This window comes from Oncorhynchus tshawytscha, linkage group LG22 (assembly GCF_018296145.1).
Source record: "Oncorhynchus tshawytscha isolate Ot180627B linkage group LG22, Otsh_v2.0, whole genome shotgun sequence".
Classification (NCBI taxonomy): domain Eukaryota; kingdom Metazoa; phylum Chordata; class Actinopteri; order Salmoniformes; family Salmonidae; genus Oncorhynchus; species Oncorhynchus tshawytscha.
In genome coordinates, this window is record NC_056450.1 from 14364295 (window position 1) to 14421287 (window position 56993).

General features: G+C 41.0%; 4 protein-coding genes and 1 long non-coding RNA gene across 6 annotated transcripts; 2 read left to right on the forward strand and 3 right to left on the reverse strand.

Annotated features, from left to right (window-relative positions):
• The first annotated feature begins 6744 nt into the window (after positions 1-6744).
• Positions 6745-12516, forward strand: LOC112221862. Its single transcript, XR_002949076.2, has 2 exons — positions 6745-7090; positions 11815-12516. It is a non-coding gene; the product is annotated as an uncharacterized LOC112221862 (long non-coding RNA).
• Positions 12517-14992: 2476 nt separating this feature from the next.
• Positions 14993-21801, reverse strand: LOC112221863 (solute carrier family 52, riboflavin transporter, member 3-A-like). The gene is made up of 4 exons (XM_024384254.1): positions 21435-21801; positions 17003-18133; positions 16659-16782; positions 14993-15811 (listed from the first exon to the last, which is right to left on the reverse strand). Exons 2-4 carry the CDS (start codon positions 18019-18021, stop codon positions 15599-15601), a joined length of 1356 nt encoding a protein of 451 aa, XP_024240022.1. The 5' UTR covers positions 18022-18133; positions 21435-21801; the 3' UTR covers positions 14993-15598.
• Positions 21802-26503: 4702 nt separating this feature from the next.
• Positions 26504-39527, reverse strand: LOC112221865 (ubiquitin-conjugating enzyme E2 variant 1). 2 transcript variants are annotated; one of them, XM_024384257.2, is made up of 4 exons: positions 39375-39527; positions 32611-32759; positions 32130-32255; positions 26504-27075 (listed from the first exon to the last, which is right to left on the reverse strand). In XM_024384257.2, exons 1-4 carry the CDS (start codon positions 39409-39411, stop codon positions 26929-26931), a joined length of 459 nt encoding a protein of 152 aa, XP_024240025.1. In that variant the 5' UTR covers positions 39412-39527; the 3' UTR covers positions 26504-26928. The 2 variants fall into 2 exon arrangements, with proteins under 2 accessions (XP_024240025.1, XP_024240024.1); XM_024384256.2 differs by lacking the exon at positions 39375-39527 and adding an exon at positions 38675-38824.
• A 3574-nt stretch (positions 39528-43101) lies between these two features.
• peds1 (plasmanylethanolamine desaturase 1) lies at positions 43102-48425 on the reverse strand. Its single transcript, XM_024384255.2, has 6 exons — positions 48081-48425; positions 46760-46879; positions 46516-46607; positions 46232-46376; positions 45877-46089; positions 43102-44998 (listed from the first exon to the last, which is right to left on the reverse strand). The coding sequence occupies exons 1-6, from the start codon at positions 48214-48216 to the stop codon at positions 44877-44879; spliced, it is 828 nt and encodes a 275-aa protein (XP_024240023.1). The 5' UTR covers positions 48217-48425; the 3' UTR covers positions 43102-44876.
• A 2394-nt stretch (positions 48426-50819) lies between these two features.
• Positions 50820-52460, forward strand: cebpb (CCAAT enhancer binding protein beta). Its single transcript, XM_024384258.2, has one exon. The coding sequence runs from the start codon at positions 51072-51074 to the stop codon at positions 51945-51947; it is 876 nt and encodes a 291-aa protein (XP_024240026.1). The 5' UTR covers positions 50820-51071; the 3' UTR covers positions 51948-52460.
• The last annotated feature ends 4533 nt before the right edge of the window (positions 52461-56993 follow it).

A 56993-nucleotide genomic window follows, 5' to 3' on the forward strand; every position in this document is an offset into this window, starting at 1 on the left:
CAGCCCCAATTAATCTCCAAGGCCTTGTAACAAGCCCCGAGAAGAAACTAAAAAAAATCTTTGGGTGCGTAGGACTATGAGGACAGAGAGTCAGAGATGGTGAGTGGGAAGCGAGGGTGAGAGATGCTATCCAGGGAGCATGGAGCCTGGCTAGCGAGCCTGCACAAGGGGAGATAAGAAGGGGCGGCTGGGCGGTGGTGGAGCCTGGGTCACAGAGAAGAGGCTGGGGTTATTCATGGCCTTGCCGTGAAAGCTTGAGAAGATTACCCAGGGCCTGGCTGGCAGTGATACCGAGGGAGCGGACAGGCAGAGCAGAGGGGGGCCCCCTTTCACCCCCTTTGTTCCCATCCATCTGCTTGGATCTTACAATGGCTCATAGGGACAGGGGGGTGGAGGGGTGCAGCCTGCAAGAAAGAGGGACCGACCTGATGGAAGGCGGTGTACCAGGGAGAGTGAAACCAAGAAAGGGAGGGGAGAAGAGATAGAGGAGGAGAGGATACACAACGAATGAGGACTCAAGCACATGGCTTGTTGAGATTGAATGAATGGCGCTGCAGCTGACAAGCTCTGACATACTACATTGGGAGAGGCGGTGGAGGCGGGTGTTTACATTGTCTTTTTCCGGGCCGGTAATGGGCCGGCGGCTCCTCTTCACTCTGTATAATCAGTACTTTGGATAGACTCAGACGCCTCTTCAAACCATGATAAATAAACCACTCCAAAACCTTTGCCACTGAGAGGACAGCATTTGTCTGTCAATGTGTTGACCACCGTATTCATCATGTTGAGGAATGATCAGATGATAAAGGTGTTGTGTCCTGTAAAATGTTGTCCAGACAGACTATACCTCCACTCACAACAAAAGGGTTTTGTCCTTTGATTATCTATGTTCCACTTGTAGAATAGCAGACAGGTTTAAAGTGGGAAGCATTGTTAGGAAGAGAGTTTATGGTCGTTGCATTGCATTGACAATGGGGTGGAATATTACTTTGGTAATACCTCATGAGTAATTTTATTAATGATGAAATATGGAAATGTATTACTGCTGTGGTCTATGGATGGATGGTTGCCAAGAGGAATATGTGTGAGTGTGTGTGTGTGTGTGTATGTGTGTGTACAGATGTAGGATCTTTATTTGAGCCAGTTTGCTACAGAAGGAAAATAATCCTGCCGCAAAAGCCAATGCAAATTATTATGTGAATTATAATTCATGGAAAAATGTGTAGGGGTTGATACATTTTTCATAAGGGCAAATCAAGTCTGACATTTTAAAGTGGAAATTACAAACTCTAGAATACTTTTTAAACCTTGAATACACTTCAAGTTTGCATTTCCTCAGCAAACAAATAATCAAATTAAGATCCTATATCTGTAGGTGGTAATGCCTTTGCGGTGAGCTTGTTTTTTGCTCTTACTTTTTTAAGAAGATAACTCACCATGAACTGCCGCTGTACAGTAATTCATGACTCACTGAATATATTAGAGAAAGAATAGATGTTGTATTGCTGAGGATAAGGCAATCTTCCTTATGAAAGTGTGATCTCTGATGAAAGGTTATATTGCTGTTGCAGTCTAATCTTATTATTAAAAGTGGTGTTGATATATAATTCAAATCAATTCCCATTGTCGCATTTTACTTAACTGTATATATCAGATAGTGTGTTTCCTAATTTTGAGAAGAAATTAGTATTTTGGAACATTAAAGGCTAGTTATCTGTTATCTACAAGGGAACCTCCATTTCAATCTTCATGACAACTACCTATAAAAAAAAGGCTATAAGCTATTCAACCCCCCTAGACCCAGGTTTCTCCATCTCAACCTGTCCACCACTTCTAAAAATGTTATGACATTAAGGTCAACCCATCTTTTGATTGTCCTCAGTGTATCTAGTTCATGACTGAATGTATGAATAGCTCTATTGCTGAAATATGAATAGCGGACCAATTACTTAGGCCCTGATGGAGTTGGTTGCTCCTAGGAGAATGGCCTCTCCTTGTGTAACACCAATCATGTGCTTGTGTGTGTGTGCACCTCCCAGCAATCCTCATAGCATTCTCTCAGTAGTAAATATGTATTGAGAGGACAGAGGCGGGCTAATGAGACAATGTTAAAGTATGTGCTTGTTGTTACATGAAGCATTTGGAAATATTTTTGGAAATATTTTATATTCATACATGTTCGTACATGCCTTTCATTATTAAACTCAGATTGGATGTGGTGTAGGTCTACATCATACACTGTAAAAATGGAATGGAAAGTCTCAAAACCCCATGGTTGTGTAATGAAACCATGAAAAGTAGCACACCTATTATGAGATCTGGTGTTTGGAGGGGGTTTGAATGTAAACCCAATGTATGTGTTTCAAGTTGCAGAATATATCTTATAACATAAATTAAGAACTCTGAAACACCCGTAAGCGGTTCTTTAACCTGAATATTGGTGTTTTTAAGGGAATGTTGTGAAAACCCTTTTTGGGGTTTCAGTGCATGTAAAAGGTAACATCAAAACATGCATATATAGCCTAAATATTGATTGATGATAAGGGGGGCACACAATGCAAATAGTCCGGGTAGCCGTTTGATTACCTGTTCAGGAGTCTTATGGCTTGGGGGTAAAAACTGTTGAGAAGCCTTTTTGTCCTATACTTGGCACTCCGGTACCGCTTGCCATGCGGTAGTAGAGAGAGCAGTCTATGACTGGGGTGGCTGGGGTTTTTGACCCATTGATAAATCCATATTTATCAATGGTGAACTGCAGAATCCTCTATTCTTGCAGTTCAATCCCGTTAGTGCTGGTGGTTTAAACACTGTGCTTGACAATTCCTGCCAAAATGGTATAAAAAGGCAAATGATCAAGTATATAAAACAGTCTTAAACATTAAAACACTTCAGAAAAAGGGATCTAATTCTGCACTAGGCAGGATTTAAAACATCATACCGGTGTTTAGAAGCTTTAGAGGGAGGAAACAGCATCAAAAGAGAGGTATCAAGTTCTGCACTAAACAGGGCTCGAAACACCAAAATAGTATTTTCAATCTTTTCTGTTAGTTCTCCCAGTCGCTGGCAAGGTGCTGCACAACAGTTGATTAAGTGGTGTTACAACACACCATGTAATGTTAAAAAAAAAAATCAGGATGATGTGCTTAAATAATCCAGCAAAGTTAAGGTTTCGTCTCCTTCAAGTTGGTCGCAGCTCAGTTGCCACTAGTTTTGCTGTTACAAAGCACTTGTTCTTGTTAACAAATAATCACATTACATTAATAATGTCACATTAATTGTAATTACTGAGAAGTTGAGTCAGAACATCACTTCTCTAAACGTGTCAAAACAGCAACAACAACAAAAATCTTATCTCAAAATATAGCAATTAGAGATGAAGTTTCTCTCTGTCCCAGAGGAGCATTCACTGAGATGTTCCCAGAAGAATCCCTCCCATCAGAAACCAAGCCAGTGTGGCTTGCTGGCACTAACAGACAAACAGTGGACATATGGCCAGTCTCCCATCATCTGCTCTGCGGTTTACGGCCCAGTAGACTGTCATTTATGTGGCCTCCAAGGAGCCAGGATGAGCCAGGATGACACCTGTTTGAATTCTCAATCAAAGGACATCTACCCTTACACTGATTTATGAAGTCTGGTTGTTGGAGAAGGTTTGCTAATACAGTAATGCTCTCTTTCTCCAGTAGTATTGATCCATCTTGCAGTGTACCCATAGGGCTGGCTTGTTAAGCCAATTAACAACAATAACTCTATCAAAAAGATTCATCTATTGAGCTTATTGAGTAGATCCTCAACCCTAACTTTCTATTTTGGTTTAGATTGTCCTTCATTCTCATTCTGCATTGTGATCCTTCCACTTCAAAGGATCCTTCCAGAGCCAAACAGATGTGTTGTTAAGGCTTGAGTCTGTGGCCTATAGGAAAATATGCCATATAGCCCAGAGGGGCAGCATGACCTGGATGTGGAATACTCTTTTGTAAGTGTCCCAAAATGCCTTCTCACTCCAAAGGCTATAAGATAAGAGTGGCAAGTAGCAAGGGGCATAACGCATACATTGGTAGTCTAATGTGAAAAACAAAGGCTATAGAAATGGAAGAACATAGTGTAGAAAGACAGTAGCGAGGGAATGGTGGCATATAGTGGAAGGGAGGAATGTGTTGTTAATAGGGAGAACGAGGGGTAAAGGTGGAGAGAGAGGCAGAGGGAGTGTGAAAGAAAGAGGGAGAGGGAGTGAGTGAGGGGAGAGGAAAGGCAAGGAAAGGGAGGCAGGGAGAGGGGGGAGAGGCAGATGGAGGCAGGGAGAGAGAGAGGGAGAAGGGAGAGGGGAGCAAGGAGAGAGGGAGTAAGAAAGGAAGAGTTGTCTCTGACTGACCTAAAGGTCATAATGACAACAGGTTTAATATGATTAATCAGGCCAGGCTAACACACAGCACTTACAGTAATTTGGCTGCAACCACACAACAGCAATTATAATTATTTAATGTAAAAATAACTTACACTTGCCCAAGTCATCTGTATAATCTATTTGGATCATTGTTGTGATGATAATCAACTGACCTTTCAAGCAGACTTTCAGTGGGACTTTAGTGGCTAATCCACATTTCAATTTACATCCAGAAACTTTCTGGTCCCTGGTAAAAACCTAGGCTTTAGATCAGCAGGCTAACACTTTCTTTTGGCACACCAGAGACCCAGGTTTCAACCCAGTTGGTAACATAACCCAGTCGGTCACATCAGCAGAGTATGCATTAGAACCTGGGAGAAACTAAGCAGAACCAATCTCTCAGGTTTAGAGTGTCCCCCTCAGGCCACAGTGTGCTTAGTCAAACGTCAGTGACAAGGTCTTCCAGCCTTCACCTCTCTCTGACAGCTGAATTATTCATAAACAACAGAGAGTCGTTGGTAGGAGGCTGGCTGCTAATTTCTCAATGGGATTGTTGGCTGTCCTCACTAGCATTTGCTGAAATGCATGTTTGGGAGGCACACATTTAAATAACTTGTCAAGATATCCCCCAATGCTTTTGATTATCTATCCATAATCATAAACAAAGTTCAAAATGCGATCTATAAATGCTGTGAAAGAAAACAGGATCAAGTTAAACTGTTAGATAAACTAATAGGGCATTAACTCTCAAGGACATTGTCTGCTCTGCTGGACAGTGTGAATCTAGGCCCTGTACTATAGATATACTGAGTGCACTCTTTCCCCCACTGGATTCATTCAGCAACAGCAGAGCAGGTCACTTTAAGGGTTGGGGACTTTGCCAATTGTCGTCATCAAAGAGAGTGTGATTGTGTTCTTGTCCTTTTATAGCTGGCACTGAGCCATGGCAGTATGCAGATGTCAAATTAGCATATTACATTATTTCATGCATCCTATATCTATCCACATAATGAAGTAAATCATAGTAAAGTGAGTGCGGCAGGGAAAGTGAACATTATCACAGAGCAACATGAACATAATACATACTTTATTTCTTATCTTCAATAATTCTGCTTATAGGCATAATGTTTCAGGAATTAAGAAGGCAACTAAATAAATGAATGAGAAAGTAAATCATCAATCCTTGAAAAGACCACTTTTTATTGAGCGCTCAAGGTCCTCTGTTGGATACCAGGTATCAAAGTTCAACATTTCATTCAGAAAGGTGAAGACCACGCAAGGACATGTCCCTTGAACTGAGTCCAAATAGCCAACTTTATTCATTGATCTGGCCATTAATGCAAAGCACCACTGTCGTCAGGGGTGGGCTGGTGGATAAACCAGTACCTGTGGTCCTGTCCCCTCACCTGTTTAGAAAGAGGCATACACGCCACAGTTCAAAATCACAGCAAACCCTTTTGGATCGTTGTTGAAATATTTTTCTTTCAAAGACCTATACATTTGTGCTGTGTGACACACACACACAGAACTTCCCATTCAAAGCACACTCAAGCCATACAACACAGCACCATCAAAAGCCTCTGACAATGAACACTATAGGAGAAGATAACACCAGCAGGTGCTCAAGGACAAAGAGGAAAACTCTGCCTCAGCAGAAAATAATAAATAAAGTTATGCAAGGTAAGCTACGGTTTTGGGATGTTTTCCAGATCAGATGTCTCACTGTTTTTTACCAGGTAAAATTGTGCAGAAATAAAGTGGGACTTGGTGGCTGCATTCCAATGGATGTCTAAGAATTTGTTTGTGCCAACTACCGTCTTTGTGTAATATGTTACCACCCTCACCCACTTCAGACATCAGTTCCATAACCTGGGGAGTGGGAGAGATCTTAAACCTGAGGGAAGATAATGAAAGCCTAACCATCTATCCCCCCAGATGGACCACCCTGAGGCAGGGCCCTGAGTAGAGGGACCTGTGAGAAGGTGGAACTGCCATACAACTGAGATCAGGTGAGCTTTAACACAATGATGCCTCCTGCTCTTTTCTAGTAAACCCATATTAGGCCACCAGACAAACTCATGTGAGATGTAATACAACAGTGGCATCTGTGGCAGAAAATGGCCCAACTACTGAGAATCTGGATAATGACATACAGTAGCAAGACCATTTGTTGCAGATATAATCACTGTTGCACATTCAGCTGCTCTACACATTGGAAATGGAGTAAATAATTAACCAACTGTAAGCACACCAGCTGAGACGTTTCACTGTAACCTATATAACCAAGGGACAGTGTGTTATATAATTTCTTCCATCCTAGCCAAATTTCCAAATCTGTTTACATGTGCTTCCCCTATCGAAGTGTTTTGCTACTTCCATTATGCGCTAAATATACCACAGGTCAATATAGTCTACCAGTCTAACTGTCTATTCTGCCTTCTATCCACCATTCATAGTGAAAATAGTGGTAGGTGGTCGTTTGTCCAGATCGGCAATGGGCTAACTAGCAATCATACCACAACTAAAATCATTAAAAGCTGCAATTAAAAATCCACGAGAACAACGAGAAATAGCTGATAGGCAGCGAAGTGACCAGGTACGTCATTGCGCATGAAAGAACATTGAAGACGTGAGACACGCAACTCAAAAAGCTCCCCCATTGATCTTGTTTAGGGACAATTAAATATCTCGACTAGTCTACAACAAGTGAGTACAAAATTATCCTCTAGGCTGTAAATGGCAGTGAATAATGACATTTGAATAACAGCGCAAAAGTCATGTGATTTGAACATTTAATTCCATTTATTCCATATAGGTCAGTTGTGGGTCTACTCTCAACAATGTATAAGTTCTAGAAGGCATTGTAAGCAAGTCAGTCTGGCTATAATTTTACTTCTGATACTGAGATGCGCTGTTCGTTGCAGATCATAATTCTCCCAAGTCGTCCTTCAATAATGTGGCTCTCAGCAGTCCCAGTTATTCAGGAAAGCTTACCGCGCACATAGGACCTGCTTCAATAGTCCGCAACAGTGGACACGTCATAATACCCATAAAAACACGGAAATGTTCGCAATGGTTTTTCCGCCATTCGTTTTTCACGTCGTGAATTTTACAACAAATTCGAATAAATTGTATGTTTGGTGTAGGCTTACCTTGGCGTGACGTTTTGATAGCCGTGTAATTCTCTCTTGGACTAGGTACATTTGGTATATTTTCACCTCAATTTACTTCCAAAAATGTGCAATACTAATTATTGATAAAAGTTAAATATTTGCGCGGTTATCAAAACGTAATGCCAGGGTAAGCCTACATGAAACATAGACCTTATATACAGTAGTTCTAAAATCCCATATGGAAAAATGAATGGTGAAATAACGATTGGAACCATTTCCCGGGTTTTATGACTCATACGGTGGTACTCCATATAGCCAAGCCTTCATTATTGGGGACAAGGTAGGGAGGGATGTATTTTCTGTTTGTCTAGATTGACATAGTCTATTTGATTGTGGTGTTGAAAATGCTAACCTTGATGTTGAAGTGCCCGAAGTTGGTATGCTTTGCTTATTGGTTGTATGGTGCATTGGCACCATACACCATACAAATTAATTGTCCCACCATTTCAGGGGACCAAAAGTATTGGGACAAATTCACTTATATGTACATTACTATTAAAGTAGTAAAAAGTTAAGTATTTGGTCTCATATTCCTAGCATGCAATGACTACATCAAGCTTGTGACAGTAGAAACTTGAAAATATCCTCAAATTAAAGCTGACAGCCTGCACTTTTAACCTCATAGTCATTGTATCATTTCAAATCCAAAACTCTAGATTACAGAGCCAAAACAGCAATACTTTTGGAGTTCACTGTAATTATAATTATACCATCAAAATGTTGAAAATCTGATTTCCCCTAGCTGATCATTGTCTGCAGCTGGCTTTGATCGTAGTGTAATGACACAGGCAGAGAGCGTGAGTAGTCGAAGAACCACCAACCTTCTGGCCCGTAACCATGTGTGGCATCAAACTGCCACTACAAAAACATGCTGTAGTGGCAACGTTGATATCCACATTTATAAGCACAAGGTTGGTACAGTTATTGTTATTTGTGGTCGTAAACATTATTTTGAGCTAATTCAACGAGGGGGAGGGTGTGCACATTTAATTTACAGTGCGGGGGGGTCATGTGAAGATGTTTTTTACCTTGGGAAGGGGGGTGCATTTGTTTTCGAACCGTCCCTAATATTACTACGATGGCCTGGTTGAGGACATATAATTCAGCAGACGAGTGGTTTGTTTACAGTACCAATGGAGCAGCAGATATTATGCAAATATGATATACAGCTATACCAGGCTGTCAGATATCATACGTCATCTGTCTGTGATGCTTGTCCGTAAGACAAGCCCCTTGTCTCTGTTGGCTGCAAATATCAACCAAGGGGGTCTCCCCTTTATCCTCTCTTTTCTCCCCCTGCACTGGTAAACACAATAATAGCCGTGCTGTGTTCCTATGTGCTCCATGTTAACACTGTGGCTGTCAAAGGCCATCAATCCCCTTCAAAGGGTGACGGCTCTCTGAAGTGGTCTCTCTGTAGTGGCCATTTTCCACTTGACTGGCCCCACAGACAAAGGGCCTATAGCTCAGCCTTGGCCAGGCTTGGCAACTCCCAACAGCTGTGCCAGACTGGTCAAGGGGGGTAGGGTGCTGTAGGGGAAGGGGGGGGGGGGTCCATGCAATGAGAGAGCTCTCAGTGTTAAAGGGGGGTCAAAATCCCCATCATCATATGGGTATCCAAAAGGGGCATCCAATATTGTTGCCTCAAATCATCCCTTACTGGACCCATCAGAGTAGCGATCAATAACTCAATGCTTCTATTGTTGATTACCATAGATATAAAAACTAGTTTTACAGGGAATGGTCATAATGCTTATATAGTTCAATCTTAACCCATGATCATCACAGCGCCGTGTGGGAAATGGTTAGCTAATTCTACAGGTGGTCCACAGAAAGATAAAATGGTCCTAGGTAATGGAAGCCGGTCACCATAATCCACAGGTCCTATGACCCTTATGGGATCTCTCACCACATTACTGCTTGCAGTACAGTATGCTACTTGGTACTGTCCGTGGTCTCCAGAGTCCGCTGCTTTATTGAGCACAGCCTGGCATGTCAACTGTGCCACTGCATCAATGCTAACCTGGCTACTCATCCTGTACTCATTGATGTAGCACAGACTGCCAATGCCTCATCACATAACTCGGAGCATTAGGAACAGAGATTTGTGTCCCAAGTGGCGCCCTATTCACATAGCGCTCTGGTCAAAAGTAGTGCACTATTTAGGGAATAGGGTGCCATTTGGGACACATCTCAGGGAAGCTATACATTATAATGATATAATTTCTTTATGTCATCTCAAGGTTATGGGGCTGGCATTCAGGTACTATGAACCAGTCAATTACCTTTGAATTGCACAGTACAATGCAAAGAAGCACTGTGAGGATTTTACTTTATATCCTGTTATCTACCATTTGTACCTGTTTATGGTTACAAAATGAGAAAAACCTTTTCCCAAACAGTGATCATCAAAGTGCCGTAAGAATTTAACTACAGTCCAAATCACTGACATTTTAGTAAACATGCTTTCAGACAGACATCCATGAAGAATAGGTGAAACATTTGTCTATTTAGTTACTCACTCATGAGCGCTCTTCTATCAACTAGGTAAGTGTAGTAATTAGCTCACTACAACAGCGTAACAAGTTTTCCCCTCCTCCCTGCTGTGCATCTCTATCATTGGTCCCCACATATGGCACAGTCAGCCCCCAGAACAAAGGGTTCCCAGAGAGGGGGTTGGTGGGTGCATGCTGACCCCTGCAGAACCCCCTGCCACATTGACAAGCAGGAAGCATTTACATATGCTGACAGACTTGTCCCTTCCAAGAGTGGAGCGGTAGGCACTTCATTAAACCAACATCAATATCGGCTGATGGAAAAAGAAGAGCAGGCATGAGCACTGCTGTCTACAGGGAGAGAATATAGGGAAATGACAGAGGGCTGTAACGTTCAATCACATTTTATGGGATAGCATTATTTAAATAGAAATTGATAGGAGATGGGGCGTACTTATTGAAGTACTAATGTCTGAATATTTACTTGTGTGTCTGTCACTTGATTGTCTGCATGCATCAGCAATTGGTTTCCACAAGCTGTTCACCTGAATATCAGCTGCCAGCATTTGTCTCCATCTGGGTTTGCTCAAGCAAAAATGTCCCCATGCAAATTTCCCCCACATTCTGGATTTTGTTGACGTTTTGACAAAACAGCTTTATAATTTTACTAGTCTAATTATGCTACTTTTTAGCTGGTTAGTAAATTTGAGTATTAATGTTAATCATGAATTCTTAAATGACTGTTGTTTTACCAACTTTACAAAGGGGATCATATAATCACAGTTACAGTGTCAGGCACAGGTGACATATCTGTGGATTCAGCAACTAGTCAGATAGAATATTTATTTAGAGTGGTGGTTTAGAGTTCATTGTGTCATAACTCTCTGAATTCATCCTCTGATTCTGTTAATTAAAGAGGGTAAATTCCCTATTCAATTTGACGCGCTGCTCATTTAGCTGGGAGCTGGGAGGGGAAGCGGCTGGGTAGGGTGGTGGTTCAGTGGGGTGTGGGTTCGTTTGGGTGTGAGGGTGGGGGTTCTTTATGGGTGTGAGGGTGGGGGTCCACACTGGGAGGTGTCGTCCCGACCAGATGGGCCTCTCAGTGGCGTAGTAAGTGGAGTCCTCGCATGGCAGAGGAGACTGCAGGATCTCACAGGACCAAGACAGGGAATCCAGGTGGCCGTAGCCCCTCCTGTCCAGCTGGAGAAGCGATGGGCCATCTGATGAAAATGATACACTTTTTTCTTTTGCTGCTGCTGCTTTGTGCTGCCTTGTCAATGCCTCGCCACAAAAGCCCAGGCCAATCAAGGAATTCAGCTAATGAAGCTAACAGAAAACCTCTTAGTTGCACTGAGATATTCATGGTCGTTGTGAAGCAAAGCGGAACGACATTTGCATGCAAGATGCAGTGAATTGTGCGTAACAAGCTGTGTAAGTGCCCAAAACAAAAAAAGGAGCTTTTATATCAAATAAAAAAAGAAATACAGACAAATTCTGATTCATCTTCAACTTCATGTAATACTTTATCTTAAACTACCTTTACATTTTTCTTTTACATGATATAATCCACTAATGATAAAATAGCTCAGGCTTATTCATTGTCAACAATGTGAGTAAACCACTGCAGTGATTTCAGGAAAAGGCGGTTTCCTTTCCTCAAATCCAAGAGAGAAAGTCACATCTGCTCTTAGCCTGATCCTCAGCTGACCCAGAGGCAGGGTGGGGATAATCATTGCCCTCTTTCTTTTTTGTTTTTACTCAGTGCCGGGGTCAGCGAAGCTCCCAAGTGACCAGCGACAGGGCCAACAGCCAACTGACTGCCTACTCTACTCTGACCTCCCTTCATTAGTAACCCCTGGGCTTCTCCTCAGACCTGGTGCTGCTGGGGGGACCTATTTGTGGTCCTCCACTCATCTGAGGGGAAGGGGATAGAGGGATAGAGACTGAAGGAACAACAGCTGCTGATGGGGACCTCACGCTTCCCATGGAAGAGCAGCATCCTCCTGAGAGAAGGTGCTGTAATCTGCAGTAATCGAATTCTCAGACATACATGATAGCCACAGTATGTCTCGAAGCCACATTGTATGTGAGTGAACACATGACATTGAACATATTGACACATGACGTTGTGTGATCTGTATTGTATTTACAAAAACAATCAACAGTGCAAGTCGCATGATGATCTTACACGGAAAGCTCTTGAAAACTTTCACAGACACACAAAAACATAGAGATATTAAAACCGTTATACAAGCAGTGTTAAATGGACAAAGTGTAATTAAATGTATTTTGTGTTAAGAGAATCTGCTGGGGTGCCAGAGGAATGCAAAGAATTGTAGGCACTTTTTTCTGACACGGTATAGTGATGCCATCATGAGTTGCAATGGGAAACATTTACACACAGCAAAGAGCCCAGTGGGTTCACTAGTAGCAATACAAGGTGACATCATCTGTCTGATAAACAGTCTTGTGTCTGTTTAATAATTGATTTAATAAGGTATTATTTACTTAACTGACTTGATTTTGAGTGAATCTGGATTCTGTTTATTCGACATATTTAACTTGGTTTAAAATAATCATACATGTATGAAAAAAGTCAACCATCCTAAATTGGTTTAGACATGATTCTTCTGCCCCCTGGCTGTGTATATAGATAAATATAATGTCTCCTATTGCCATGGAAGTGTTGGTCTTAACCAATATATCCGTTAAACAATGTAAACTACGGTTTGGTGCCATTATTGCTTAAGCGATCTCTATTTGGCACAACATTTAAAAACAATGTAACTGAGAATCAAAATGGCATGCCCATACTTCAATATTTCACTATAACGCCTTGCGATCTTTGAGGCAGCCTTTTGCATTCCCCCCAATAGTCCAAATGTGGAATCTGTATCCTTGCCGTTATCAAGGACAGTAATGGTTTGAGAACACTCCAAAATTTGAAAGGCACATTACAGGCAACTCCTTTTTTTCTATATGTACAACTTAGGTCAACTATGCTGGTCTATGGAGTCCCTTGGGAGAACCAACTACTGAACCTGGACTCCCAAAGGGGCTGATCTCTATACTATATAAACAACTTTTTGAAAGCTCATATTCTGAGCTAGCCATTAAAATAATTATGGTCCACAGATCTAAGTGAATATGAACAACCCTTTAACTCGAACAGAATATGAAAAATATGACTTTGGCATCCCATAATCCGAACCATCACCTTATACATTGAAGTTTGATAACAGATTGTATTTAACACCAACGAAACGTTTTAAGATGAAATTTGCCCCGACTGTTCACTGTGTCCCCTAAATCAGGTAGGCACATTCCTTCATAGGATGTGTGATTGCCCTGCAGTTAAATGCTTCTGGGTCAAAGTTACTCCATTTCAAAGTGCATGAATGTAAATATTCAATGCTTTGCATCTACTATGTTACTTAATGACTCAATAAATCAGAGACAATTACTGCTGGCAGGCAGCACTGCCGGAAAAAAAGATGTTGGCTCTTATATGGCATTCACCAGTGGATACAGTTACTATTATTACTATTAAGTTATAACATTAGAATTATCAACAGTGAGAATGAATGGTGCGTGACAAAGAACAATTGAGGCCTTGAAAAATATACTTGACTCTGTAAACCTTTGCTCCTATAACAACCTCCACTGTTCTGGGAAGGCTTTCCACTAGATGTTGGAACATTGCTGCGGGGACTTGCTTCCAATCAGCCACAAGACCATTAGTGTGGTCGGGCACTGATGTTGGGCTATTGGGCCTGTCTCACAGTCGGCGTTCCAATTCACCCCAAAGGTGTTTGATGGGGTTGAGGTCAAGGCTCTGTGCAGGCCAGTCAAGTTCTTCTTGACAAACCATTTCTGTATGGACCTCACTTTGTGCACAGGGGCATTGTCATGCTGAAACTGGAAAGGGCTTCCCCAAACTGTTGCCATAAAGTTGGACACAGAATCGTCTAGAATGTCATTGTATGCTGTAGCGTTAAGATTTCCCTTCACTGGAACTAAGGGGCCTGGCCCGATCCATGAAAAACAGCTTCAGACCATTATTCCTCCTCCACCAAACTTTACAGTTGACACTATGCATTGGGGCAGGTAGCGTTCTCCTGGCATCCGGCAAACCCAGATTTGTCAGTCAGACTGCCAGATGGTGAAGCGCGATTCAGCAATCCAGAGAACGTGTTCCCACTGGTCCAGAGTCCTATGGCAGCAAGGTTTGCACAACTCCAGCTGACACTTGCCATTGCACATGTTGATCTTAGGCTTGTGTGCGGCTGCTCGGCCATGGAAACCCATTTCATGAAGCTCCCGATGAACACTTCTTGTGCTGACTTTGCTTCCAGAGGCAGTTTTAGAACTCGGCAGTGAGTGTTGCAACCGAGGACAGACGACTCTAGCGACTCCTTGTGGTGGGCCGGTCACCTGCAAGCTAACTTCATATACACTGCTGCCATCTAGTGGCGAAATTATCTAAGTTGCCCCTAGGCTGGAATTTATGGCCTTATGGCCTTTCTCTTGCATTTCAAAGTTGATGTTACAAAAAAATAAAAATGATTTTTTTTGTATGATCTTTTACCAAATCTAATGTGTTATATCCTCCTAAATTAATTTCACATTTACACAAACGTCAAGTGTTTCCTTTCAAATGGTATCAAAAATGTGCATATCCTTGCTTCAGGTCCTGAGCTACAGGCAGTTTGATTTGGGTATGTCATTTTAGGAGAAAATTGAAAAAAAGGGTCCAATCCTTAAAAGGTCAAGGCATACCTGCTAATTGAAATGCATTCCAGGTGACTGCCTCATGAAGCTGGTTGAGAGAACGCCAAGAGTCTGCAAAGCTGTCATCAAGGCAAAGGGTGGCTACTTTGAAGAATCTGACTTTTATTTAACCATTTTTTGGTTACTACATGATTTCTTATTTCATAGTTTTGATATCTTCACTATTATTCTACAATGTAGAAAATAGTAAAAATAAAGAAAAACCCATGAATGAGTCGGTGTGTCTAAGCTTAACTATTAAATTATGTGAATTTGTGCATGTAGCCTACCCCAACAACAACATTTTAAAATGAATAAAGATTTTGTCCAACAACAACAAAAAAAGTCTACAACACAATAAAGATGAAAAGATTGAGGCTATTCACAGAAAGTATTTCAAAGGTACTTGACCCACTTACTAGGGCAGGCATTTTAAACAATCATTGCTAACCTTGAGCGTGGGTTGTGAATCACACTTTATAAAACATTTTCAAATATTAATTGAGCAACATTTTGAAATGTTATATTTTAGTCCATTGATCCAGGTGGATTTCTCTCTCAAAAGAGAGTGCCCTTGAAGGCATGTTCAGAGTCCAATCTCTAATCTTGTCCAGTCATTGTTCATTCCCCACATTATTCACACACCACCCCAGTTGGTATAAGTACTAGCAGGTACTTAGTGTCCTTTCCTGGGAGTGTTCTATGAGATGGGCCATTCTGGCTTGGACAAGGCTACTTACCCGTGGTTATGTTAGTGTTTTAGGAATAGGGCACCATCATAAAGGGCACTTGGTGTTACAGAAGTCTCCTGACTGAAACAGGTTGTAGACATTTACCAGTGGGAACATGATGGCAGAGCCCAGCAGAGAGCCTGTCTGTGCCGCTGCTCCACACCACATCAGGGCGCTGTGGCTCTCATCTCTGAAGATGACACCCACCATCACCTTGACATAAGACAGTATCCCTGTGAAGAAGACCCACGACAGCACCTGAGGGTTTCAAGGTAACATTATCAGCAATGTTCCCTCAAATGTTTTTCATCACTAAGCAAATTTCAGGTCTGCTGAAATTTCTGTGCAACTTCCGGCACACATTTACTGTGAACACTCAGGTTGTACCCACTTTAAGTTGATGTTGTACAAACAGTCCAATTCAAAGGGAATGGCACAGATCCATATATGGCAATTGTCAATTTGCATACAGCCCTACTTCAGCTCTAACTTCAGGCTATGCTCAAATCCTACACCCCAACCCGAGCACTACGTTCTGCCACCTACAGGACGGCAGCTCCCGCTCATCCCAGTCAAAGCTCTTCTCTGTCCTGGCACCCCAAAGGTGGAACCAGCTACCCCCCTGAAGCTCGGACAGCAGAGTCCCTGCCCATTTTATGAAAACATCTGAAACCATACCTCTTCAAAGAGTATCTTAAATAATCCCACATCAGCTCCCCCAAACAAAAACAAGTGCCTTTTATGAACTAATACTCGCACTTGACTTCTCCCCTCCTGCTCGCACTGACTTTGCTGATAGCTACTTTATTGAGGAAAAATGGACTTACTATGACTGAGACATGTGGTTGTCCCACCTAGCTATCTTAAGATAAGTCTCTCTGGATAAAAGCGTCTGCTAAATTGTAAATGTTATCTCGGTATAGTTATTGTAGATCATTGGTATTCCAGAAAATAATAGCATCTTCCAAACATGACAGCAACAACTTTGTCACTATTCCTTTTCTGCAATAACAATGATCAATGAACTGACAGAGAGCCAACCCTTTCTTAGAAAGTGTCCCTGGACTGAGACCTACAGTATCTCTACAGGTGGTGTGTTACTCACTATGATGGCTTCTCCTAGTGCGGAGCCTTGTAGTAGTGGACATGGACTCATAGTGGCCATTGCCATGTTGTATCCTCCAAAGACTGATCCAATGAGACACAGTACACCCAGGAGCACTAGTGACCTAAACAGAGACTCAGAACAGGAACTGGTTAGGTACCTGTATCTGAAGTAAAGACATTCTAGATAACCACAGAGATAGTGAGGGAAAGCTGAATTACTTGATCATATACTAGTATATGGCCTTTTTGTTTTTACCTTAGCATGCTGTAAAATGTGTCAACCTTTAACAGTGGAAACTTCAACCATAATAATCCATTTATAGAGAGTTACTGAGGTTTTACCTTTTAGGAAAAAACATGGCGACTATACAGGCCACTGGGTTGGCACAGGATGCCAGAGCAGCCGACAGGTGATATGCCAGGTTACCGTAGGGCATACAGGAGTATGTCTGCACCGAGGTCAAGAGGCCGTTAGTCGCCCCATTCACCCAGACCACCATGAAATAGATAAAAGTTAACTGAAAAACAGAGTGGCCTGATTTAGCCAGCTGTGGTCTGGCCTGACCTGATTCCTCACTGTGGCATTTTGGGTTTGAGTTCTCCCCTTCAGTCACTGCTCCATGGTTGTCTAGTCCGGAGCAGACTGACGCCACTGTGTCAGTGTCTGGAACCAAGTTCTCTGTGGACAGTTCAAAGGTACGTGGGAGCCTGTTTAGTGCAGAGAATGCTGCCAGGCTGATGCACATCATGGCCGCCAGGAAGAAGAAAAACACCTCGGTGGAGAAGTTGGGCGGTAGAAACTGGGTCTGGACAATGTACATATCCTCTTCAGTGAGGTTACCAGAGGACTGAGTGGCATTCACACACTTGGCCATGCCGACGCCCTGGCCGAGAGCCACCAGACCAGGGATAAAGCCACTCAGGCCTTCTCCAATGAAGTAGGTGGTGATGTAGTGGGCTGGTAGCTGCATCATGAAGGGCAGGAAGGTGACAGAGGAGGTGCAGTCCACCAAGGCCAGGAAGAAGGTGAGGATAAAGAAGGCTGTGCTCCGAGATGCAGCCGCCACCACTGTGGTCTCATCCCAGGAGAACGCCAGAAGTATACAGGCCAGGACACCTATGGACAACACACAGTAGATGGCAGCTCTCTCCTTCAGACGGCCCGGACACAGCTTGTGCATGAGAGTGACCAGCAGAGGCCCCAGGTTGGCGAGCTGGATGATAACGGTCAGGTAAGATGGTAGTTCCCAGCCCTCGGGGAGAGTGTTAACGATGAGGGGGAGCTCCACCCACAGGCCATTGACAGCCACCCAGGAGCCCAGGCCGAAGCAGCAGGCCAGCAAATGGATCCGCAAAGACATGGCTGTATTGTTGCTGGTCCCAGTCAGGTCAGGTGAGGTAGTCTTCTGGAGGAATTTCTGATCTGAAGTGAAGATCTCTCTGAACAGTTTCAACCCGGCCAGCCTTCAGAGCCTAGAAAGAGAGGAAATATCGAGATACCAGTAATACTGAAAGACATTGCTGCTAAAATGATCAAATTACAGTGGGGGAAAAAAGTATTTAGTCAGCCACCAATTGTGCAAGTTCTCCCACTTAAAAAGATGAGAGAGGCCTGTAATTTTCATCATAGGTACACTTCAACTATGACAGACAAAATGAGAAAGAAAATCCAGAAAATCACATTGTAGGATTTTGAATGAATTTATTTGCAAATTATGGTGGAAAATAAGTATTTGGTCACCTACAAACAAGCAAGATTTCTGGCTCTCACAGACCTGTAACTTCTTCTTTAAGAGGCTCCTCTGTCCTCCACTCGTTACCTGTATTAATGGCACCTGTTTGAACTTGTTATCAGTATAAAAGACACCTGTCCACAACCTCAAACAGTCACACTCCAAACTCCACTATGGCCAAGACCAAAGAGCTGTCAAAGGACACCAGAAACAACATTGTAGACCTGCACCAGGCTGGGAAGACTGAATCAGCAATAGGTAAGCAGCTTGGTTTGAAGAAATCAACTGTGGGAGCAATTATTAGGAAATGGAAGACATACAAGACCACTGATAATCTCCCTCGATCTGGGGCTCCATGCAAGATCTCACCCCGTGGGGTTAAAATGATCACAAGAACGGTGAGCAAAAATCCCAGAACCACACGTGGGGACCTAGTGAATGACCTGCAGAGAGCTGGGACCAAAGTAACAAAGCCTACCATCAGTAACACACTACGCCGCCAGGGACTGAAATCCTGCAGTGCCAGACGTGTCCCCCTGCTTAAGCCAGTACATGTCCAGGCCCGTCTGAATTTTGCTAGAGATGATGATGATCCAGAAGAAGATTGGGAGAATGTCATATGGTCAGATGAAACCAAAATATAACTTTTTGGTAAAAACTCAACTCGTCGTGTTTGGAGGACAAAGAATGCTGAGTTGCATCCAAAGAACACCATACCTACTGTGAAGCATGGGGGTGGAAACATCATGCTTTGGGGCTGTTTTTCTGCAAAGGGACCAGGACGACTGATCCGTGTAAAGGAAAGAATGAATGGGGCCATGTATCGTGAGATTTTGAGTGAAAACCTCCTTCCATCAGCAAGGGCATTGAAGATGAAACGTGGCTGGGTCTTTCAGCATGACAATGATCCCAAACACACTGCCCGGGCATTGAAGGAGTGGCTTCGTAAGAAGCATTTCAAGGTCCTGGAGTGGCCTAGCCAGTCTCCAGATCTCAACCCCATAGAAAATCTTTGGAGGGAGTTGAAAGTCCATGTTGCCCAGCAACAGCCTCAAAACATCACTGCTCTAGAGGAGATCTACATGGAGGAATGGGCCAAAATACCAGCAACAGTGTGTGAAAACCTTGTGAAGACTTACAGAAAACGTTTGACCTCTGTCATTGCCAACAAAGGGTATATAACAAAGTATTGAGATAAACTTTTGTTATTGACCAAATACTTATTTTCCACCATAATTTGCAAATAAATTCATTAAAAATCCTACAATGTGATTTTCTGGATTTTTTCCTTCTCATTTTGTCTGTCATAGTTGAAGTGTACCTATGATGAAAATTACAGGCCTCTCGCATCTTTTTAAGTGGGAGAACTTGCACAATTGGTGGCTGACTAAATACTTTTTTGCCCCAGTGTAGATTAAGGATCAAATGACTAGGACAATAATTATGCGAGTAAAAGTATTAATGTCAGTACTGTAGTACCAAATCTCTCTGAAAGGATCTATCAACTGGTAGGCATTGACCTATAGCCTGAATCATCAATAATGATTAACCAAGAGCAAATATCACATTGTTATTGTGGGCTTACCAAATTTGTTCTTAGTTACTGAAAATGCATTCCTATTGTCATTGAAATTTGGTGTTTAACTCTTAACCAAACAGCTGTTTACTGTGCTATTTTACACTGTAACTTTAGTCATACAGGGTGAAGCAACCTGTTATAAGTAGATCTAGTTAAACTGATGCTCTCGGCTGTGTTTAGACAGGTAGCCCAATTCTGATCTTTTAATTCACCAAATTAGTATTTTGACCAATCAGATGAGCTCTGAGAAATATCTAATGTGAAAATATCTGATGTGATTGGTCAAAAGACCAATTAGTGGAAAAAATATCATAATTGGGCAGCCTGTGTGTGCCCTATATTTTATGCACAGGGTGTTGCTCAAGGGTGCAAATGTCACACTTCACACTTTGAAATTACTGGTTTAGTTATTTAGTTACACTGATTACCTCAAAGTCAAGAACATCTACCTAACTGTGGAGCTGGAGTAGTGATTATCAGATGTATTGTATTTTAAATGAATACACAGATGAGACCATGAAACCTTGAGACAATACTAGCAATATAACGGATACGTATTTCAATCTACTCTACACAGTCGCATGTCAACCAGCTGAAGTAATTTTCACTTCCCTAACACATGGTCTAGAAATACAACATGCCACAAGGCAGTGGGGGCCAGCCTGGCCAGCCAGATGCCTGATGACCACCTAGATCACACAGGACACACAATTCAACTCGTGACACTGACACTCCAAACCGTGAACTGGCTCAAGCTGCTGAACATCACATGCTGTTCCCAAAGTGGCAAATGTTTCATTGTTGAACTAGAAATTATATCCGTTTCATATCAACCATTGTCTGTTAAGATGCATATACGTAATTCAGAATGACTATATATTCTTGAGACTCATAAGCATAATTTGCACCATGCTATTCTTGGTTGTGGCTTCTCAGCTATTGGTGCTATTAGCCTTTGCATTTTCACATGACCACCTATACCCAAAACTCTATTAAAACGTTTACTTCGACCGGATCCTGGAACTTAAGTCTCTCCTTTTACCTTTACAAAGTCAACTTTGCTACTGCACAATTCGGTCTACACGGCTCGTTTCCTATCTCTGCTAGTGAAAAAATCAAGACAGGCGTTTAGCTTTTACACAATTTCATGATATTGGGCCTAACAAATTAGACAATGTCAGAGCCAATACCATCACATTCTGTGTATCTTCCTGGCTAACAAAGGCCAGATGTGTTACAGTAATTTACACAAATAATATTTTAAAGTGAAGTGAGTGCAAGAACCTTAACTTCATATTGATCACTATTATTCTTGTCAGAGGAATAGATCATCAGAATCTACCTGAAAAAGGCCTCCTTTAAAATATATGAAATTGATACACTTAAGCTTTCATTTTAGTTCCATTGCTTGACTTTTTTTAAACAACTCATAGGAATCAAGAAGATTAAAAATTGTACTCACAGGTTTCTTGAGCCACTGGGTGGATGCCCTATTGAGGAATCCAACTTCCTCCCTCTCATCCCATATATAGAGCTTTTTTGGGACAATGTGACCGGCTTCCTCTCTCCTTCACACGCAGGCTGGAGGATAAACTAGGAAACTACTGCCTTGTGGGTAGTTCAGAGTCCAGTCCAGCAGTCAGCTCCACCGTGTTAGATTAAACTCAACTGTGTCCTTTTTAAGTCTGTGCAACAGTCATAAAGTCAGACATAGTAGAGATGGGACGTCCCATTCCTCCGCCTGCCCGGCCGCGTGAGACTAATGGGAGACCTAAGGTCCATTTTCTCATTCCACAATTACAGTGCATTTGGGAAAGTATTCTGACCCCTTCACATTTTGTTACATTACAGCCTTATTCTAAAATTGATTCAATAGTTGTTTTACCCCCTCATCAATCTACACACAATACCCCATAATGACAAAGCAAAACAGGTATATTCATTTAACCAAATATATTACAAATAAAAAACAGAAATATTACATTTACATTTGTAAGTATTCAGACACTTTACTCAGTACTTTGTTGAAGCACCTTAGGCAGCGATTACAGCCTTCTTGGGTATGACGCTACAAGATTGGAACACCTGTATTTGGGGAGTTTCTCCCATCCTCTCAAGCCCTGTCAGGTTGGATGGGGAGCACGCTGCTCAGCTATTTTCAATTCTCTCCAGAGATATTAGATCGGGTTCAAGTCCTGGCTCTGGCTGGGCCCCTCTTGCAGGGCCAATTACGGGCTCTCGCTTCTGGACATTCAGAGACTTGACCTGAAGCCACTCCTGCATTGTCTAGGCTGTGTGCTCAGGATCATTGTCCTGTCGCCCCAGGCTGGGGTACTGAGCGAGCTGGAGCAGGTTTTCATCAAGGATCTCGCTGTATTTCGCTCCGTTCATCTTTCCCTCAATCCTGACTAGTCTCCAAGTCCCTGCCGCTGAAAGAAATCCCCACAGCATGATGCTGCCACCACCATGCTTCAATGTAGGGATGGTATTGGCCAGGTGATGAGTGGTGCCTGGTTTCCTCCAGACGTGACCGTGACACTTGGCATTCACGCCAAAGAGTTCAATCTTGGTTTCAGAGCCCTTTAGGTGCCTTTTGGCAAACTCCATGTGCCTTTTACTGAGGAGTGGCTTCCGTCTGGTCACTCTACCATGAAGGCCTGATTGGTGGTGCTGCAGAGATGATTGTCCTTCTCCCTCGATTGCTCAGTTTGGCTGGGCTGCCAGCTCTAGGAAGAGTCTTGACGGTTCCAAACTTCTTCCATTTAAGAATGATGGAGGTCACTGTGTTCTTGGGGATCTTCAATGCTGCAGAAATGTTTTGGTACCCTTCCCCAGATCTGAGTCTCGACACAATCCTGTCTCGGAGCTCAACGGACAATTCCTTCGACCTCATGGCTTGGGTTTTGCTCTGACATGCACTTCTTTTTTGGTATAATGGCGTTCTTAACAATTATATATGCATTCTACCACCTAATGTACAGGTGGGTAATGAGGATACAAAAAGGGAAAAATATACAAGGTAAAAAATAAGTTCCAAACAAACCATCAGTAATGAAATGTTAAACTAAATCAGCCTGCTTCTGTGTTTTAATCAGGTCCTCACACAGGCTCAGAAGGATCCTGTGAGGGTGGGACATTTCCTGACGACAGTAGTCCTTGCGGTGCTTCTGTTGTTAAGTCTTTCTTGGAGGCCCAAAAACCTCTCGGCTGCAGATATAATGATGTCCATCTTCTTGGACACTTGTGCAGTACAATTAAAAACTGTGGCTATAAATGCTACAAAATCCACCATCTTCACAATAAGTGTATCCAGATCACTTGAGTGACGTATAACATTTACAACTGGTTGTGGTCCATCCACCGCCATATGTTCTTCAGAACTGTGGCCTCTTGCCCCTTTCAACGCTCTTCACATATGAGATTTTGCTGTACAGCCCTGATTTTTGACCCCTCAACCTCTTTCACCCTAACAGGGCTCTCAGAGAATTTTGAAATATGATCCTCACCACAGTTGCAACATTTAACATTTACATAACATATTCCTTCCGTCTGCAAACGCTTGACACATGGTCAAACTTTTTACACTTCTTGCATTGCATCGGGTTTTACTGCACATCTTATATATTCAAACTTTACATAGGGTGGAAAAATGCTCATCGAACATAAATAATACAGATACACTTTGCTTTTTTTCCCCTCCCATTCTCCGTATGTCAAGCGACATGCATACACTACTTCTGGAATTTTTGGACAAAGATATTGACCCACAATGCACGCTCCTTTTGCTCTTTAGATACACACGATATCAACACCATACAACTCCTGGTTACTTTGACTGCATCCACTTTTCCCCGTGCCTTCTTGCCATCCCCGTGACTTCAAAGGGGTTTCCCAAATAAACATCCTTAACCAAAAATCGTACAAGAAATATCCATCAGGTCATTTTCCACAACAATTTTAGCCATTTTTGTTCCATTCTTGGACTAAAACTGTTGTCCACTCATCTTTCTCGCTAACTGTACTTGCCCTGCTTTCAGCTTCAAAATACCCCTTTAATGACAAAACGAACAGGTTTTTAAAAATGTTTGCAAATTTATTAAAAATAAGAACAGAAATACCTTATTTACATAAGTATTCAGACCCTTTGCTATGAGATTCGAAATTGAGCTCAGGTGCATCCTGTTTTCATTGATCATCCTTGAGATGTTTCTACAACTTGGGAGTCTACCTGTGGTAAATTAAATTGATTGGGCATGATTTGGAAAGGCACACACCTGTTTTAGAAAGGCACACAGTTGACAGTGTACTCCAGTGTACTATTGGCCTATTTATTGCCTTACCTCCTTACTTCATTTGCACACACTGTATACAGATTTTTCTATTGTTATTGATTGTACGTTTGTTTATCCCATGTGTAACTCTGTTTTTGGCGCACTGCTTTGCTTTATCTTGGCCAGGTCGCAGTTGTAAAAGAGAACTTGTTCTCAACTGGCCTACCTGATTAAATAAAGGTGAAATAAAATACATTTTAAAAAGTGTGGAACCACCAAGGCTTTTCCTAGAGCTGGCCGCACCAGCCAAACTGAGCAATCGGGGGAGAAGGGCCTTGGTCAGGGAAGTGACAAAGATCCCGATGGTCACTGACAGAGCTCCTCTGGGGATGGGAGAACCTTCCAGAAAGACAATCATCTCTGTAGCACTCCACAAATCAGGCCTTTATGGTAGAGTGGCCAGACAGAAGCCACTCCTCAGTAAAAGGCACAACAGCCCACTTGGAGTTTGCCAAAGGCACCTAAAGTACTCTCAGGCCATGAGAACCAATATTAAACTCTTTGGCCTGAATGCCAAGCGTCACGTCTGCAGGAAACCTGGCACCATCCCTAAAATGAATCATGGAGGTGGCAGCAAGCATCATGCTGTGAGGATGTTCTTCAGCGGCAAGGACTTGGGAGACTAGTCAGGATTGAGGGAAAGATGAATGGAGCAAAGTACAGAGAGATCCTTGAAATCCTGAGTGCTCTGGAGCAGGTTTTCAGACTTGGGCGAAGGTTCACCTTCCAACCGGACGAGCACACAGTCAAGACAACGCAGGAGTAGCTTCGGGACAAGTCTTTGAATGGCCCACCCAGAGACTGGACTTGAACCCGATCTCACATCTTTAGAGACCTAAAAATAGCTGTGCAGCGTCACTCCTCATCCAACCTGACAGAGCTTGAGAGCATCTGCAGAGAAGAATGGGAGACACTCCCCAAATACAAGTGTGCCAAGCTTGTAGTGTCATACCCAAGAAGACTCGAAGCAGTAATCGCTGCCAAAGGTGCTTCAACAAAGTACCGAGTTGTGTCTGAATACTTATGTAAATAGATTTGTTTTATTTTTAATAAATTTGCTAACATTTCTGAACATTTTAGTTTGTCATTATGGGGTATTGTGTGTAGATTGAGAGGGGATAAAAACAATTGAATCAATTTTAAAATAAGGCTGTAAAGTAACAATGTGGAAAAAGTCAAGGGGTCCGAATACTTTCTGAATGCAATGTAAGCCATTTTACAATTTGCACAAGGGAAAATATGTCCACAGAATTTTAAATGCTGAACATAAGCTAAAAGGACTGCACCCTTTTGATGTATACCACTTCCTTCAACCCCACTTCAAGAGGAGCATAATTGTAATATTGTACGAGAAATAGTCAGAAAACTGGTCACACTGAGATTTACTGCATGTTAGGTAAGCTCACTCAAAGGGAACAGACGTAAACACGATACATGAGATCATGTACAGACAAAGATTGTACTTTTACACTATCACTGTAGTTTCATAACCCATACTAACAGGGTATGAATGACCTTACACCCAATGACTCTAGTAAGCTAAGACAAACATGGGAAATGGCTGCAGGGGGTTAGAACCATAGGACTCTGGACACTTTACACAAGTGTGAAGGCATGATGCAAGATTTATGGGGGAAGAAAACGGTCAATTCTACTCTCCTATAACTAACGACCGAAAGAGGTAGCTAACTCAAGTTCTCTGCTGTGTGAACCCTATCAAATGGCACATTTTATTGTATTGAGTTTATACACTCAATTACACTTATGAACTAAAACATTACTGGATATGGGAGGCGAAATATCAGTGGTTGCTTCTGTCATGGCCACGCAAGTGTTGACCAAAGTGACAGCATGAAGGCCTTACTACTTCAGGCATCTTGCCATAAGCTGCTGCAGTCACATGCATTTCCAGTGGATATGGCAAATAGATTGCTATACTATATACAAACATGCACAAAGCCCAGAAAAACACTAAATATTTTCACACATTTGTTGGGTCAAGCTCTCTAAATCAATGGGGAGGTAAGGTAATTGACTGGTTGATCTTTATGTTTAGAACCTGATAAGAAAATGTATCTCATTTACATATTGCACTGAACAACATCCACAAATACTCGCATAATTGGTGGATTATAATTATAAACAAGGAAACTGTTGACAGGCTGGGGCTCTCTATTACAAAAAGGCAGCACACAAAATGTACACTTGAGATTATTTATGTTATTGTACAATCTGCATTTATAACAAATAATAATAAAAAAAGATTAAGATGTACAGTATTCGAATGATCAGGTCTGGTGTGGACCGATGACTCCGCCTGCCTCCTCTTCTTTAGGCCAACCAGAGCTCCAGTGATGGAAGAGGGGAGGGGCCAGGGCCTAGGAATGGCGCATACAGAAGTGATTGCATGTTTGTGTGTGTCAGCATATGCGTTCGCACACATGTTCCTATGTCTATGTGTTTATGTACACGTGCATACATGTAGGTCCCTATATCTGTGTGTGTATGTATGCACGCTTGAGTGTTGGCAGGCACCTGAATGAAAAAAGGAGGGAGGTGGTAGATGGGGTGAAAGGATGACTGAAAACAAAAGAGGGGGAAAAGGAGGAGAGTAGTAACATGGGTTCAGTTGGTGTAGATCTGGCCCTCTGGTGGCTGGGGGAGCTTCATGTTCTCCTTGCACATCATGAGTCGTCTGAGCTCCTGCAGGACCACACGGATGCTGTATGAGTTCTGCCACTTGGCCAGCGCAGACACTGCTCGTGTGTCAACCTGCAGGACAGGGAACAAGGAGAGAGAAACATTGTCACGTCTCAATCACACTCTCACATCCATCACACTAACATAACCTGCCAGAAAAAGTTGTTTTTAATGGGTGTAAAATGCAGATACAGTGCCTTTCGGAAAGTATTCAGACCCCTTGACTGTTCCCACATTTTGTTACGTTACAGCCTTATTCTAAAATATATTAAATTGTTTATTTTCCCTCATCAATCTACACACAATACACCATAACTTTAAAGCGAAACCAGCATGACATTTTTGCCAATGTATACTAAATAAAAAACAGAACTACCTTATTTACATAAGTATACCGAACCTTTGCTATGAGACTCGAGGTTGAGCTTAAGTGCATTCTTTCCATTGATCATCCTTGAGATGTTCTTACAACTTGATTGGAGTCTACCTGTGGTAAATTCAATTGATTGGACATTATTTGGAAAGGCACACATCGGTCTATATAACGTCCCACTTGACAATGCATGTCAGAGCAAAAACCAAGACATGAGGTCGAAATAATTGTCCGTAGAGCTCCGAGACAGGATTGTGTCGAGGCACAGATCTGGGGAAGGGTTAAAAAATAAAATAAAATTTAAAAAAAGTCTGCAGCATTGAAGGTCCCCAAGAACAGTGGCCTCCATCATTCTTAAATGGAAGTTTGGAAGCACCAAGACTGAGCAATCAGGGGACAAGGGCCTTGGATCAGGAAGGTGACCAAGAACCCGATGGTCACCGACAGAGCTCCTCTGTGGAGATGGGAGAACCTTCTAGAAGAACAGACATCTCTGCAGCACTCCATCAATCAGGCCTTTATGGTAGAGTGGCCAGATGGAAGCCACTCCTCAGTAAAAGGCACATTCCAGTCCGCTGGGGGTTCAGACCATGATTCTCTGTTCTGATGAAACCAAGATTCAACTCTTTGGCCTGAATGCCAAGCATCACGCCTGGATGAAAACCTTCCCTAGGGTGAAGCATAGTGGTGGCAGTATCATGCTGTGGGGATGTTTTTCAGCAGCAGGGACTGGGAGACAAGTCAGGATTGAGGGAAATATGAATGGAGCAAAGTACAGAGAGATCTTTGATGAAAGCCCCAGTCTGCTCTGGAGCGGGTTAAAGTTCACCTTCCAACAGGACAACGACCCTAAGCACACAGCCAAGACAATGCAGGAGTGGCTTCGGGACAAGTCTCTAAATGTCCGGAAGCCAGAGCTCGTACTTGGCCCAGTCAGAGCCTGAACTTGATCGAATAGCTGTGCAGTGACACTCCCCATCCAACCTGACAGAGCTTGAGAGCATCTGCAGAGAAGAATGGGAGAAACTCACCAAATATAGATGTGCCAAGCTTGTAGCGTCATACACAATAAGACAATGCTTTCAAAGGTGCTTCAACAAAGTACTGAGTAAAGAGTCGGAAAACTTAAGTAAATGTCATAGTTTTTATTAATATATAAACTCAGCGAAAAAATAAACTGCCCTTTATCAGGAAGGACCCCATCTTTCAAAGATAATTGGTAAAAATCCAATTAACTTCACAGATATTCATTGTAAAGGGTTTAAACACTATTTCCCATGCTTGTTCAATGAACCATAAACAATTAATGAACATGCACCTATAGAACGGTCATTAAGACACTAACAGCTTACAGACGGTAGGCAATTAAGACGGTAGGCAATTAAGGTCACAGTTATGAAAATTTAGGACACTGCAGGCCATTCTACACCAAAAGAAAGATGCCCAGGGTCCCTGCTCATCTGTGGGAACGTGCCTTAGGCATGCTGCAAGGAAGCATGAGGACTGCAGATGTGGCCAGGGCAATAAATTGCAATGTCCGTACTGTGAAACGCCTAAGAGAGCGCTACAGGGAGACAGGACGGACAGCTGCTCGTCCTCGCAGTGGCAGACCACGTATTACAACATCACACCTGCGGAACAGGTACAGGATGGCAACAACTGCCCGAGTTACACCAAGAACGCACAATCCCTCCATGAGTGTTCAGACTGTCCGCAATAGGCTAAGAGTGGCTGGACTGAGGGCCGGTTGTAAGGCAGGTCCTCACCAGACATCACCAGCAACAACGTTGCCTATGGACACAAACCCACTGTCGCTGGACCAGACAGGACTGGCAAAAAGTGCTCTTCACTGACACGGTTGTGTCTCACCAGGTGTGATGGTGGGATTTGCGTTTATCGACGAAGGAATTAGCGTTTCACCGAGACCTGTACTCTGGATCGGGATCGATTTGGAGGTGGAGGGTCCGTCATGTTCTGGGGCAGCGTGTCACAGCATCATCGGACTGAGCTTGTGGTCATTGCAGGCAATCTCAACGTTGTGCGTTACAGGGAAGACATCCTCCTCCCTCATATGGTACCCTTCCTGCAGGCTCATCTTGACATGATTCAAGCATGACAATGCCACTAGCCATACTGCTCGTTCTGTGCGTGATTTCCTGCAAGACAAGAATGTCAGTGTTCTGCCATGGCCAGCGAAGAGCCCGGATCTCAATCCCATTGAGCATGTCTGGGACCTGTTGGACCGGAGGGTGATGGCTAGGGCCATTCCCCCCAGAAATGTCCGGGAACTTGCAGGTGCCTTGGTAGAAGAGCAGGGTAACATCTCACAGCAAGAACTGGCAATTCTGGTGCAGTCCATGAGGAGGAGATGCACTGTAGAGGCCGACCGATTAATCGGCATGGTCGATTAATTGGGGCCGATTTCAAGTTTTCATAATTGGTAATAGGCATTTTGATGCCGATTATGTGTGTGATTACTGTGTGGCAGGCTGACCACCTGTTACGCAAGTGCAGCAAGGAGCCAAGGTATGTTTCTAGCTAGCATTAAACTTATAAAAAGAAAAAAAAACTACCTAATCACTAGTTAACTACACATGGTTGATGATATTACTAGTTTAACAAGCTTGTCCTGCGTTCCAAATAATCAATGCGGTGCCTGTTAATTTATCATCGAATCACAGCCTACTTCAACAAACGGGTGATTTAACAAACGCATTCGAAAAAAGCACTGACGTTGCACCAATGTACCAATACACAAGTATATATTTTTTTTAACCTGCATATTTAGTTAAGAAATTCATGCTAGCAGGCAGTATTAACTAGGGAAATTGTGTCACTTCTCTTGAGTTCTATGCAAGCAGAGTCAGGGTATATATGCAGCAGTTTGGGCCGCCTGGCTCAAGACCATTTCTTCCTAACAAAGACTAAATTAATTTGCCAGAATTTTACATAATTATGACATAACATTGAAGGTTGTGCAATGTAACAGTAATATTTAGACTTATGGATGCCACCCGTTCAATAAAATACAGAACGGTTCCGTATTTCACTGAAAGAATAAACGTCTTGTTTTCAAAATGATCGTTTCTGGATTTGACCATATTAATGACCTAAGGCTCGTATTTCTGTGTGTTTATTATATTATAATTAAGTCTATGATTTGATAGAGTAGTCTGACTGAGCGGTGGTAGGCAGCAACAGGCTCGTAAGCATTCATTCAAACAGCACTTTCCTGCGTTTGCCAGCAGCTCTTCGCAATTGAAGCACAGAACTGTTTATGACTTCAAGCCCATCAACTCCCGAGATTAGGCTGGCAATACTAATGCGCCTATAAGAACAACCAATAGTCAAAGGTATATGAAATGCAAATGGTATAGAGAGAAATAGTTGACGCGTCATAATTCCTATAATAACTAAAAGGAACCACCAGCTTTCATGTGTTCTCATGTTCTGAGCAAGGAACTTAAACGTTAGCTTTTTTACATGGCACATATTGCACTTTTACTTTCTTCACCAACACTGTGTTTTTGCATTATTTAAACCAAATTGAACATGTTTCATTATTTATTTGAGACTAAATATATTTCATTAAGTTAAAATCAAAGTGTTCATTCAGTTTTGTTGTAGTTGTCATTAAAAATATAAATATTTATATATTTTTTAATTGGCAGATTAATCGGTATCTGCTTTTTTTTGGCCCTCCAACAATCGGTATCGGCATTGAAAAATCATAATCGGTAGACCTCTAATGCATTGCAGTACTTAATGCAGCTGGTGACCACACCAGATACTGACTTACTTTTGATTTTGACCACCCTTTGTTCAGGGACACATTTTCCATTTCTGTTAGTCACATGTATGTGGAACTTGTTCAGTTTACATCTCAGTTGTTGAATCTCATGTTCGTACAAATACTTACACATGTTAAGTCTGCTGAAAATAAACGCAGTTGACAGTGAGAGGACGTTTCTTTTTTTGCTGAGTTTATAAATTAGCAAACATTTCTAAAAAACATGTTTTTGCTTTGTCATTATGGGTTACTGTTTCTAGGTTGATAATGGAAAAAAAACAATTTAATACATTATATAGTAAGGCTGTAACTTAAAATGTGGAAAAAGTCAAGGGGTCTGAATACTTTCCCAAAGGCTCTGTAAGTCTACTTTAATGCAACCTCTGGAATAGCCTATCCTGCAGAAGCTACATTATATATGATCATGTATAACTATATTTAGTATGTTCAAGTAAAGTACTGCCATCTGAAATGGCAATGGACTCTTATTGCATGTGACATTTCCTGTCTGTAATGTGACCTAAACTTAGTAGGCATTTGTATTTATTATGGATCCCCATTAGCAGCTGCCAAGGCAGCAGTTAATTATGCTGGACCCTAGGAAAAGTGAGGCAGATATAATTAAAAACATTACATTTCACAACACATTAAGTCTGTGCCCTCAGGCCACTACTCTACTACCAAATATCTACAACAAAACCCATGTGTACGTGTGTGTGTTGTGTACCAGTCACCCAACTGCATGTTAGCCCTGCACTAAACTCCATCTTATTATAGCAGCCAGGGGCAATTTAAATCAGTCATTCACTTCAATTAACACCAAATCTTCAAACATACATCAAAAAATATCTACAACACAAAGGAGATATTTTCCAATATCCTCCTTCCCAAATTGAAATATTTTGCAGGATTTACAGCATTTTATGAAACAGCAAAAAAGGCCACCCAAACAGGTTTACTTACCACGCCATTGGAGTTGTGCACACCATTCAAGTTGATCTTAGTCACAAATCTGACAAACGGTGGTGCCTCTGGATATCTGGGACCACATTCAACCTTCAGACTGTACATCCTATTTTCATAGATTGTCTGAAAAATTACATACAAAAGACATCAGTGAGAATGGCAGGCCAGACAAAGGTTCCTGATAGCAGGTTATACAGAACATCTACATAGGAAACAGTGGCCTCATCCAGGAACAAACTCTAGTACCTACTCCCTAGAAGCTTGTGAAGAACAGAGGTTTGGATAGATTTAGCATTATGGTTATAACTCCACCTTGCTCTTTGATATTCTAGGTGGAATTTTTTCCATATTGCTTACATCTGTCATAACCTCTCAGGTTGCCACAAGTGCCTAGTGTGGTCAGCACTTGGGATCGTTTCTGAACAAGGCCAGGGAACCAAACTTGGTGGATGTCTGTGGATCAGAGTAGCCTACTCACCCTAGGAGGGCCAATGATCATCCCCCTCCATCTTGTTAAGGTCATGTCCTCATCATCTTCCAATCCCCAGCTCACTGTCCCATCCCCCACACCTTTCTGACCTTCTTCCAGCTCTTCAAGCAGCCGGAAGTTACGAGGAACCTTAACGCCTGTTAGTGTGAGAGACAAGCACAGAAAACAGAAAAGATTGAAATACAAGACAAAACCAAAACAGTACACATCCCGTTATGGTAAAACAAAAAAAAACAGAATACCAAACATTAGGTACACCTTCCTAATATTTGCACCCCGCCCCTTTTTTCTCAGAACCGCCTAAATTCTTTGGGGCATGGACTCTACAAACTGTCGAAAGCATTAAACAGGTATGTTGGCCCATGTTGACGCCAATGCTTCCCACAGTTGTGTCAAGTTGGCTGGATGTCTTTTGGGTGGTGGACCATTCTTGTACAAACGGGAAACCCAGCAGCGTTGCAATTCTTGACACAAATCGGGGTGAGCCTGGCACCTACTACCATACCCGTTCAAAAGCTCTGAAACATTTTGACTTGCCATTCACCGTCAATGGCACACATACCACAATCCTTGTCTCAATTATCTCAAGGCTTAATATGTTTTATTTTTAATCCTTCTTTAACCGGTCTTCTCCCCTTTATCAATAAAAGATTATAGCTTCCACCTGGATTCACCTGGTCAGTCTATGGTGTTCTTAATGTTTTGTATACTCAATGCATTTGTCAGTTACCCACCAAGGCAAGCTTTTCGATTCTTCTATAGTGCCCTTTGAACGGTTATTGTAGCACTTGCCAGGTTGTCTGTTTTTTGTTGATTGCAAGCCATACAAGACGAGCGATAGGCTAACTTTGACTGCAAAACAGGTCAAGTGGGTCAGACCACCTCAAGCTGTACCAAAACAGTTCACCTGTGCCTAGTTGCCACTGACATTGGTCACGTCATCTGTCAATCACACCTGTACCTGGTCCATTAACCAATAGTCTGGTAGTAGCCAAAATGAGGCTGCTATCCAGATTCTGCTTCCTACTAGTCAAGTCCCTTTAAGCAGCTCCAGAGAACAGCGGTTGTTCATAAACATCTGAAATACACTCAACAGCTGTCCATAAACCTCTAGATAGGCCTACAGAAGTTAGTTGGTGAGAATTTAGCATTAGACAAGTTATGAATATAGTAGTGATGGAATGATTGATACCGGCACTCCAATGCAGTTTTCAAAGCATGACTGATCCAACAACGTACCGATGCTCGTTCCAAAGTAACATTATGACGTGATCAATGACATCCTTCACTTTGTCTGATCACATGGTTTTACAAACCTTGTGTTGCAAACTGTGACATCCCACGCATTTAAAGCTGCTTTCAAACACCGACCACTACGGGACACTGTACTTACAATGTTAGGATTTTTTCATGTAGCATCACCTAAACAGTAGTTCAGCAGGTGAAGTCGAGGTCCAGAACACTCAGATGACAGGGAATGGGGTTGAAACCCGGTGGAGGCATATTATTCTGTGGATCTTTTTATGTGACCACACTTCCTGCACATTTCTGTTTAAACAATTAGTTGTATTGAGTAAAGTATAAGCTTCTGTCTTAAGCAGGGGTTGGAAATGGTTCAGGGAACAGAACTGAAAACCAGAAAATAATTACATCTTTTGAAGACCAAATCTGAACCGCGAACAAAAGTGATATATACTGTCCAGGAAAAGAACAGTTAATTTAAAAGCATGGGAACTGGTTAATAACTAGGGACGTACAATATAAAAATCAGTAAGCATATCAGAATCAGAAAATATTAGCTAAAAATGGCAACATCGGCTCGATGTCAAGTTCAACGCCGATGTCAAAGCTGGCGTGCATACCTATATAACGTAGGTAGATGATGTACCGAGGCCACGAAAAATACAGCGCTACACTTTCAACACAGAATTCCTAACCTAGCTCACAATGTCTGCTGTGTGGATCTATTTTGAGGTTCCAATGGAAAATAACAGAGGGGAGAAAGTGAAATCTTTCAATACCACAAACCTAATTACTCATTTGAAAGTGCATCACCCCCAGACGTTCAGTGACTACTTAGAACAAAAGCAGAAAAAAAACTAGGCGTACACTTCCAACAACTAAACAAGTTCAAGTCGAGTAGTCATTTGAAAGAATAAGAACATTTCAGAGAGACAACTCAGGCGAAATCCATTAAAACGCCAAGAAAATGGAATTCATTGCCCTTAACAATCAACCGTTGTCAACCTGTTGTGGACGATGTTGGCTTTCACCGACTGGTCGAGCCCCGGTACACACTACCAAGTAGGCACTATTTTCAGATGTTACCCTACCCGGAGTTGCACAGTATTGTTGAAACGCACATCCATGAGCTACTTGCTATGGGCGTCACTGCTATTAGCTTCCCGATTGACATTTGGACCAGCGATGTCAGTCCCATGAGCATGCTGAGTCTGACAGCACAGTGGGTCGACGAGGATTTCGTACTGAGGAAAGCTAAATTTCATGCTCAAGAATGTGCTGCAATATCAATGGCATTTGAGAACATGTTTGAAACATAAACACACTCCTAGCTCGATTCAAACAACTGACTCGAGAAATAATCTCATCAACTGCGTCTGCAGAAGACATGATACCCTCTGTCATGGCATTGAAACGCCCGCTCAAAACTGGGGACACCAACCGTGGGGTTAAAACTTGCAAAGGTACTCTACTAGAGGTTGTGAACAGGCGATTCGGTGGCATTCTCTCTGAGCCTCTAATGTGTCGCCACCATGCGCGATGCTAGGTACAAGGACTGATACTTCGATGCAGACAAGAAAGTGTCCTTTAACAAATTACAAAAACACGTTGTTTCAACATTTTGTAGCAAATTTATTTTTTACTTTCCTTAAATGGTCCACCTCGCGGTTCAGCTGTCAGAGATTTGAGCACTAAATGCATCAGGGCATCGAATGTATAGGCTTAGGCGTTTACTGTAGGACTTTAAAATAAAAAATATATAAAAAAGTTAGAGATGCTTAGGCCTAGCCACATAGAGAGCGATATGCCGGTGGCATGCTATGACACCGACATGCATTTCTTATAAAGGCGTACAGAAGGAGGCTAATTCTTTAATTTTCTATCTGAATATTTTATATACAGATAAGCATTATAATTGTTCAATTCTAGGAGTAACTTTGGAAGGCCTAAAACATTCTTCGTCACCTCAAGTTCCAACTGACTACAACGTTTGAATGCCGCTGGCACTGCCTTGGGCTCCCGAGTGGCACAGCGTTCTAAGGCACTGCATCTCAGTGCTAGAGCCGTCACTACAGACACAAATCCAAGCTGTATCACAACCGGCCATGATTGGGAGTTCCATATGGGGGCACACAATTGGCCCGGCGTCATCCAGGTTTGGCTGGTGTGTGAATGAAGGAAGATAACGATGTGCTCTGAGTGATAGCACAGTAATGCACACTTAAGGTATGGGCTCTACCGGCATTTAAAGCGCACTTCCGGGTTTTCCAATCACGAGTAAATCTGATTACAAGTATCAAGTATGAAGAAACGGACACGTTTAAGAATGAGTATGACGAGATCGACACACCCTTAGTGATTCAGAATTAAGGGAGAGATTGAATTAGAAGAATGGATTATCCTTTTCAATGCTAATTAAAGATACTATAGTTATCACGTTTCACATTGGCTTTATTAACTACAAAAAGACTTGTTTTCATTGAATTCTTGTGCCACTCTGCAAAAAGTTCCATGGGGAAATAATTTCAGTCTTAACCTTTTGCGTGTAGGGGGCAGTATTTTAGTTTTTGACTAAAAAAGGTACCCATTTGAAAATGCCTATTTCTCAGCCCCAGAAACTAGAATATGCATATAATTGGCAGATTATGATATAAAACACTAAAGTTTATAAAACTCTACAAAATATTGTCTGTGAGTATGCCTATCCTCCATTTAAAGGGATATCAATCAGAATCCTTTTTCTATGGCTTCCCTAAGGTGTAAACAGTCTTTAGATATAGTTTCAGGCTTTATTTTGAAAAATGAGCGAGAAGGATCACATTGCGTAAGTGGATAGGTGTGGATTTTTTTGATTGCTTTTCGTGACCTAGCTACTTAATATCTTAGTGAACGTTATGCTATGCTATCGATAAACTTACACAAATGCTTGGATTGCTTTCGCTGTAAAGCATAATTTCAATATCTGAGACGACAGGTGGATTAACAAAAGGCTAAGCTGTGTTTTCCTATATTGCACTTGTGATTTCATAAATATTTTTTTGTAATATTATTTGACTGTGGCGCTATGCTATTCAGCAGTTGCTGATGACAATTATCCCGCTACCGGGATGGGTATGGATGGATAGTGTCAACAAGTTAAGCATCCTAAATAATTACCAAAATTACATTTGACAGCAAAGGGGGGATTCACAGCTAAAAATTGGAAGCATGATAAAGGTGCGAACCTGCAATGGTAACTCAGTTGTGAGTCTTCATAGCCTACACTAACCGCTGCACATGAAGATTTGATGAATAGTGGAAAACGTATATATAAAACATCAAACGCTGATTTTCATTACTGACCAGCAGCTGTCACTAATGCGCATTGTTTTAAAAGCTCAGAGGAATTAACATTTTCAACACAATTTGGTGAAAGCCACAAAGACTTCAGAAAGCCTGTTTCCCATCACTAGAGTATACCACAGGGGAAACAGTACATCAATGGGATTGATTAATGGGTTACTCGTGGCTCCTTGCTGAACTGTATCCACTAAGTTTAGACATTGTTATATTATTGGGTGCAGAGGTGAGCAATAAGTCAGGGCAGATTTAGTGGGTAGACCCATTGACACGGAGGTTCTAGAAATGCTCTGCTAAATTCCTAGTCATAGCTATCTGGTAGTGTGGCATTTAATTTCCATTTGACAAATTACAGCATTTATGCTTATATTGTTTTTGGTAATAAAAACGGATAGTTAGTGTATAATTACGCTAATCAGATACGTGTAACGTTTATAGAAACCACTCTGCATCAATTACCCCACTATCACTACCCAACCAAAGTTAGTACAATAAAACCCCTATTTTGGGTTCTTAATTGATTATCAACTAGGCGTATATATAGAGCTAGCTAATTCAATTTGTAACGTCACTGGCCTGTAAAGCAATCCGAAGAAATGTGTGGGTAGACAATTCTTACTAACGGTTGCTAGCAATTTCAGTTCATAGGCCAAAACGGGTCTGGCCTAAATTCTGATGAGTGAGCTAACGTTTGCTAGCGGATTGATGTCATCATAGTTAACTAGAAAGCCTATTTTCAACATACAATGTAATATAGCCATATTTCCAACATCACTTAAGATAGCTAACTACTACAAGTCAATGTGACTGACAAGTTAGCTGAAGTTACCCCACGAAATCACTGACAAATCGTGTCGTTCAGGCTAACGTGTGCTGAAACCGTTCATATATAGTTAGCCAACTACCTCAAGACAACTCAGCCAGTTCGACCTACTCCTGCGACTAGCGAATAATGAGCTAGCTTGTAGCTTTCTTACTAATGACGTTCTGGATGTGGAAGCTAATGTAAGCAGCTAGCTAGTTTGTGACACGAGCTAGAGTGGTTCGCAAACGTTAGCTAGTTACAGGCTAAAAACAACGCCTGGTGAATGACGAGGCAATTGATCAGTCGACACAGGTTGGCGAGTTATTTTGCCATGTTAATGAGTTAGATTTAGCGTTAAATGTATGGGTAACTATGCATCGATAGGTTCCAAAGGAATTTGACATGTCCTGTTAGCTTCAATTCACTATGGCAATGGAAATTACAAGACAAAAAAACCTTGTCAGCTAACAGATACTAGGTGCTAGCTTGCTAATTTTGCTAACTGTTAGCTATGTATAGCAATGTTTTGAAAAAAGAAGCCGTACTTGAGCATTTATGTAAGATATATTGCAACATGGAACGCTTGTACACTTCATAAACAAACATTTATTGACTGTTACATGGAATAGGTAATGTGGTAGTCGTTTATTTATCTGAATAATTTACCTGATCCGGCGGCGACCGCCATCTTGTCGCTTAGTAGCGGGAGCGCACACGTAACCATGGTTGGTTAAAGGGGAGCGGAGAGATGGGAACGCGCTTGCTCGAGATTTACCCACCCCCCAATAATAACGCAACGAAAGAGGCGTTTAAAAATATATATATATTTACAGACAATGGTAGTTCATTTGACAATGGAATATTTAAAAAAATAAATTTAAAAAAAGCTAATAGCAGAGAGGAAGAGGAAGTGAGAGCGATAACTGTATTTTCCAGCAGGTAGAGTTTTTTCGTATTTTTTCGCTCACCAAGCAAGGAGTTTCTGTGGAGGTATCATAATACTATAAAACCTAGAGGTCAAACAAGGAAATGGTTCCAAACGTTTTTTTTTTCCATAGTTTTTTCCCCACATGGAGTTTTAGAAATACTTCAAATAAATAAGGGCTGTGTTTCATGTAGGCTTATCCTGGTGTGACGTTTTGATAACCAGGTAAATCTCTTTTGGACAAGGTGACTTTTATCAATATATTAATCTCTATTTACTTGCAGTTTTGAAAATGCTATTTAGCATCAAAGTAGACATCATGCAAGACTACAAATCCCTGCACGTCATATCTAGCTGACGCCTTTGTTAACAGGTATCGTGTCAATTTACAATTTTCCTCCAAAACGTATTAATTACTACATTTAGCTAACAGAGCCTTACCTTTGCCCTGATTCGGCAGTCTCGTCCAGATCATCATGGCATTTGTAGTTCTTTATGATAACCACATTAGCAGCTAATTGGCGTTTAAAAATGTTTTGGGGGTGAATATATTGATGCGACTTTGTCATAGAGAGATTCACACGGTTATCAAAACATCACGCAATTGTAAGCCTACACAAAACACAGCCCTTATTTTAAGTGTCTCTAAAAATCCTCTCTGGGATGAATGGTGGAAACATGATTGGAACCACTTCCTGTTAGGACTGCTAGGTTTTATAGGTATTATAACTCATACTGTGGTACTCTATGGAGGTCAATAGCTAGGTTTCCATCCAATTGGCAACAGGTTTTCATGCAAATATTCTATAATATGCATAAAGAAAATTAGCGTTTTTCCACCAAACAATTTTTTTTGGGGGGGGGATAAAAAGCAGTGCGTGATGACGTATTGCACACAGTTTTCATGTACTGAATAAAAATCGAATGTTCAATGTTTTGTCACAAAAAAATGTTACCTTACAAAGCCTACTCTGGTCTTGGCACATGTGCTCTAGCCAACGTTTCACTGTATATAGATTTTTATATTGTGTTATTGACTGTACGTTTGTTAATTTAATGTGTAACTCTGTGTTGTTTGTGTCGCACTGCTTTACTCCATCTTGGCCAGGTCGTAGTTGTAAATGAGAACTTGTTCAACTGGCCTACCTGGTTAAATAAAGGTGAAATAAAAATAAATAGCTCGCAGGTAGGCTCTGCTGGTAGTTTTAGTCAACAACACAATATATTATTATGCATAAGAGCTAGAATATTTTTATTTGTCAAACGGCAGTGAAGCATCGATCATGTCACCAGAATAAGACCCTCAACATTTTATTGGAAAGGAGCATCAAGCTCCTACCGTGCACTTTCACAACTTAATCTGTAGCCTAATAAACTGCAGTTTCCCGAGTCGTAGTGGGAGGACTACAAACCAAGCCATCACGACCTCAAATTGACTTTGATATGGTTATTATACCAATATTTGCGTATAAAGCCGTTTCCCGCATAATTGATTTTAGCGATTATAAAAATATCCCACAATGTCAAACAAATGTTTGATAAAATTGTACCAAAACTTCCTGTTTCCATCACAGATGTCCTGCTTTTTTTGTTATACCATATGGCTTTACTTGCATAAAAACTGAGGCTGGAAACATGGTTAATGAGAGTAGAATTTGGTTAACAAAGAAATATAATGGCGTATTTGATCTAATAGGAGTTTTGTAATGCTTCGGTTGTTAAATGTACCAATATAAGAATGGCACGTGACATCCCCGGCAATTTGAGAAGAAAAAAAACTACTGGAATTGTGCCTGTTATCACACTCGTATCTGCCCTCTCATCGGCTAGAATGTTCCCACCTGATTTTACTGCCTTAAATGCCTTCAAAAATGTTCACTGTGGCGGCCAATTAAGTATCTGGTCAATATAATGAATAATCTGTGCTATAGCAATTGTGCTCATGGAAGGTCTTTGTTAGATATAATAGGAATAATGAACACAACCAAGTAATATATTGGTGTTTAGTTTCTTTATAAATAGAACACACACACACAGTAAGTCTTCCACATGGAAGACAACAAAAAGGCATCAAGGCATGGTTTGATATCTAAAATTCCATCACAACCATACTTTATTAACATCCACAGGATTCATATCAGAAAAGATTACATGAATTTTGGATAATTTAAAACCTCTACAGGATCGGTGGATCCCCCGTGGGATGGTTACGCTAATGTAGGCTTATGCGATTAGCATGAGGTTGTAAGTAACAAAAACATTTCCCAGGACATAGACATGTCTGATATTGGCAGAAAGCTTAAATTCTTGTTCATCTAACTGCACTGTCCAATTTACAGTAGCTATTACAGTGAAAGACTACCATGCTATTGTTCGAGGAGAGTGCCCAATTATGAACTTGAAAATGTATTAATAAACCAATTAGGCACATTTGGGTAGTCTTGATACAACATTTTGAACAGATGTGCACTGGTTCATTGGATCAGTCTAAAACGTTGAATATACACTGCTGCCATCTAGTGACAAATCTAAATTGTGCCTGGGCTGGAATAATACATTATGGCCTTTCTCTTGCATTTCAAAGATGGTACAAAAAAAACAAGATTATTTTCTTTGTATTATCTTTTACCAGATCTAATGTGTTATATTGTCCTACATTCATTTCACATTTCCACAAACTTCAAAGTGTTTCCTTTCAAATGGTATCAAGAATATGCATATCCTTGCTTCAGGTCCTGAGCTACAGGCAGTTAGATTGGGAATGTCATTTTAGGTGAAAATTGGAGAGAAAAAAGGGGGTAGATCCTTAAGGTTTTTTTAAGAGCAGAATCAATTGAATAGTATAGTGTGGTTGCAAGTCATAAGTAGGCCAACAATATTGTACCGGTAAGCTAAGGCCATCCTTTGAGGTCCAAGGAGCACTACAAATCTCATGTCAAAAACACACCCAAACAATCAACAGTAACCATTTATATAACATGACTGATCTTTCTTCTGAAAAATAAGTGCATTAGGCAACATCTCTATTCTTGTATCATTTAGACAAACCAAATGTTACACTTAAGTGCTTTAACTAAATCCATTAATTGAAAAAGTATTGTATTATAGCAATTAGGTCATTAAAATAACTTAATCACACATTTACATCTAGGCAATAGTTTGTACTAAACACATGGCTTAATGCATCATATCATACCCTGTAACTTCAAATCTGCAATGGCAAAAGGATGACAGATAATCTTGCATATACTACATTATAAACTGACACTTTTTAATTATCCATCAATCAAGTTAAGTTTGGCATTGGTCAATAGCAACATGATCTGAAAGACAACTGATAAGAGGTTACAATTTCAACAATATGAAAAGCCATTTCAGTTTATCCATTCAAACTTCTTCCCCTCAACTGAATTATTTAAACTAGTGAAGCCATAGTCATAATTATTGATTGAGCTGCTTATTTACTATTATCCTCTCCCTACTTCTATAAAATACTTACTAGTATCCTTAGTAAAAAAAATGTAAAAAGTATAAATGACATTGTAGTTAATATGTAAACTCACACCTGCTTTAATATTGCCTAGCCTAGACAAAGCAGAACAGTAATAAGCAATGGAATTGATGCATAGTTTGCGTCACTACTTCTGGTTCCACTGGGATAATGGCAGCCATTTATTTTTAATAGGACCCATAAGACCATATCCATTAAATGCACCAAAACAACACATTTGAGGAGAATGTTATTTCATGATTGATCTATGAATGTTTCTGGCCAACAATATACTAATTCGAAGGATGATAACAAGATATTCATACATCAACCTGGTTGGGTTTGACTGAAATGATTCACTCCCAATAGAACCAGTGGTAGTGAAACAAAATGTCATTACTTTCCCAGCTTTTACAATATCCTACTTATAATAAAACAAACTCTGCAGGGATTTTTCTGCTGACCTACAATTGAGAAATATGTGAACTGAGTCAGAAGAATAAGGACCTTTGTTAACTTTCAGTAAAGTAATTTTGACTTCTGAATAAAACAGGAGCTAGTTTAATTTGACACTTCATAACAATGAATGCAAATGCCACATTACAGTAAGCCTAGCACTTAAAATTAATTGACAATTTGGGTTGTTCAAATAAAGCCCCCCCCAAAAAAAAATAAAAATAAATTACTGAACAATAGCAAAACTTCCAAAACTCAAGTGCTCACATACAGCAGGTTGATTTCATTCCACTATCAAGCAATTCATTAGTTACATGAAAACAGTGAGGAAGGCTGGTGATCCTACATATTGCCTGCATAAGCCAACCTGCATGCATGTATAGAGTATGTAAGTCAGTGTGACACACAGACACACCTTTGAATAGGGAATTTGAGACCAGTGTTCTTGTGTACAGCCTTTATTCTTCCCAAGCTGAACTATTTTCAAATATAAAATTGGGAAATCATTTATATATGGGAGAATAACACGCACACCACCACACGGTCACTGGTTTTTGGTGCTGGAAATAAAAGCCCCAGAGTTGAATTCATTAAGAAAGAACTCCCACACAATTACCTCAGTCGTTAATTTTGTACATCAACGGTTTGGTCTGTGACAATGACAATAAATATCACACGCAGAGAGGTAATAGTGTGCCTTTTATAATGAAAGAATGTCTATGTTAAGGGAATTTAAGAAAATAAATAGCATTTCTAGCCAACCAGACAATTTGTTTTAGGTTAAGATAGTGAAGACAATGTTCAGGTTCACCACCAGTCAGACTGCATAGGTATCTGCTGCACAGGTCATTTACAAACATGATTACTAGCGCATACACACAAAGCACTTTCATTTCAGCTATTTTGCTAAATATGATGATTCATCACTTTTGATTACTCTTCTACTGCACGCAAAGTATTAGGCCATCACTGCAGCCTGCTTGGCATTGTTAGACGGCAGATATATTGGCAATATCGCCGAAGGGTAATGTGTTTCACCACTTCCATGCTTCTGGGATTTAAAAAAGGGTGTGTGGTGTGTAAAAAAAGATTGGCAAATTACTTGAGAAAGACTGTATGGATACTTGCAAATTTAAGACAGAAAACCACTGGTTGAAAAGAACAGAAGCATTACATGATAGGTTCTGCAATAGAGAAGTGAAATGAAAGGCAGGAGATCACTGCATCTGTGATTGTTAAGGCGGTTTGAGAAGTCTGGACGAACATAGCAGTTACGTCGATTGGATGTAGACTAAATGTAAGCCAGCACTGCACTATAAGGTTAAGCAAAAATATCTTAGATAGGCGAATTATTGTTAACCAGCATCAACTATGAATAGGAAATTAAGGTAATAGGCAGTCCTTAATAGGTGAAGGACACAAAATACTGTGTCCATGCTACCCAGTGAGAGATGACCAGATTTTTGTATTTATTTTTTAAAACAGTGACGAATAACAAACACGAAGTGCTGAAAAAAAGCAAACTGTTTCCTTCAAGTATTTCTGGTTGGGATATTTTGAGTTTTCATTCAAAGTTTTATTAAACTTTTTTTTTTAGCATTTGTCTGTAAAGTGGATGAAAAAAATATTTGACTGTCCCTTTGGGGACAATGGCTTTAGTGTTACACCTCAAGAAAGGTTGAGTCAAGTTAGACATACACGATCAGAAATAAAGAGCTAGATGAAGAGTTGAGAAAGTATTGCAATGTATTAGTGCTTTCAAAATGTTATTTCAAAAAGCACTTCCCACTCAGATTTCCACAGTGGGTTAAGAAAACACCCCTGGGCCCTTGACAAAACACTCCATGGTTAGAACCAGACAAAATGTGCAAGGTTTAAAGCTATATGGCATCTCTGAAACCAGATCCTTATGTTGGTGTCTCCTATTGATTATAGCTGGAGTTAGGCGAGAAAGAGACTGAATACTCCTGAGGTAGCGATGCAGCCAGTCTGCATGGTTACTTGGTTTTGTGGGCCCATTTCAGATCATCAGACCTGGGCTTCTCCCCAGTCAAACTCTGGATCAGATCCTCAAGCCTAGACCAGAACCCCAGCTTCTCCAGGGGATAGTTCAGCCAGCCTGGGGAGATAAGACCATTATGGCTGCGTTTAGACAGGCAGCACAATTTCTTTTTGACCAACCATTTCATTTTTTTTGTTTTTTTTCAGAGAGGGTTACAGATACAGGTATAACATCAAAACTCATTAATTCAGATATATTCAGTTATCATTTTCTTGTAACTGTTGGCTGCCACTCAACAAAAAAAACAGGAATGCATACAAAGAAAGTATCAATAGTTTTGTAATATTTTGTATCCAAGGAAAAGAAACAAAGCACCCCCCCATTCCCCAACCATGCGCCCCGCCGGAAACAATGTTTCAACATGTTCATCTACCCCCTCCATCCCGAGTCTCCACTTACATTCCCCCAATTGTATGATGATTTCTTAAGTTTTATCTGTGAGCAAGAATAAATAAACTCAACAAAAAAGTGTTACCTGGTAATATAAATGCTTCTTCTCAGATCTTTGAATGTCCTCAAACCATTACTATCCATGATATCGCCAAGGGCGAGGATAACACATTTGGATGACTGAGGCAATGTGTAGGCTGTCCTCCAGATTGCAAGGCAGTATTGTTAAATATTGGATTCTGGGTATGCCATTTCATTTCCCAGTTGCATAGACAGGCAGCCCAATTCTGATATTTGTTCCACTAATTGGTATTTTTACCAATCAGATCAGCTCTGAAAAAGATCTGATGTCAAAAGTGATTTGTCAAAAGACTCAATTAGTGGGGGAAAAAAAGAATTAAAAAAAATCAGAATTGAGCTGTATAAATGCAGCCAAAGGGGAAAAGATAGTTGGCTGCCGATTTAGTTTAATGATATTTTCCCCTTACTCGTATCCTGACAGACATATTCTGATACACACAAAGCCCATACCCACAAGCACTGACCTGTGGTGATGCAGAAGTATGTCTCGTGGGGGGAAACGTGATGGATGCGATGGTGCTTGCGGGGCAGGATGATGTGGCAGTTCTGCAGAAAGACCACCCAGCCTGGCAGCCCGAAGTATGTGTGCGACCACTTGTGAATCTGGTTGGTTAGGGTAACGAAAATGGCCAGTGCCATCACATAGCAGTGCCAGGGATAGTTGTGATAGTGCTCCGCTATATGTGGATCGAGTGAGAGAAACAGAGAGAGCGGGAAAGTGAAAGAAGACTATTTTAGGGCTCTAGAAAAGGAAGTTTTCCGATGCCAGAGCATTGGCTCAGTTGAATGATAATTGTGCCATGTTTGACAGTAGCTCACCAGGCGAGAGGGTGAGGAAATTGAAAGCCATGTGTGCTAATGGGACCAGGGTCAGCATGCAGTTGTCACCATTTGTCTCAATGAAGTCATGGCGGGTTATGGCTGTAGGGTCAATGTGATGCTCCCTGAATGGTCGGATAAAGGCCTGGGGCAAGATATCAGAAAGTGGATTCAAAATAACAGGAGAAACAGTCAATCAGAAAGTCAAGAAAACAATTTGACAACACACATTTTGGGGACAATATCTTGTCAAATACAGTCACATTAGCAAATGCATCTCCTACTTTTCCAACGATGGGTAGCTCCACAGATCCCCAGGTGTCAGCCCCCCAGTGGACTAGACCCGAGGCAAAGTCTGCAGTCAGTATTCCTGCCACTGAGAGAGAGGAGAAAGAGGAGAAAGAGGAGAAAGAGGAGAAAGAGAGAAGAGATGGAGGGGACATGTAAGCAAACAATTGTGTAAATCAATGAGACACATAACATGGGATGTAAGCCTATTCTAATGACCGGTGCTTCAGCTGTGCTTACCAATGCCCAAAAGGATGTACCACATATGACCCAGGTGGAAGTTAACAAGGAGGTGACAAAAGTTGAAGGCCATGAGAGAGAAGCAGAGGACAACACTTATCCATTCCTGACATCTTTTTCCTGTGGAGACAGACAAATTAACATACCATGATTAAAGAACTGTAAAACCATAGAAAAGGCATAGGGGTGGATCTTCAAAGTAGTTAGACAATATTATGCCCAATGATATAACCTCTGAATGAAGGAAAAGCTATATACACTTGAATGTTCCTGCAGCTTTTTGTGCAACGTTTTGACCCAATGGTCTTCAACAGTTAGCGAGCATCTTTCTTTCATGACATAACTTGTTGTACCCTGTACCTGCGAGTTAATGGATGTGCAGTCACTTAACCGATACCCTTAAAAGGCTTTCTTACACTTCATGCTTTGCTGTTGTAGCTACTCATTTCATTGCGAAGCAGCTGGGACAGAAACACTGAGCTGATTCTTACAGCGCAAAGACAGTTCAAGGCCAAGCAGCCTTATAGCTCAACACCCCAGGCAATACCCTGCAAAGTAAGTTAGTCTCCTTACACCAGAGCAATGCTGTGCCAGTAAAGAGCTCTGTTCCAGGGCATTTACGTGTAGCTCAGCCTCAACAGCGGAGGATCAGCTGCACATAAACACCATGGACCAGAGCTAATGAGGAGCCTGACCAGTTGTAGTGCTATTAGGGCTGACAGAGGAGCATTCTGGACACAGCAGCACCTATGCATTCAGTGTCTTTCAATGGGAGTCAAGCAGAAAAGGAAAAAAAACTTTCAAAAGCATCAAGTACAAAAGGTAACATACAAATAGGTTGTGTTTAGAGTTCAACTGACTCAAAGAAGGAAATGCTCAATTGGTACAGTGATCTGTCCTCATACATTAGGCTAGCTTTCATTAATATTTTTTTGTTTTAAATACTTTGTGTAGTTAAACTGAAGTGTGCACCATGAATTTATTATGACGGAGCTTTGGTCCGTTCCTGACACCACGCACTTAGCAATTAGGGCAAATTGTTTTGAAAGGTCAAGCAAGCCCCTCCCAGTGTGCGTGTGGAGCTTTCTGTGTATGGCTTTTATAGTAGAGTTACAGTTGTAATGTCATTTCTGTATTCCGGAATTGTACCGGAACTGAAAATACTGATATTAAAATGCCTAACTTCTTTCCCGTGATCCTAATTAGTAAAATCCTGAAGCATAATTGGCTGATCTATATGCGTAAGTATTGTAGAAATGTAACGTTAGTAGGCTACGACATTCCTGAGTGGCGTTGACAAAAGAGAGAGCTGTTGCCTCACCTGGCGAATACAGATTCGCAAGTTCCAGAGCCCCTGCGTGTTGGGGACCCCACCGCGCTGTACCTCGACCGGCTCCATTTAGCTCTGTGCTCTGTAAATCTTGTCCACACCCGTTTTCGTTTCCCATTCTCGCCATGTTCCACTTCTGGTTCAAACCCTTTCCACAGCCAGGAAACCAACAGATATAGGGAGGAACTACATAACAAGATACACGCCTTTATGAATGATCGAGCGCGCTCGTTTTACAAGCCGCTTGCGCCTGGCAAAGGTGTACGCTTCGGTGCTCATGAATCTGATATCTATCTCGGTCCGCTCTGGTAAGAATCAGGCTATACCGGGGTGAAAATAATGCGGGATTTGTTTGCCCTAAAACTGCGTTGACTTTCTAACCCTATCACATTGAGCCTGCTATCTAAGCAGCCAATTACGGACTCGTACTTAGTTCCGTAATCAGGCGAATAACCAATTAGATAGTGAGGAGAACGAACGCATTGCCTGACCCCACCCTTGAGTGGCCAATCAGAGCATGTGAGTTTGGCTGTTCAAGCGGCCATCAGCAGTTGCAACAATAACAGATAAAATACCCGCCCTTGTTTCGGTAAAAAGATGAGGGAGGGGGCAGGAGAAATGTAATCGTTCTCAAATTCATAGATCGAGCTATGGATGCTTGGATTGACCATCCATGATACCAAAAGTATAGTTTTAACCATGTTTTAAGGCTGAATAGGATTTGTTTACAGTTACTTTGTTTTTAAACATTGGAGTAAAACAAGCCTACAGTTTGGGTTATGATGGGGTACGAGAGTTGACCTAAACTCATCAGGCATTTATAAGTTATATTCTTCAAGAAATAATGGGTAAATATTAATTTACAAGTCCAAAGGTAGATGTAACAACTGCAGATTGCCCCTTTACACGTCAGACAGCTTTTCCAAGTTATACGTGGTAGGCAAACCTAATGCTAAATTAGAAGAGAGATGGGCCTTTAATTTAAAGGCAGTCATGGCATGTCAACGATGTTTAAATTATGTTTAGGCCAAAACACTTTATGGTTGTATACTACAGTTTTTAAAATTTCGTAATTTAACTTAATTCTCACTGACCTGTGTTAGGCCTATTTGAGATCATAAATCAAACAATTATCACAATAGAGAATTTTGCTGGAAACTATTGGGGTGATAGCCCCAAAGAAAGTAATGCAAGTCACAATCAACATAAACTTTTAATAGCCTAATTAGAAGGCCTAGTCAGAGATCTCCTGAAGTTTACAGTCGAGTGAATTGTATCTTACAATACCGCTAGATGGCAGTGTAGACTAAATATAATTTTCCAAAATCATTGAACCACAAGTCACCAATTGTTCCTTTTCCCAGTCTTCTCAATGGAAAGTGTTGACTCTGTGAGTTACAATATGGTAGGTAATGGATTTACACTCTGCCCTAAAATGTGTGATTTGATATTTCAAGTAACTCTACAAATGGTTTCAAATCTACAGTGGCAAAACCTTAATCTGTGAGTGTCTTTAGAATAGAATATCATTTATTAGTAGGATATTATAGTTAGGCTATTACTACAGACAAGTGTATTTTAAAATACACATATTTAAATACTCCATGCATTTACACCCGGGTCTATTTGGTCCTAGCGGTATTTAAGATAATGCATATGGAAACAAGTGTTTGAAAATAGTTTCTAATAGTCTAATAGTATTTATAGAAAATTATTTGAAAATACAAATAGAACTAGTTGATTTGGTCACATTATTTAACAAATACTAAAATACACAGCACATAAGTATTTAATACAAACACTCAAATACACATGTATTTGTTAAATAGACTCGCATTTCGCTACACTCGCATTAACATCTGCTAACCATGTGTATGTGACAAATAAAATTTGATTTGATTTGAATACACATGGATTTGAACCCAGCTCTGTAGGCTCCCACTGGGCACAGACATCAATTCAACATGTAGTCCACGTTGATTCATTAATTCAACCAGTGTTGCCTATAATGCTAGTAGTATGGTTAGTTGTGAAATCCTCCCTTTCTAAGGTCCTTCTCAAAACCTCTACAGGATCCCCCCCAAGGTTACATTCTTGTTAATCTAATTTACAGTAGCTATTACAGTGAAAGAATACCATGCTATTGTTTGAGGAGAGTGCACAATTATGAACTTCAAATGTATTAATAAACTAATTAGGCATATTTGGGTAGTCTTGATACAACATTTTGAACAAATGTGCATTGGCTCATTGGATCAGTCTAAAACTTTGCACATAAACTGCTTTCATCTAGTGGCCAAAATCTAAATTACACCTGGGCTGGAATAATACATTATGGCCTTTCTCTTGCATTTCAAAGATGATGGTACAAATAAAACACCAAAAAATCATGTTTTTTTCTTTGTATTATCTTTTACCAGATCTAATGTGTTATATTCTCCTAACATTAATTTCACATTTTCACAAACTACAAAGTGTTTCCTTTCAAATGGTATCAAGAATATGCATATCCTTGCTTCAGATCCTGAGCTACAGGCAGTTAGATTTGGGTCCTGAGCTACAGGCAGTTAGATTTGGATATGTCATTTTAGGCGAAAATTGGGGGGAAAGGGGAGGATCCTAATTACAATTCAGAGCATGAAATCAAGACGGAAGAACTTAGTTAGAGGAGGGGAACATATCACACCAGCTCCGCCCATTCTTTCACAGTATATATAAAACTTTCCTAGACTCTCACTGCTGCAATAGACATCAACTTTACTCGTCATTCTGGTGACATTGACAACAACTTTCTGCTGAGTAATAGCTAATTCTTCAAGTTTCTTGTTTTCTTCAATAACTCAATATTGTCACAGTGACATTCAGTCGTGTGACAATATACGTTTGTTTTTTCAGACAGAATTAGGCCTGCTCGCGTAGCCAATTTCCCGGGCGTCTGCCCCTGGTTTCGATGTTCCCGCAATCCAGCGGGTGTTAAGATTCATGGAAGTGGCCGGTTTCTACGACAGGGATTGCTTTGCTTTCCAGAGTACAAACTACATTATCAGGCCCATTAGCGATAACAGCACTTGCAAGCAGCCCATTGACGGCTCGATGACGGAGCTTGGCATAGCCGAGAACGAGAAAGCGATAGATTTCAGTGTCTACTTGGATCCTCCTGCTGCGCACTGTCAACAACTGGCAACACAAAACGAAACTCATCAGAGAGGGGTAGACATATTCGCAGATTTCCTTGCCGAGGAAAGCAGGATAAAGAGACGTTCATCATTACAACAAAACTACAGAAACTACATATCTCTCAACGAGCGGGAGACAAGTGTGCACGACAATAGAGAGCCATACGTCCTGGGCTATCCTGAACTGCAGGAGACCCGTGTGGACACCGTGTTCAGCCCGGAGTTTCTTGGGAACCACTTTAAATCCGGTGAAAGAGACGAGTCTCAAGAGGACCCAAGAATGGACAACGGTTCAACTGGCTACGACATGAGGTATCTTCATTACCAGTCGACTCCAAGTGGCAGCCTTGGTAACATTTCCACTGCATCCTCGTCTTCCTCCAGTCCACCCGGTACACCTGCACTGTCAGGTAAATGCACGTCGCCTTCGCGGGGCGGGAACATGTCGTCTGGTGTCAAGGGGAAGAAGCGACTGGAAAAGAACAGTGAGGAATATAAGCAGAGGCGGGAGAGGAACAACCTTGCTGTTAGAAAGAGCAGGGATAAAGCCAAAATGCGCAATACGGAGACGCAACACAAAGTGCTGGAACTGGCCGCAGAGAATGACCGTTTACAAAAACGCGTGGAGCAGCTGTCAAGAGAACTTGCCACCCTGCGTAACTTGCTTTCTGCCACCGGTTAGTGTTAGCCACACCGGAGTGCCCACACACCGCTGGAAACCGGTACTTTATCTGCCACTGACTTAAAAACCCATGTATCGCTGTGCCATAATTCTGAAAAAGTGATTCCAATATGTTACGTTTGTGTACAGAATCTATATGTGGAAAAAGCCCCCAACAGTTTACAAGACACGTCGTGATTAAGCACAGAAGGTGCATGGAATGTGCAACCATTCATGATTCTTGACTTGTCACCTTCATTCTGTCTTTATTCATTTTGTGTATGCAGTATTTCTGTAAGGGCTTTGTATTTTATATAGAATATTGATAAATATTCTGTTATTTAAAAATACCTTTCTTTATCTGGAGCAGTGGTTATCAAGGGAAGTGTTGTAGCCCACTGCAGAGGTATGATGCAACTCTTTGTAACAGTATTGTCAATGAATTAAGTAATCTCTTAATATGATGAAAATGTACACATGTTTTAATGGTACTTGATATTTTATTGAATTAAACAGATTTATACTTTGATATTATTCATTTGTATGTTGTTTATTTGTGACATTTCAAAAAGGTAGTAGATCATTTGACTGGTGTATTCCACTCTCTCTTTCACACACATACATACACATACACAGAATTAAAAATAACATTTATGTATCTTTTCTCTCACATACATGTGTAAGAATTCAAGGTGTAAATAACTCAAGGAATAAAAATATAGGTGTACATAAACTCAAACATAAGGTAGCTTATATCTCTTATTTTAGACCAAGTGATTTGGAATATGATGACATCTAATGATAGTTATTCAAAATGATAAGTCATGATATTGAGAACCTAAATGTAAATACCAGTATTACTACAGTGTGATTCAGTTAAACAATTCAGCAGTGTATTGGTGAAAGAAGACATACTAACTGAGTCTTTTAATCCAATGGCACCATTATCTTAAGCACACACCTCTGTCAATAGTCTGTTGGGTCCACTGACCCACAGAGGGGTTCAAGGCCTCACAAACCAAGATTAATCAGCAACTAACCTCCTGCCCAAACACACCACCACAGTCCTGCAAACAGTTTTTTGAAAACGTGTATAACCTGCCAGCCTCAAATATCAAGTGGCATACTTTAATATTTAGCCTAAGAGACGACCCAAAAAGAAGAGTGATTTTGGATGTGGAAATAATAATAATGATCAGTAGGACTAGATAAGCAAGTTCAGTTTTAGTTTCAACTAAAAACTAGTCTCAGTGGAACTGGTCGATAATACCAAGTTGCCATTTCTACACATGAATGTGGAAATTACTGAAAATACTATCAAACTTGGCCCTCGAGTTGCCGTAATAATACACTCTTAGAAAAAAAAAGGTTCCAAAAGGGTTCTTCAACTGTCCCCATAGGAGAACCCTTTTCGGTTTCAGGTAGAACCCTTTGGGGGTGTATCTAAAACCCTCTGGGTTTTAGGGTACATAGAACCTAAAAGGGTTCTACCTGGAACCAAAAAGGGTTCTTCAAAAGGTTCTCCTATGGGGACAGCCCAATAACCCTTTCAGGTTCTATTATAACCCCCCACCCTGCCACCTCACTCATAACAACATCTTTGACATGGGCATGGCCTACTGTATACCCATGACAATGCAGGGCGGAGGTTTGGGAAGGATGCCAGTTTCAGGAGAGAGAGCAAATGGTGTATGTGTGCTTTATGTATTTCTCAATGAGGCTTTGTTACTGCACTCAATAGCTCCAAGAACATTTTCACACTGTCATTCTTCCTTGTATCACACAAAATAGAAAATACAATGTTTTGAACGTACTGGATTTCACAACACAACTTCCCATAATGGAAACAGAGTATATTGCTCAACAACATCTTCCTGTTCCATCAGTGAATTAAAATGTCACACCCAATGAAAAAAAAATCCTCTATGCAATTTGAACTTACAAGACAAATCTAGCAATAGGTTGTAATACTTAAAGGGATAGTTCACCCAAATTATACTGTACATTCACTTAATTTGATTGATTCCTAAAAGTAGAGCACACTGTATTGTCTTGGTTGGGTTTGTTTTCTAAGTTGCAGCATAGCATTAACATCATTGAGTTTTACCCTCAGTTTAAATGGATTGGCTTTGGTTATTGTTCTCAGTCTGACACACACACACACACACACACACACACACACACACACACACACACACACACACACACACACACACACACACACACACACACACACACACACACAACAGAGTGGTCAAACTTGTTACTTGGGGTGACCTTGTAGTCCTGGCCCCTGCAGCTCCTGGAGCCTCCCGGATCCCTGCTAGTGCCTGTTTCAGACTGAGGAGAGGGAATTTCCCACACATATTACCGTCAATGAGCAGTGGTTGTCCGTAAACTCCACATTGCGTCATACCTACTGCAGACCAATAGCCCTCCTAAAAACTCCTCTGGTAGAGCAATACAAACAGAGCAGCCCCACCTTGTGTTTGAGACTTTAAACAGGACATGGTAAAATGGTAAGCTATCCCTCACATCTATGAATCACTAGTTTTGTTTATTTAGAGTGAGATCTAGTTAGATAAATTATAGCCTGTCTTGTTGTACTTTCTTTCTATTTATGTTCAATGTGAGACTTCCCTCAAAACACTCTTCCCTGAAGACACATGAAAGTGATATTTCAACATATCTGTGACTTTTTTGGACACCATAGCATTTCAACATGATATCAATATGCAACAAATAAGTATAGGGACTATATTGAACACTGACCAGGAAATGTACCAAGTTGACTTTTCTTGAATCATATTCATTTCCAAATTGTGTGTGTGGTATACACTTTTTGGGAAACTAAATTACATTGCTCTGTCAAAACAGTTGCATTATACTGAAGTAAAAACACATTTATAAACTATACATTAGGTGTAACTCTTTTTTATAAATATTATTTATACACATTGGCTATAAGACTCAGGCTGGTCCCCAGACTTGCCCTCTACAAGATCATCAGCAGACTCCATCACCTTCGTCTACCATCCTCTGACCAGCTCCCTTCACTCAAGCCATGAACTGACCCTCTCCATCTTCAGAGGATGCAGCTTTCAAAGACTTGGCCTCTATTGGTTGACCTGTCATAATATATTTATATAATATATTGTCAGGCAGATACTCACTGTATCTGATTATATTTTATGTTAACGAATAGTTCACTACTACAGACCAAATAACTGATTTCGATTTTACACATGCCAATAAATTGATAGTTCACCTAAGTTACAAAATGACATATTGGTTCCCTTACCCTGTAAGCAGGTTATGGACAATGTATGACAGCAGTTCATGCTTTGGTTTAGTTTCCCTGGCACTATTTCCACATGCTAATGTTTTAGCATTTGTGACACAAACCACATTAAAGTCATGGGACCAATTTTAGCATTTCTTACTCACATCATGTTTAAAACCTCCATAAGTGAATTTGTTGAGCTTCACAATCAATTTGAGATACTTTTAGATGATTTGGACATGATGCGTGAAAAATGCTAATATCAGTCCCATGACTTGAATTTGATTTCATGCCACGAATGCTAAAATGTTAGCATGTGGAAACAGTGCCAGGGAAACTAAACCAAAGCATGGATGCTGTCATACCTTGTCCATAGACTGCTAACAGGGTAAGGAAACCAATGTGTCATTTTGTAATTTGGGTGAACTATCCCTTTAACCTAGATAAAAATGGCAGTAATGTGAGAGATGTGCTCCCCGGATATCCGGGGAACATGGGCTTGCTACGGGAATTCAGAAATGCTGAGATACCGTAAGAGGCAGGAGGATGATCTGGCTTGGAGTGAACCCAGATTTCAACAGCTTCTTTACTTCTCCTATTTTACTGTGAACGACTGCAAAGAGGCAGCACTGACGTGCAGTAGCAGGGACCTGTGGTCACTGCAGAGCAAGTATTATGGGTCTTGTGAAACAGAACGCCATCCTGCTCTTGCATAAGGGAAAACATTGGCAGGTGACAAAACAACCATATACTGTATGTAGGTGTCAATTTAGTTTACCTTTGGTTACAGTGTCATACTGTAATTTGTATGTAGAGGTCAGAGATGCGTGGCAAGCCAGGCCTCTATACCACCCAGAATACAATTACACAGTACAATTAAATTAAGTTGATCACTTTCTCAAACAATGATGTTATATCATACCGTATTACAATTCATAGATGCGTATGTAAACAAATAGAAACAACTTAAAAATGAGATTGGTGTTGCAAGTGAACCTGACATTGGCAATATGCAGGCAGGCAGGGGCAGAAAAAGCTACCACCACCTGAAGGGATGGAAATCAACCGTTCGTGTGGTGTCAGACTACTCACAAGGGCTCTGACAATGAGCCCACATGCGAGATATGGCATCTTTACCTTTCTGATCAGATAGAGAATGCGTTAAATCAGTTCTTGTATTGTCATAAGTGATGAAAGTGTGCCTTAAATACACACAAAAGGATATTTGATCTGTGAATGGAGTTTCTAGTCACATTTTATCAGACACAGAAAAGCTTAGAGTGTTGAACATCTGAACTAGAAAGTTGAAGCATCTATCAAGTCATTGCTCTGTTCCTCAATGTACTCCCTGAAAACTTCCTAGATTACAAGTACTAAAGCGAAGGTCCGGTTTCCTTTTGACATGACCTTCAAGTTCTTTAAACCTCTTAAGGATCTGACCCTTTTTTTTTTTTAAATTTCACCTAAAATGACATACCTATACATATATACAGTCGGTGGCCAAAAGATTTGAGAATTACACAAATATACATTTTCACCAAGTCTACTGCCTCAGTTTGTATAATGGCAATTTGCATATACTCCAGAATGTTATGAAGAGTGATCAGATGAATTGCAATTCATTGCAAAGTCCCTCTTTGCCATGCAAATGAACTGAATCCCCCCCAAAACATTTCCACTGCATTTCAGCCCTGCCACAAAAGGACCAGCTGACATCATGTCAGTGATTCTCTCGTTAACACAGGTGCGAGTGTTGACAAGGACAAGTGGAGATCACTCTGTCA

Excerpts from the sequence above, each read along its gene's own strand:
- LOC112221863 (XM_024384254.1), bottom strand. The coding sequence starts at position 18,021 with ATGTCTTTGCGGATCCATTTGCTGGCCTGCTGCTTCGGCCTGGGCTCC. Across the intron at positions 16,783-17,002 it reads GCCATGTTTTTTCCTAAAAG|GTCACTAGTGCTCCTGGGTG; the intron begins GTAAAACCTCAG and ends GTCTCTGTTTAG. Across the intron at positions 15,812-16,658 it reads CACTAGGAGAAGCCATCATA|GTGCTGTCGTGGGTCTTCTT; the intron begins GTGAGTAACACA and ends TGAAACCCTCAG.
- LOC112221865 (XM_024384256.2), bottom strand. The coding sequence starts at position 38,732 with ATGGTTACGTGTGCGCTCCCGCTACTAAGCGACAAGATGGCGGTCGCC. Across the intron at positions 32,760-38,674 it reads GGCGGTCGCCGCCGGATCAG|GCGTTAAGGTTCCTCGTAAC; the intron begins GTAAATTATTCA and ends TCACACTAACAG. Across the intron at positions 32,256-32,610 it reads TGATCATTGGCCCTCCTAGG|ACAATCTATGAAAATAGGAT; the intron begins GTGAGTAGGCTA and ends GTAATTTTTCAG.
- peds1 (XM_024384255.2), bottom strand. The coding sequence starts at position 48,216 with ATGGCGAGAATGGGAAACGAAAACGGGTGTGGACAAGATTTACAGAGC. Across the intron at positions 46,377-46,515 it reads AGCTACCCATCGTTGGAAAA|GCCTTTATCCGACCATTCAG; the intron begins GTAGGAGATGCA and ends ATCTTGCCCCAG. Across the intron at positions 44,999-45,876 it reads ATACTTCTGCATCACCACAG|GCTGGCTGAACTATCCCCTG; the intron begins GTCAGTGCTTGT and ends TTATCTCCCCAG.
- cebpb (XM_024384258.2), top strand. The coding sequence starts at position 51,072 with ATGGAAGTGGCCGGTTTCTACGACAGGGATTGCTTTGCTTTCCAGAGT.